Here is a 72,089-nt window from a genome sequence, read left to right as displayed (position 1 = left end):
AGAGCCAGGCATCTCGGCAGAGCTCGCCACAAGCAGCTCAGCATAGCTCCCCCGGGCAGCTTGCCACTTATAGGGAAGCTCGGTACAGGAGTAGTTTGGCTTATCACAGGAAGATATCCTGCCTAACAACCTGACCTAGACACCAACCCATCGACTGATACAGGCGCTGACCTGACAACCTGGCCCAGACACCGACCTGCCGACTGACACAGATGCCGACCTGACAACCTGGCCCAGACACCGACCCGCTGACTGACGTAGGCGTCGCCCTGACAATCTGGCCCAGGCGCCGACCTGGCCACCTGACACAAACGCTAGCCTGACGACCTTGAGGAGTTCACCACCATACCCCGGTTTTGACGGGATGTGATGAGTCTTACCGTTTGGAGGCTTTTCATCCACCTAACCCGCGAGGACTCCGTTATATAAAGACCTCACCCCCCAAAGGGGAAGAGTATGGGAAAAATGGAGGTAATCCCTGCTCTCTAGCTCCCTCGTTTCTCCGATATCATCTTCAAAGCTCTCTACAATCAGAGTGCTAACTTAAGCGTCTGAGAGCCCCCGTCAGGAAAATACCCCCGGGTCCTCTGATTCAGTTCTCGCAGGTCCCTCAGCTCCCACTGCCTACAAAGAGGAGAAAAAGATAGAGTTCTCGCAGGTCCCTCAACTCTCACTGCCTACAAAGGAAAGAAGACCACCTCATGCAGAGGGCAGTCAGGTTGCGCTGCACCAGGGAGCTCCACCATTCTCTAAGTCACAGGCCGCCTAGTAGGGAGCTCGCCACCAGGTAGCTCTCCACCAGGGAGTTTTCCGCCAGGCAGTTCGCCACCAGGGAGTTCGCCACCAGGCAGTTCGCCACCAGGCAATTCACCACCAAAGAGCTCACCACCAGGCAATTCGCCACCAGGCAGTTCGCCACCAGGGAGCTCGCCACCAGGCAGTTCGCCACCAGGGAGCTCGCCACCAGGCAGTTCGCCCCCAGGCAGTTCTCCACCATGTAGTTCGCCACCAGGTAGTTTGCCACCAAGTAGCTCATCACCAAGGCATATCACCACCGGGTCAAATAACAATGTGCTTAGCCAAAAAATTTATACATCACAAAAAATAGTATGTGACCAGAAACGGTTACATCACTTACCGTTCATCGGCTTTTCCTTTGGAGTAGTATTTTCCCAAGAATAGAGCATCCAAAACTGAAGCGGTTGCAGTCGGTGAAGAAGGACTAGGTGTAGTTGTGTCGATTGAGATCTAGACCTCCGCGGATGAGGAGGTCTATTCTTGAATCTCCATCTGCATTCTATCACATTCCTAGTTAGGCTCCTGTGGACCTCGAATGTAAGCGACAACCTCCAAAGTTTAGTTGAAGTTATTCCTTTCTCTTGTGTCTATTAACAACTTTGGATATAGCGCAATCAACTAACCCCTATCTCTATTATAAGTCCTCTAATTTCTTGGTGTACTCGTCCTATTTTTCTGTCTCGTTGTTTTTTTTCTTGGTCCGAGGTTGAGGAATGGGAAGAAAGCCAATGGGACTAGTGAAACCAGTTCCTGTAAGTTTTCTTCTCCTTCCCAACCCCAACGTTTACTTTTCTTATAAGTTTAATTTTGATTTCTAAAGACTAAACCTATTCTTGTGAAGCCTATTTTGTTTAATTCGACAATTTATCAAGATTTACATAGGTCGGGTTTTAGTCTTCTTTGATGATTTATAATTTACTAAGTTCTTTATATTTCAATGCAATCTAGTTGTTTGTTTCATCTTTGGATGCCCTATATTTCCCTTGTCACCTTTAGCTAAATCTATTTAGCCAAATCTGTTAAAGTTCACTAATGGGATTAGCTCTTAATTCTCCAGAATCCATAGGGCAGTGATTAGTATTTCTCTTGCTTTTTATTTTTTAGTTTCTCTGATTTTGTTTTGCAGAGCCTTCTTACTACCGATTAATGCTTGCCCTTGACATAAAAAAAAAAGAAAGTTTACATATGTTGCAGTTTTGTTTGGTTAGCCGCATCATCTTTTGTCATTTAATAATCCTTCTTTTATTAGTTAATTATCATTTTTTTACATTAGACTGAGTTATTTATGCTTTATATTGAAGACTAATATTCTCATGTGGGCCCCATCTATTAGATCCAAGAAAGGGGTGCCTAACCCCTTCCCTCTCCCAACTGAGTCTTACCCAAATTGGTGTAGTTAGTGCCTTGGAGTCACTATTAAAAAAATAGCTTTGATAAAATTCCCGGAGGTCCCAATACCTCCATTTCACATAACTAATGGGTGGCGGTTATAAATACAACCCAAGTGAGCCCATTTTTTTATGCTCACATTTGTCGCCTCAACTTGCCCATTGCCTTGGGGATAGTAGGTGGTTGATGTTCCCAATCGTGCCCTATATTGCCCTATCAAGTCCTACACTTAGTTTTAATTGAAAGACCAATATTAGTGAGGATTCACATGGCCACTCTAAAGTGGTAGATAACATGTCTCATGAAGTTTGTGATATTGGTCACAACTATCCATTTTAGGGGAATGGCTTTAACCCACTTGGTGAAGTAGTCTATGGCTAGGATGATAAAACAGTACCCCTTTGATGTTAGGTTGATTTTTCCTATCAAATCTACACCCGGATTGTGGAAGGGCTAAGGTGCAATGATAGGATGTAGTTCATTGGTTGGCTGATAAATGCAATGCCCATGTATGTGACATGTGTTGCACTTCCTAACATGTTTTTGGGTGTCATCTAACATGATAGGCCAGTAGAATCCAAGATGGAGTATATGGTTGTATAAGGCCATCTGAACTTGGAACGTGGTTGGCTCAAGACTATGGACTGCCTCGAGTGTCTATTCTATTTCATTCCCTACAATGCACCTTAATGGCTTACTAGGATAGGACATACAATAAAACACAACATTCTGCAAGTAGAATCACTTAATTTTGGAAAGTAGTCTTTTTCTTAGTATCATGTTTGTGGGCAATGTGCCATCCTTTAGATATGCGATGTAAGTATCTCTCTAGTCGACTTTGCCTATAGCAAGGCACTCAAATCTGTCTATCTCTGGTATTCACTTATCACAACAGTTCTGCAGTTTCGTTGCATTGCTCTTCATCTCAAGTCAATAGTGCCATAATCGCTGCAGTCGTCTGTAATGTGTCATGGTGATGTTCCTGCAATAGGCCTCATGAGTCTCTTTCAACACTATTTAACTCTCCTTGGGACCTAAACACCGTCCCTTATTCCATCAGTCATCTTATGGTAAAGTACCCCATGGACAAGTTGGTATCACATAATGATTTTGTTGTCTCGAGTTGAGGAGGTAGGATTTTGAAACTTCTAGATGATAGGTAATTACCAATCCCCTTCTTGGATTTGATCTTTTGTTTCTACCTAGTGGATTATCCTATCTATAAAGGGTTGGCCTTGCATTCGGATAGAGAAGCTAGCAAGGCATTCATTGTGTTGGATTTTGGACCCTAGGGTGGCAAGAGCATTTGCATATATGTTCTTAGCTCTATTTTGGTCCTGATATGTTATTGCTGAATCCTTGGTAAGGTCGTCTATGAGGGTTCTATAGAGAAGGATGGAAAGTTTGTCCCCTCCCATCTATCCTATGACCAGCTATGAATCTTCTACAACCTTGATTTTTTCACTCCTAAGTCATGTATGATTGCCAATCCTAGGACAAGGGATTCATATTCTGTGATGTTGTGTGAAAACAGGAACTAAAGCTTGAAGGAGTAAACTATGGTGTCACTAGAAGAAGATATCAAAGTGACCCCTGCCCTTGCGTAAGAATTAATGTAGTTGCCATCAAACAATAGCTCCCATTCAGCTGTTGGAAGGGTTAGAAATTATATTAGACATGGCTGAATTAGGTTTAGTGGTTGACTGAATTTTTAAAATTATTATAACCCCACTTAGGAACCAATTTCCTAGTAATTGAAATCTGAAACTTAATGATCTATCTTGCACTGAACTGGACCTAATTTAAAACCAAATTAAAAATTGATTATACCTGATATGGAGACTACAATATGCAGCTCCCAAAGTGGTAGTTCACGCCCAATATCAATTTCAAAATTGACCTCCAACTGAAGATGGTACAGTGTGTATGTGAATTCAATTCACTGTTTCAGAAAAACCAGTCTCCAACTTGCTTGGATCAAAGTGGGTATGTAGACCTGATATCCTCTGATGCTTTTCTTGCAAAAGCATTGTAGAGGATAGATAGGAATCATCCCTTATCACAGCTGTTTCAAATTAGGGTTTTTTGGTGGCAAGGGAGAAGAGAAGAAAGCAAGATAGTGGACAAAATTGGTGAATTCACTCCTCCTCTCTTAGTCCCTTATATAGAGAACATGATAACTTAAGTTGTCATGTGATCACCTAATTAATCAAATTTAGATTAGGACTTTATCTTTAATTGATAAGAACTCTCATCATAAGAGAATGGGTTCTCCATACCCAAATCTATGCCCATTTTCAATCCAAATAACGTAATAACTTAAGTTGTCAAGTGATCACTTAACTAATCAAATTTAGATTAGGACTTTATCTTTAATTGATAAGAACTCTCATCATAAGAGAATGGGTTCTCCATACCCAAATCTATGCCCATTTTCAATCCAAATAACGTAATAACTTAAATTGTCAAGTGATCACTTAACTAATCAAATTTAGATTTGGACTTTATCTTTAATTGATAAGAACTATCTTCTTAAGAGAAAGATCTATGCCCATTTTCAACCCAAATCACATGATGACTTACGTTGTCATGTGATCACTTAACTAATCATATTAGTAATGCACCTTAAGCCCATTTTCTCTAATTGTTCACATCCTAAGGTGTTGCATGGACACTTTAGGTCAAAATATTGTATGGCATAGGGTCGACAAAAGTCTCACACAAGTCCATAAGGGTTTGGCCCCACCTCTGGTAGAGGTTAGGCCGAATTCACTATTTAGGGGCAGTGAACCCATTACCTAGTCAGCTTGGGCTCAATTTGAGCCTAACATTTACACATAAATGATCATTGAATTCAACCACCCTATGAAGAACCAAGTATAATGGACTTATGTAAAATAAAATCTACCAAGTAATCAGCCTTAAAAATGGTCTCTTACACCTAAATTCTCAATCCATAATCATCAAAACACTACCCACAAGGAAATATCTCTTCCTTGACTGCAAAATGTAGTGTTACACTCTCTACTCAAATGAATGCTAGGATTAAATTTTTTTTCACAAAATAGTAATATAATATATAAATATATTTTGCAAATTAGATTTCAAATACAATTGAAATCTATTGCCAGCAGTTTAGGTTTCCATAAAAAAAAGTGTAAACCCTAATATTCACTTTGCTAAACAAAGGGGTCGATCCTATCACTATGATCACCCACTCAGGTAATTTTCAAAACTTCTACAACATGCCCTGATATTTGACCCTTGATAGATCTCATTGGTTGACACATTAAAGACAATTCAGTCCAAAACCAAGTACAATATCGTAATAAATGTCTAGGGTTAAGTACAACCTTCCAATTTTGACCATCCATCTCTAAGGTCCAAGGCATAACTGAAAATTGATTTGGGTTCAGTGCTTCTTCTAAACACCCATTGGTTGTGCTTGGGGCCTAACCCTAGAAGCTGAGAAAAGTTGTTTCACCAATTCGGCAGCACACCAGTGTCAACCTTGTCAGTGTTGGAGGGGTTATAAATCATATTATGGATGGATGAACCATACTTGATGGCTAGGCGATTCTCAAAAATTTTTAACCCAACCTTGGAACCGATTTCTCGGTGATTTTGAAATATGAAATTCCTGGGTCAATCTTGTACTGAACCGGACTAGATTTGAAATGAAAATCAAAACTGATTATACTTGATATGGAGTCCACAAATTGTAGCTCCAAGAGTGGCGCCCAATATCAATCCTAAAACCAGCCTCTAACTGAAGATGACACAATGTGTATGAAAAGTCGATTCAGCAACACCGTTTCAGCATAACTACTATCCAACTTGCTTGGATCAAATGGGATTTGTGAGCTTGATTTCCCTAACGTTTTTCTTGCAAAAACAAAGTGGAAATTTGATAAAATTCAGTTCTTGCAATGGCTAGGTCGTGCTAAGGTTTTTGGGAGGAAAGGGAGAAGATGAGAGAATAAAAGAGTGGAGAGAATTAGCTGAATTGGACTCTCCCCTCTCTCTCCTTTATATAAAGCACTCTCCTAATCTAATTAAGAGCTAATCCAAATCAAATTTGGATCAAGACTCTATATTTAATTGATAAGCATTATCCTCTTAAGAGGATAGATGCTCCATACCCAAATCCATGCCCATTTTCAACCCAAGTTACATGACAATCTAAGTTGTCATTTGATCACTTAATTAATCATATTAGTAATGAGCCTAAGGCCCATTTTCTCCAATGGCTCATGTCCCTAAGTGTTGCATAGCCACTTTGGGCCTGAATATTGTATATCGTGGGACCCCACAAAAGTCTCACATAAATCCATAAGGGTTCGGCTCTACCCCTGAAAGAGGAGATGACAATGTTCTGATGATTATGAGCCGAGAGGTTAAGTTTAAGAGACCATTACAAGGCTAATTACTACCTGATGGGATCTTGGTGTGTCTGGAAGCGCACCATTAAACACTCCAAAACACTAGCTTAAACATTTATATTTTTTACCATTTCTCAAACAACTACTAACATAGTAAATGGGTGAGAACAGGTTATATCCACAGGGAAACAAGTGAAAAATTAATATATACTTAGATCCGGACAAGAGAATGCAATCGGGAATGGTAGAAAATACGAAAATAAAATCTATTATTGCTGAAATTAAATGTTTCAAATTTAAACAAGACAATAAATAAAAAAATTAGAATTTAATAAAGTATAAGAATCAACAAAAGAAATAAAAGAAATAAATAAAAAAAAATGACCCAGAATCCGGATCCGGTGGCGGTAGCTATAGATCGGCCAGACAGCTTACAAAAACCCCTCCTGACAAGAACCGGGCATCCGTCCTTTTTACAACCAATTTAGATCTACAAAATAGAGAAACAGAAAAGAATTAAATTTAGAAGATTGCAGAAATAAAAATAACAGAAAAGAAAAGAATGGTTTATCAGATCTAGTGGTGGTAGTTGCAGAATGGTTGAACAACTTGCAAGAACCTCTCCTGACAAGATCTAGGCATCCTCCCCTTCTACAACCCTTGAACTCCTCAAGAAACCTTAGCCTTGTTAATTGGGTGAATTGACCAACCCCTTTTCTAGGGCCCCGGGGGTCCTTTTTATAGAGAATGGTGGATATAACTAGAATTAGAGAGAAAGAAGGGGGTGACAACTGGGTTTTAACAAAAATATGGGTGTCCTACAGTTTAGAATGAAGGGTTAGGATGGTTCTAGAGTGATCCTAAGGCTGAGAAGAAAAGGAGAAGGCACCCAATATTATGTAAGGCTGAGATTTAATGGCTAAAGGCTGAATGGTGAAGATTAGAAGTTAGGTGGCTCCTAGGGTTAGAATGCTAAAAAGAGAGTGACCTAAAATGGACGGTGGAGATTAGAAGGGATGAAAGGAGGGTGCCTCCTAGCAGCTAATATAGTAGGAGGGGTGGGTTTAGCAGCTAGGAGGCACCCTCCTGCTTTCAGTTTTTCACAAAAACACCCCTCTCTCAACTGGACTTCACACCAACTTCCCAAAATCTTCATTTCAACCATAAAAACTTCCCAATTTCCCCAAAATAGCACAAGACCCTCAAAGGTCACAACAATGAATTTAACGGGAAAAAGGCATGCTTTGACTATTCTAAGGCCGAAAATACCCCTGAATTGATACCCTTAAGGCATCAAAATGCAGAATTATCAGCTCCATCTTACATAAATCCATTATCCTTGAGTTTTTATAGGGTGGCTAAGAACATTCTAAACTAACAAGAGTCTCATAAGTGTCTAATTTAAGGAGTAACTCATAGAAACACACCAATTTAAACATAAAAAAAATAATGTACTTTATTCATTTACTTATAAATGTTTTTGTACACCAATCTTATTGGAGCTAAGGGCATACACTATCTAACATCGGTATCATCAACTGTCATGATGATAGGCATCTCTCCAGGAATGTCTATTGATATCTCAAAGGACTCATTTGTGGGGAATGCTACTAAGAGGTCTGCAATTGCTTGGCATCTGATTGCTCTTGAATGTGTACTCTATACTGTACTTGTTCAATTGCATCATCCATTTTACCAATTTGCCTGAGTGGGATGGTCTGTTTACATAGTATCAGATGGGATCACTTTTTTCAACGAGTACTATTTTTTGGCCTAGTATATGGTGCCTAAACTTCTATACTATGAAGACTAAGGCTAGACACTGTTACTCCATGTACGAGTAGTATTTCTCTGCTAGCTTAAGGGCCTCTATTGTCATAGTCAATTGTGCACTCTTGCCCTTCATCATTTTTTTGTGCTATCAGGCAGCCTATTGCTTCTTTATTGGACGCAATATATAGTCTGAACTCTTTACTATTCTATGGAGAAGACATGTGTCAATGCTTTGGCTAAGGCCTGTTTAACTGCTCAAATGCCTTCTTGTGATCTTCTTACCATTAGAACTGATTGGATCTTGGTTAACTTTAAGAAGACCGAGGCTACCAGTGTGAGCCCTGGGATTAACTTCCTAAGATAAGACACCTTCCCTAAAAATGTCTTGAGCTAGGATTCACTTCAAGGAGGTGAAAATTCAAGGACAGCTTTAACGTTGGCATCATCTAGATGAATATTGGGTTGGTCAACTTTGTAGCCTAACAATTTGCCTAACTGGACTCCAAAGGCACACTTTAGTGGATTCAATCATAGGTTATATTCTCCACACCGTGAGAACACTTTCCTAATAAATTTTATGTGATCCTCTCTCTTTCTGGCTTTGACAACTATATTGTCCACATAGCACTCTATCTCCTTATGCATCATGTCATGCATCTTCAATGGTAAAAAAGTTGTCTATCGGGGTCCAAAAAGTGGTGTGAGGTGCATCTAGAAGGCCCTTAAAAATTTGATTGTAGCCACTGTAAGTGTTAAGGAAGGAAAACAATTCATGCCTAGTCATGGAATCTATCAAGATCTCCATGTTAGGTAATGGGAAATCATCTTTTGCATAGGCCTTGTTGAGGTCTCTAAAATCCATGTGACACCTAAAAGGTATGGAATTTGGGAGTTAGCTACGTTGAATTATGTGATGTGCACAATACGAGAGGTTTTGGGAAATAACCCGAGTTGATCGTTCTTTTTTATCGACACGATACTTGCTAGCCACTTTGGGTGGGCAATAGGCATGATGATACCGACCTTAAGAAGCCTCTCCACTTCCTCCTTTAGGGCTACCTCTGGCTTAAAGACTCTCTATTGTTTCTTGAGTGGCTTATAGTTTTGATCAATGTACAAGGAGTGCTTGGCGAGATTTTGATCCAATCTAGGCATTTGGTTGTATGACTAGGCAAAAGCATCCTAGAACTCTACAATTTTTACAAGAGAAGGTTTTAGAATATTCAAGGTGACACATGGTTTAATTAAAAGGTGACACATCTTTTAAGAGTGAAAGTAAGGTTGACCTATCATCTTCCTCTAGTCCAGCAGATATGAACAAGGGATATTTGTCGCCTTGTCCTTCTGTGATGTTGATTTCCTCCAACGGTTCTTTAACTGTGTTGTTGGAATCTTACATGTGTTTCGGAGGGGACTAGGTTTCATCGTAGTATACTACAATACTGTTGTTGTCAACCCGTGGGAAAGTTTTATTGTTAAGATTCTTCTTTTGTGTTTGTAATATTTAATTGATTATGGGTTGTGTACCTGATTCTCTATAATTTGGATTTGTTGCAATGTTTGCGCCGCAATTTCTTGGTGTGATGTCTACATTGCAAGTTTCTGTTTGTCATTCTAAGGGGATAGTGTGAGAGATAGATGCCTCAAGAGAGTTATTTATTATAGAATAAATAATACAACTTTCAATATTGTTCATACGGTTCACTTTTGGTCATACAATATCATCATGCAGTAAATGTAATTATTATACCTTGTTAGTTGCTTTCTTGGTGATAGGGGTGACAACATCTTCATCTTCTTCCACTAGTGTATAGTAAGCACGGCCATCTGGAGTTGTTACCTTGACACACTACTGCCACTTTTTCATCTCTTGAACTATCATGGTTGGCTTAATGTTCTCTTCCTCGGGCAACTCGACCTCTTCGATCCTTGCGATTTGTTCTTTGTTGTCATCCACCACCTTGACACACTACCGCCATTTTTCATCTCTTAAACTATCATGGTCGGCTTAATCTTCTCTTCCTTGGGCAACTCGACCCCTTCGATCCTTGCGATTTGTTCTTCGTTGTCGTCCGCTAGCTCTATATAATATATCGCATCTTGTAGGTGTGCCTCCAAACACTCGAACAGTACCCTGGTGGTAGGTATTCGAACCACTCATTCCATGTGTCTCGCTTTGATGCATTGGTGATATATAGATGGCACCAGTGCAAAATATTGGATCAGTGACCAACCAAGGAGGACATGGTATGTTGTGCGATCGGATATCACCTAAAACTCTTGCTTTACGAAGAAAGTGAAGGGAAGTGAGATCCATCATATGGATGGCCGAATCATGCAAAGTGATTGGGCAAAATTTTAAAAATTTTCTTTCTCCCTTCCAGGAATCGTATTCCCAGTTTTAGAAAAATTACATTTTCCAAGGATCGTTCTTAAAACAAACTAGACCAAATCTGGAACCAAAATAAAGGGAGGGCTATACCTGATACGGAATCCACCAACATAGCTCCCAAAGTAGGTGTTCGCGCCCAAAGAGGGTACCAAATCCTACATCCACTGAAAATGGCGCAGCTTAAGATGAAGCAGGATCAGTAATGTAGTCCTTCAACAAGAACTACAATCCTTCAGCAAGGATCAAGCAAAGGGAGGTGAGCACGAATTCAAATATGATTTTTCTTACAAAAATCAAAGTCAAGATCCAATCTTGATCAGCCCGAGAATGGAGATCAAACATGGTATATGGCGGCAAGAGCAGAAAGAGAGGGAGAACTGAAAGCAATGTGTGTAACCTTTTAGCAGTTCGCCCTCCTCTATTTAAATAGATTTTAAAGAGTTAATTTCCTAATTTGATTAGGAGTTTGTTAATCCAAATCTTTATTTGGATTTGAACTTTATAAATAAATAAGACTCATCCTCTTATCCTTATTTGTTGATCCAAACCCATATTTAAACCCAGATTCACCCATACTGATTAATCATATTAATCTTAGGCCTTAGGCCCATTAAGTAAGTGGGCTCACCTCCCCTTTTAATTGCTGGCTAACTTGGCTCTCTTTGTATGGCGTGGGACCCTAACATTGATCTTCACGAAAGTCATATGGGTTCAGCCTAGCCTTTGTTACAAGGTCGGGCCAAATTCACTATTGAACACATTGAACCCTTGAGCCCATCTTTATGGGCTCTTAACATGCCCAACATTTACACTAAATGGTCATTGAGTTCATCCACCTTATGAAGGCCCAAGGACTATGGTCTTAAGTGATATTAGCCCATTAGGTATATAAGCCCTAAATGGTCTTACACTTAACCAGGTTTTGACCCCGCTAAGGATCTCACTGATTGGTATATCAAAGACAGCACAATCCAACACCTAATGCATTATCACAGTCGAGTCTAGGGGTTAAGTGCAACTTTCCAAATTTTCCCATTGTCTCCAAGGTCCAGGGCATAACTAAAAAAATGTTCTGGTTCAGAGTTTCAAGCAAACCCACACTACATGTGCTTCGGGTCTAATCCTGGCAACTGAAACAAGTTGCCCCAACCAACTTGGCAGCACATTAGTGTCAACCTTGACAAGATAAGCCTCCCCAAGTCTATCCAATGGCTATGAATATTCTAAACTAACACCAGTCTCATAAGTGTCAAGTTTAAGGGTAATTACACAGAAACATACAAGATATAACATGAATCAATTATGTACTTTTATTCATTTACAATAAATGTCAAGTGTACATCAATCTGACTGGATCTAAGGGCACACTGTCTAACAGAAAGGTCCTATGGCCACAGGGAGCATGACGGAACCTTGTATTGCCAATATATTTCTATTGAAGTTTGTTACTTCCATCAACAATGCACGAACGTTGGCTTCTGCAATCTTCATTAGGTGGAGCGTGTGTGCGGACATTAGGTTAACTGAGCTCCCCTGGTCTATCAATGCATGCCTCATCTTCTGGTTGTAAATTTTTGTTATGATGTATAGAGGCTTGTTGTGGTGAGGGTTTGTGGCCAACATGTCATCTTCACAAAACTCAATGTTAAAATTGCTTGGTCAGCATCAATCTTATGGGTGCTTGGATGTCTCTACTAGGGCCTTGATGGTGGCTCTTCATCTTGAACCATTGGCTCCCTATTTCAAGAAAAATTGGTGCATCTCATCGCTTTGCTCGAACTGCGTGAAGAGTGTGTCTAGTGTTGTGTTGCCATCTTAGTTTATTGCTCCTACCACATTGACATTGTCCCTTGTTAGTAATTGGGCAAGGGTTTGTTTTCAACTTGAGCTGGTTGTTGTTTTAGGAAGTCATCAAATTTCAGCTTTTGAGCGAATATCCTTCGTAGGGTGAAACAATCCATCAAATCATGGGTGGTTAACTAATGGAAATTGCACCAACGTGGCAAGTGCCAATCCTTCCTCCTCAAGTTTAACATGCCGGGGTGGGGGAGGTAGATCTATGACCCAATCTTCTACTAGTTTGTTCATGATCATCATTACCCCGGTCTTGTTACACCCGAATGGAGGTGGTGGTGGTGGCAGTTGTCCATCATTGAGTCTCCCTTGACTCCCTCATCTAGAATATGGAGTTTGTCCAAGTCCCCATCTGGTACGCTATTTGCGATCAACAACATATGCCTCTTATCGCAACTATTGGTATTGTTGTTTAGACCTATACTGCTTGGAGTCTAGTACGGTGACTATTCTCATCGTCCTTTCTGCACATCTCCATAGTTGGTTGAAGCTTGCTAACTCAACATTCTCGATCCCGATCTAGTATGCTAGTTGCATCCCTTGAATGTACTACTAAACGAAATCCTTCTCTATAGTGTGTTCGTCAAATACTGTGTGAGTAAGATTTTAAAATCGCATCATGTAGGCCAGAAGATCCTCCCCAGAGCACTGCTCAATCTTGCATAGGTTGACCATGGTAAGGCACCACTCTAAGGTGAACCACTTGGCCAAGAACTTGTTGGCAAGCTCTTTCCATGAATCCAAACTTCCTGGCATTAGGTTGATGAACCACAAGTAAAGTGGTCCAGTTAATGATTTGGAGAACTCTCGTACCTTGATATCTCCATCAAGGGTGAAGGACCCCCAACGCGTCTTCAAACTTGTTCACATGTTCCTGGGGACAACCCTTCTATCCATCATACAGGGGCCACTGTTGGGGTGCTGTGTATTTGGTTGGGTAAGGCTTATAAAGGATTCAATTCGAATAAAACTTGTAAAGGAAGGTAGAGGCTCGAGTCTTACTTTAGTGGGAGTCTATCAAGCTCTATACATATTCCCACAATTTTATCTGGCTTACTAGCACTTTAGGTGGGGATGGTATTTGAACCTTTTTGCCATGACCATTAGGGCGGAGGCAGAGGAATAGGAAAGGTGGGGTGTCTGGCCTACATTTCCTGCCAGGAAGGCCGAGCCGTGGGTATCTTTGTGCTAGGGGTCCGTTGGCTTTGGTATGGTGGTTCTAGGGTGTATAGAAGGTTGGATGGATAGGCTAGGTTTAGAGGTGAGCTTTCGGGTTCAGCCATGTGTTGCAAGAGTAGATGTAGCATATGTCTCATCTTCGACTGGTGTCACTCTATCCAGACAAAACAATTTCCGAAGTCGTAAACTTTGTGGGACAAAAATCTATGTCCACACAATCTCTAGACTCTAGAGGAACTAGGATTTCAGTTTCTTCATTCTAGGTATACTCCTCGTTCTCAACAAAAATCTAGCCATGAGTGGCACATACAAAACATCGCAAGTATGCATAATTGCGCTCGTCATCCTTATGCAATTTCAAGTCATCACGAAGGTCTACAATTGTGATTTCGTGGCGACTTCAATGACAAGTATAATGATCATCATAGGTTCTATGGTGGTGCATGACCATGATTCTCATCGCAATCTCCACATTGGTGATTTACATGCACTTACAAGAGGCTTTTTCTTTCTTAAATGGGTTTTTAAAGAAGTACTTTTTGAATAATTGCTCCTTATAAGAATACATTTTTGAGTATTTGTTGTGATCCTCCTAAACTGACTTTTTCTTTAAAGAAGCCCAATTTTTTGCATTTTCTAATAGGCAATAAGCCATATAAGCGTTTATTGGAAGTTATCCCAAACACCGTCTAAAACACAATAAAAGTGAAAACTCATTTGGGAGGATTTCAACTTTGTTTGAATTGCATTGACCGAAATGCTTTGAAGAAGCTATTAAGAGCCCGTCTAGGAGGGTTTCTATATTTTGATTGAGCAGCTATAGATAAGCGGTGACGGACTGTGTTTTGCATAAGCTACTCAAGGTAGCTTTGTTGAGTAGTTGTAAAAATAGCAAATTTTCATTGAAACTTTGCTTTTATGTTTTTGGGGTTTTTATAGGACTTCAAATCATCTGTCCATCATTATTTATAACACACTATTCCTGTGAATTGGGAATATCTCTCCTGCATAATACTATATAGGAGGATGAGATGTTTTCCATGTGTGACTACAATGTTATGTGAGTAGATATGGACAGAAATGAAACTGATACCAAATCTACAAATAGGGTGTGATTTATAAGAAGTAGATGGGACTGTAATTTCATATTTCTGATATTGACTGCAGTCTATTTATCCCTATATTATTCGTGTGGGGTCCATCACAAAATGCAAGAACCCACCCTGTGAAAGCCGTATCAAAAGGGCACAAGAACTAACTTTCACGTGAGGTGGCACAACTACAACTACTAACCAAACATATCTACTAGATTTTCCACGTGAGGTGAGTAGGTGACACACACCTTTATAAAGTTGGAAGCCGCTAAGCGAAAACACTGCCAAACGGGGACTTGCTCATTAACAGCCTTCCCAGTTGCCAGTTCCCTCCCACGCACAACCGAAGAAAAACGGAGTCTCGACACTTGTCACGTGCGAGGTGTCATTTGTCACCCAAGGGAATCGGTTGGTTGGTGACTCCCGTCCGTCTCTGCAACGCGTCATTATTTCGTTCCAACTTTTTCAGAGTGGTCCCCACATTGCGGTACTACGTTGGTACAATAATGATGCTCGCCTTCGGCCTTCTCACCTCGTGCTTAATGCTTAATAATATGTTGCATTTCCAGCACATTCACATTACTGATTCGCTTTTCTGCTCTCTCCGTACAGACGCTGATTAGTGATAGCGCTTCGCAACTGAACTAATATAATGAATGACCGTCTCTAACCGTCTGATCTTCATCCGGCGCTGGCAATTGGGAAATGCGTTAGTAGATCCATTTTCTGCTGTGGGTCGTGGTGACACATTATCAGGCCACCCATTCTTTGATTTGGATCATCATGTGTCGTACCAATTGTGTATATGACATGGGATTTGCATTCTAACACTGGCACATGTGATGTAAGACTATTAATGAATGGAACAAGGACACAGTAACCTGCAACTGTGCACTGAAACAGTTATTCTTTTCAGGCAAGATAATAATGATTAAAAGGATAAGTTTCTTAATCCATCCTTAAAGATTTACAAAATTTACTAATTATAACCTCACTGTTTAGAATAAGGTTTGACTGAATACGGTGACTGTTTGGCTGGATGCGGAGCTCGACGTCACTAATAAAATACATAGGACCCACACCTATTACGGTGGGTTTCATAAATTTATTATTACCGGTGTGAAAACTCATTATTGGTTCCACAGCCAGCCGAGTGTTGTTTTAAAGTATTCCTAACAATTGATTAAGGTGCCGTTTGGCTTGTTTTTTTATGCGGTCTTTCGGCTGTTCATAAGTCAGGAGTAAAAGTCGATCTATTTTCATTTAATACACAGAAGATTTAGCTGCTGAAAGACATGGCGCCGAAAAGTCACGCAAAACCCATTTTGAACTGATTTCGTTTTTGTCTCTTTCACGTTTTAATCTCGTGAAGAAAGACCCGAAACGATGCACATAAAGACATATCTGCCAAATAATCTTCGGGCTGCCCAGATCTTATGTCAAAAGCCCAATGCATCTATTGACTGTCAAAGCTACGAGAAAATCTTCTCAAAAAGACTTGCCAAGCGGGCCCTAAATCTTCCTTTACTTTCGTATCTGAAATGATTAAAAAGACTATTTTGCCTATTATTCTTCTTTAAATTTTCAAAATGAAACTTCATAACACCTTATTGAAAGAGAAAACTTCAAACAAAACTCGTTTCAATATTACAAACGATGGACGAATTCTCAGACGTCCGTTGCAGTTTCTTCAAAGCATCATTTGGATCATCTGAAGCTCCCTCACCACTTTTGACAAGCATACGGAGGAAGATGCAACCGCAGGCTCCACAGCACTTTCACCATCTGGTTTTCCTACAGCGGTACTTGCTGCAAAACTTGAGGTATAGTCTATAACTCGATCTGGGGATCTTTTTCTCCTATGGACTTTGTTGCTGCCAACTTAATTCGGAATGTTCAACAATAGCCACTAGTAGATTCGATCAGCGTGGATTCTACAGGATTGCTACTCCCGGCTACAGAGGTCACGCCATTACTTCTCAAGTTATCTAATACTTGATAAGCCTGGACTGGCCACAACACCAAGGTTTTGGAGATTATTAGCCTTAACAAATGCTGCAGGCCTTTGAGAAATGGGAGAAGTTCATTAGACCTGCACTGAAATTAGGCTGTGGCCATGGTCTTGTGTGCCCTGGATCTTGCCTCTGCATCTTTGTGTTAGGCAAACCACCATTTGAAGTTGGGATGTCACTTGAATTCCCACATGAGTCTTTGTCGGCATTGTTGGTATTACTGTTAATTAAATCTGAAACACGAGGTCTCAGAGATGGAAGTGAAATCTGGCATTGCTACTGGGTCCAATAGGCTCAGGACTTCCTCCGACACCCTTGGATGCATTCCCTGGTTGGTACTCTTCTTATCAATTGGGAAGCTATTATTCTAAGTGGAGAGTGCATTTAGATTGACAAGCCTTCAGCGACTCAGTAAGCTCCAAACAACCTGAGAATATTTTCAATTGGGAATTACAAAATTGAACTCAAACCTTACATTCCAATCCACCAAATAAAAAAAGTGAAATTGTCTAAAACTCACCATGAGTTTTCAGTATTTTTCTTAAATTCACCACATTTTTTCAAAATGTCTAAAACTCACCATGTCACTAACTTGACGTTAAACAGACTAACAGGTGTTAATATATTACAATTTTAACCTTTATAGAAAAATATAAAAATAATACAAAATAAATTAACGGTGTTATTATATTACCATTTTAATATTTAGACATGAAAAAAAAGAAAAAATTTCAAAAGAAAAAATTTCAAATATAAAATACATAAAAACATAGAAATTAAAAAATATATAAAAAATTATAGAAACTGAAAATTATTTTCAAATTATAGAAACTATAGAAATTGAAAAACAAAATCAGAAAATAAAAATTGTAGAAAAAACATCAAAAATTTTAGAAAAACACAGAAATTGCAAATAAATAACAAAAAATACAGGAAAATTTATAGATTGTAGAAAGTAGAAAAAAAAAAACAGAAATTATGAAAAAACATTGGAAATTATAACAAAACACAAAAATGCAAAAAGAAACAAGAAAATTGAAAACTTACTCATATTTCCTCTAACTCGCCATTCAAGGGTAATTTGGTCATGAAAATTGTTATTTATGCTGACATGGACACCTCTATTAAGAAGCACTAACGATGCACTAATAGAAGGTGAGTTTTGGAAGATAAAAACTTACTCACATGGTGAGTTTTAGACGTTTTAAAAAGTTATGGTGAATTTAAAAGAAATGTTGAAAACCCATGGTGGGTTTTAGACAATAATATTTAATCAAAACAAGCCTTCAACAACTCTGTAAACTCCCAAACAACCTGAACAAAGAACACCCCCCCTTTCCGCTTTCTACTCATTACAAAAGAACCCAATCAAAACCGACTCGTAACTCCCTAATTTTTAACCAACAAATCCCACACAAGTTCCACTGCTTTTTCATTGGAAAGCTAAACAAAAGGAAGCAAACCCATCTCGGAGAATAGTACCAATCTCACTCCCCACCAAAAAGAACTCAAGATTCAGGTCAATTATCCACCCGCTAAAAAAAATCCCTTAAGAGAACCACCAAAAGTCAAGAATTTCAAGCTCTAAACAGATAACTGAAGTACGATAAAATTCCAAAATTCGTACAATGTGCCTCCATTTTAAAAATGGAGTTTCCTGTTCCACATACAACGAGAGAGAGAGAGGAGGTGAGAGAGTGAGCAACGAGACTCATTAAATTGATTCGAGACAACGGCAAACCAGTGGCGACCGTCCGATCTGAGCTCCTTCAGATGACTACAGTTCTCTCTCTCTCCTCTTTCACTTCCCCTATTTTGCCACCACTGCTAAGAGTTGCAGTAGCGGATTTGATAATAACCTCTCTCTCATCCTCGTTCTCTCTTTCTTGCGGATTTGACAAAGTGTTTCCCTATCTCTGTTCTCTCTTTTTCGTGGGCATGGTTCAAAGTATCTGAAAGGCAATTTTAAGAGACGTATCAAGATATGCCTTCGATGCGTATGAATATCGGAGAAAAACTAAGATACGCATAGATATACTTGGAAACACTATAAATACCTTAATAAATCATACAGCTAGACCTCAATGAGGTGTATATACATTAAATTAATATATTTGAATGGTTTTATGAAGAAATATATTGTAGTTAATTATTTCATTAAAAATCATATGTTTAACTATAATTTATAAAATATAATTCTTAAGTTTTAATGTTTTATGGGATGAGAAAAACCCAGCTCTCCTATCCAACCATAAAATATGCATTGGCACAACTTCTAAGTGAAAATATAATTAATAATGGTTTATTATTTAAATAATTATTATTTATTATTTATTTTCAAAAAATATAAAAAATAAATAAACATTATATAATATAATTAAAAGAATAGTTATTAAAGAATAAATTTCAATTGCTTTGTGAATATGATAGATCATCAATAGAATTATAATATATTCAACCATTGTGATCAAATGATAAAATATAATTATTTATTTATTTATTTTTTTAATTCTATAAATATAAAATAAAAAAATAATTATTAAAGAAGAAATTTCAATTGGTCTCTGGATATGATAGATCATCTATAGAATTATAATATATTCAATTGTTGTGATCAAATGATAAAATATAATTAATTTATATTTATTTTTTCTAAAAATATAAGAAATCAAAATGTATTAAAGAAGAAATTTCAATTGCTCTGTGGATATGATAGATAAATCCATAGATCTAAAACATATTTAGTCTTTGTAGGAAGAGAAAAAAATTACACTTTCAATTTTTTTTGTTAATTTATATTTTCCCCAAATATCTTCATGAAATTTCCATAAATCTACTAATAACACAAAAAAAAAATATGATTTTGAATGTAAGAAATGTAGATTGACATAACATCCAAGAAAAAAAAATTTTAAAAATTGAAAAATTTTACCTGTTTTTTACCATTTTTTTTTAATTTTGAAAAATCTTCAAAAAGAATTAACTATTCACACTTGTTTCAGGGAAAAGAAGCTTACTTTTCCCCTGTATTTTTTTTTTCAGTTTTTTGTTGTATCTTTTTCATCGATACACTACCGATACGCCTCGATACACCCCCGGTACGCCCCGATACACCTCTGATACACCCCCGATTCGAGTCCGATATGAATGAAAAAAGATGATATGCACGATTTCTATGTGTATCCTGTATCTATTTTTAAAAGATACAATATTCCTCATATCGGGCGTATCGTATTGAAATTTTAAATCTTACTCATGAGCTTGATTTTTGTGTCCCACGATGGTTGGTCGGGTATCATTGCTTGTTTTCAGGTGCTTCGGCGATGGTGACCATTCTCTCTCCCAAATAATGGGTTCTAAAGGCTGGAATTTCACGAGATGCTCCATGGCTTATAGTGACTAAGAAAATGCGATCAATGGGTGCACAAAAGAGAGAGAGAAACGAGCAGCCATGGAAAATACAGGTGTGCCATGTCTTAGGTGGTCCAGTTGGCTCAAAGGTTGTTGTGTGCATCAGTCTGGGATTGAATGTTTCCATATCGTTGAGTATATGAAAGGAGAGAGAGAGAGAGGTAGGGGGGAGGATGACCACCCACCGCTAGTTTGAGAAGAGAAGATGGTGATCTTCACTAGAAAGGATATTTTGGGTAAATCAATGATGCGGAAAAGATGTGGTATAGAAAAAAATTAAATCAAATTGGTGAAGCCACGTGTAAATGGCCTATGATTAAGACTTAACGGGAAGGGAATTGTGCAACAATTGTCAGAAACAATAGGGTTACTTTAAGACAATACTGAAACAGTAGGGGTATAGTTAGTCAATTTCCTAAACCTTAAGAGAAGTTTAAGAAATTTGCCCTAATTACTAGTATCTCCCTCAGCCTTAATTGGCGCATGATATGATTTATACCGTATAAACAAGGTAATGTTCTGTAGTTCAGCAATTGGGGGTCCACCACATTGGAGCCACAATGGACTATGGCTAAGCCTTGAGTTGGGCGAGAGTTGGAATCCTCTGTACACTAGTTCTACAACAAATACTAGGCAAATCTTAATAACACAATGTCAGACTTACATGGTGTTTCATGATCGACCCAGTATCTTATGTTATTGTAGAGAGGAACTCATACTCTCAGTCTCCATTTGCATTTTGGAAAGTTATTTATCCGGGTAAATGCACTTTTATCCAGAGAAGTATTTCCTAGAAAATGCTTACCTAGGTAAGTGCATTTACCCATATTCTTTTATTTTCCAGGTAAATAAGACAATGACCATTTTATCCATAAAAAGCCGCTATTAAAAGGGGTAATTTTGAGCATTGGCAACTTACCCCTGGGTAAGTAACACCCAAGAATTTACAAAGTACCATTTTAGGCATAAAAAACCATGATTAATGTTCAAACTACAAAGCATTAAGGCCCCATTCGCTTTTTGGTGAGTTACCTAGGTAAATGCAATTACCTAGGTAGGTTTTTCTTATGAAACACTTACCCGGGTGAATGCATTTCTCCATGTTCTTTTATTTCTCATGTGAATAAGGCAATTGACCATTTTAGCCATAAAAATCCATTATTAAAAGGGTCATTTTTGTGTCATTCATGTGTTGGCAGCTTTCCCCCTAGGTGGTAAAGTTATTTACCCACCTAGGTTGTCATTGTAGAGAACTAAGAATGAACCAACAACCCAAACTTGTGGCAATGATACCCAGAAAAATAAACCTTCCCTGATCCCCACATACATTGGATTCTTGGTCAACGAGAACCAAAATCCCATTGACCAACTTTGCCCCCTCTGCCCCAGTTCCTAATTAAGCTCGTTGTTCATAAGTAATTTGTAGAAGAAAGAGTAACATTTTCTAGCTTTAATTTTGAAATGAAAGAAGATAAACAATGTAGTAGTACAGCACATACTTTTGAAGAGATAAGCTTTTACCCAAATGCTGGATAATAAGCATATTATCCAGTAAATCACATTATCCCATATTATTCCACCGCCAGACTGTTGGCGGCCTCCATGACTTAAGTATCAGCTACACCATCTCTTTCATAATTCAGACCAAATACAAATGCTTTGATGATACCTTAGATAACTTAGGCTTGATATATACATTACTAATTACATATTCTGCACGTTTTAGTTTCACTTTAGTTTTACTTATCATAGCTCATGCATCACGAAGGTCCCCCAATTGGAAAATTTTAAAATGTGTTTTGAAGATTTATATGAATTTTATCAACATATCCGTGTATCATAATTTTCTTATCATATCCACAAGGTTCAAAGTATCGTTACATATCGGTTACATATCGGCCCATATCGGCCGATACATATCGTTCCGAGACCCTTCCGATACACCCCTACAGTGGGTGTATCAGGGGTCTGACCGGTTCAGGGGATGGAAGGGTCCTAGACTGGCTCCCCTGAACCAGTTTTGAACCTTGCATATCCATACATTTAAGTATATCTCAATACATTTTTATGCAATACCAATGCTACCAAAAAGACGTAGTCTAGAGGAACTTCGACCAATCAAAGCACCCCATCATAATCGAACCCTACTGGCGTATTGGGCAATATCAATAACCTTTTTTTACTTTTTCTTTATTTTTTATTTTTCAAAACCGGTTCAGGGAGACGATTTAAGGCTCCTCTACCCCCTGAACCAGTCAGAACCCCGATAAACCCTCTGTAGGGGCATATCGGGGTGCTCCCAGAACGATACATATCAGCCGATACATGTTCACACAGGCTGATACGTGTCGACACTTTGAACCTTGACCATGATTGTACATTATCCATGACCATGATTGTACATTATCCATGTGAATGGAGGGAGGAATTAGAATAAAGCTGCCCAAACATCAACCACTATTTTCTTTGTGAAAAGATCACGATCATTCTGAATTTTTTAGCCGAAGAAACACTTGGTCCATGCACCGGCTCCCATGAGGATTTGGGTGGTTTGTAACTTCATGATCGTTCAGGTTGCAATCGGAACCGGAATCAAAATCCATTGGGGAATCAAAATGACCTATTCCTCCAGTCTGATTGATTTAGACGGAAGAATAAGAATCAACTAGAATGGATTCTCATTCACAAGTGAGGGGAAGTAATGACCAATCGGAATTGTCGATTCCACCCAACCAAATAATCGACAATTCCAATTCCAATTCCAGACCACCCCTATTACCATGAAGCAAACAAACCCCAAGACTTGGCAGATATAGAGAAAAAAGAAAATGACTCTTCAAAGACGTTAACCGCGTGAAATTAGAGAAATGTTAAGAACTTGGGATATCTTAAAAGAAAGTAATGAAACCATGTGCCGTGTGCAAATAATACTTTGGACAAACAAGTATCAACATAACAAAATCCAACACTCTGGATCAATAAACCATTCTAAAGATTCTTCTCTCGACCTAGCAAATGTCTAGAATGATGAAAATCCACGAACTTCGAACAGCAGAGAATTGAAATACGAGAACAAATAGTCTGCAGACACTTGCATTTTCTACAACTCCATCTTCAAGATAATCGCTCAAATGCAGTCAGTTATCTCCATAGTAGGAAAGATTATTCAACCCTAGAGCCGGCCACAGAAGAACAAATATTTAGAAGCCCGATAAGAAGTATGTCTAAAGCATGATGGTATTCAGCACCAAACCCCAAAGAATTAGCGCATACATCATTACATAGCTATTGGATCAACAAACAAATCCTAGCGCAACATAGCACACCATGCTATAGCAATGAAAACAGCTTACAGCCCAAACATAGGTATTAATAGGAAACAAGTATAGACAGCTATTAATAATTCCTAATAGAAAAATGATATACATTCATATGTATTACAGAAAACAGCGATGTAATAAAACAAAAAAAAAAAAAAAAAAAGATTGGATGATACTCCGAAAATTTTAGAAGTTCCATTGTCTATAAAGTTGAGTACCAGCCTGATCAATCCAGAAAACCAATCTACCGAAAATATCTGGATTGACCATTTCATTGAACACATCAGCCCAAGCTCTACAATGAAGACACTTTTTAGGAACCTAGAGGTCTATATCCCAGAATCTAGAGTTGCTGAGTTTGGTAGGGACCTAGGGTCGCTGGTCAAGCATATCAAAGTGTCCAACTGTAACATTTGTTTTAAAATAAGATATTTGTTAGATAATAAATACTTACTTCATAAGCCTCTGTATGTACACGTAGCCAGATCTTTGCTTTTACTCACCATTGATGATCACAGAGAGATTACTATCACAGGTCACCTGCAGTAAATAGCCTGGTCTATGTGTGGAGGAATTTGCTTTATTTCGGTACCAAGCTCTTGCTCAATCCTATACCTGTTGAAAAACAAGTTAAATGAGCAGAGTGAAAATAAAGGATTCATCTGTTTAGTAAAATCCAAAAAATAAGAGAATCAATATACATACAAATTAAAGCGGTCTTCATAGGTAATCAGATTAACAGCCAGCCCAAGGTGTCCAAACCTTCCTGATCGACCAACCTGGATAAGTAAAATTCATCAGCAAAGCCAATATATGGCCAATGGACAAAATACCAGACAAATAATTTTACATACCCTGTGAAGATATGTCTCTGAGTTCTTTGGGAAATCAAAGTTTATAACAACATTGACTGCTTGAATATCTATCCCCCTCGTAAACAAATCTGCCAAAATAAAGTTTAAGATTTGCATCTGCAATACAATTTACTTTATATATTTTCTGATTTTATATCCAAACAATGATAAATAAAAGTAGAACATTTTGGAGTCCAGGAGCTCCAGAAATTGAAGGCTAAATCATCATGGAAGCGAATGTCTTTTTGACCCCAATTAATTTGGGAAGAAAGTGATCATCATAAAATTGCAATACTCCCAATGGATGACAGAAAAAAAAAGAGGTTTAAACAAACTAAAGCAGAGTTCGTCATGAGCTTCAATATAAATGAAAAAAAAGATTACAGAATTCAACTAAAGGCCAGTTCAATTTTTGGATTTTGGAGAGGGTGGAAAGTTGGTCAATGGGATTTTGGTTCCCATTGACCAAGATACCCATGCTCTTTTTTCAGTTTTATGTGAGGTCCATGGAAAATTTATTTTCCATGGGTATCACTTACCCAGGTAATTAATACCCATCTCCCAGTCACAGGGTGGTTAAGTAACTTTCCCAACTGGGGGGGAAAGTTGCCAACACTTGAATGGGACAAAATTGCCCCATTTAATAATGGCTTTTTATGGCTAAAACAGTCGTTGCCTTATTTACCTAGGAAATAAAAGAACATGGGTAAATGCACTTATCCGAGTATTGACACTCTCTTCGGACTAACTAAACTCAGCATCAATTCCAACTACTTGGGATCGACTACATGTTTCCAGACCCACCATTCTGATCTATCAAGAGCCAGGATTTTTGTCAAATTGCAAGTCTTCAAATCATCTCTTACCGCTTCAACTTCTTTAGTCTACATGAATCCCACCTAAACATTCCACTCTATTCAGGATCCGTGACCATAAAGAGTTTGACAAAATTTTTAATGCCAACAGCCAACCTAACCCAACCCTCCTGTAGAAGGCTTGGGATCAGTGGTGTATTGGGAACCATGGCCCATCACAAGCCCGTGGCCCTATGCCCTCATTACTCATACTTACCTAAGAACAACAAGCAAGGAGCTCCAGCTCGTGTACATCAGATTCCCAGTCAATTGGTCCCCTCCACTTGAGAGAATGGGGAATCATTGCATTGAGCCCTCTACATCAGGTTTGGAACAAGATACAACGACTGATAAAATGCTTTCAAAACTAAAACGTACGGGGACAGTTCATGATTATCAAATAGAATTTTTGAAGCTCGGTACTAGATTCTATGGTTGGCCGGAGAAGGCCCTGGTGGGATGCTGCATTGGGAGGGTTGAGGAAAGACATCCAATTAGAAGTTAAGGTTTTGCAACCCATGTCTTCAACAACAACAGGATTGGCTTAGGGGTGGCAATTTTCCCCATCCCCGACGAGTACCCGAGTTCCCCGACCCAACAAGGTCGGGTATGGGGGGTACTTTGGCAAGGTCGGGGTCAAAATCCCCAATCGGGTTCGGGGACGAAGATGGGGAATGCAGTCCCCGGCCCCAATTAACATACATATATATATAATATTATATTTTATATAATTATAATAATTATTATTCATTTTTTAAAATATTAAAACTTAAGAAATAGTAAGAGTGCCAAACACTAAAACCCCCGACAGTTCAACTTCGAGTCTTTGATAGAGAGAAAGACTCAAGAGAGAACTATCAAGTCTCTCAATTGTGTCTCTGAACGACTGAACCCTAGCTTCGTGCGTGCCTTCGTCTTCGTCATTGATTCATCGACTGTTGTCGCCGTCAGAACCCTAGTTTCGTACGGTCGTGCCTTCTCGAGTGACAGAGAATAGATACTCAAAAAAGAGTTTAATCTTCCTTCAACCTTCGTCTACCGTCGCCAACAGTTGTCGCCATCTCCCGTCGCACTCACTCTCTCATCGCTGACCTCAACTCTCATAACGGTCCTCTCTCTCTCTCTCTCTCTTTCTCTCTCTCTCAGTCTCAATCTCTTTGTCTCATACTCTGTCTCTCAATCTCTCTTTCTCTCTCTGTCATCGACCTCACTCTTAGTCTTTCCCTCGATCTCTCTGGAATTGGGTAATCACTCTCAGCTTGTCAAGGATTCGGATCTCCAATGGGGAATTCATCCCCGTCAAGGTCGGGGATGGAGGGGGAATTCCTTTCCCCGTCAGGGATCGAGGACGGGGATGGGGGGTGATTTGGGGGTCGGGATTGAGGATGGGGAATGTAATCCCTACCCCGAACTCACCCCATTGCCATTTCTGGATTGGCTTGACTTCAAGAACAGTTGGACAAGCCCAAGAAGGCTTCTTGGCCCTTGGGTCCGATATTGAAGAACCCCCTGGACAAGATGGGCTTCTACTAAGGCCCACTCCAAGACCCACTTGACACACTATGCCTAAGACACTCGTTTCATTGAAACATCTCACTTAGGCTGAGATGCAAGCCCTAGTGTTTTAAAAGCGCGAGGCGCAAAAAATGGCACAAGGGCCAATTTGCGCCCGAGGAGAGTGGCGCAAGGCAAGGCACGTGCCCTTTTGAAGCAAGGTGCAAAAATACAAAAGATATTGCTAAAAAAATAAAAAAATTCAAAAAAAATGCCAAAAACATGTAAAATAAAATAAAAATATTAAACATAATATTAATATTAAATATAAACTTCAATTTTAAAATTAGTGATTTAAAAAATACATAAACATAACATGTAAAGCATTATCAAATGAAAATTTAAAAATAAAATCAAACATATAAAACATTTTCAAGAATGTAAAGCCCACAATCTCTTTTTTTCCTCATTTGCATTACTTCAAGTAGCTAATTTGATGTAAAACATATTACGTTCCTAATTCTACGAGTCACCTTTGTGCCACACCCCTCGAGGCAAGCCCAAACAAGTCCATGTTTGGGTCTTAAAATCTTAATTCTCACACAAAAAATAATGATTTTATAATTTTAGTTGCCTTTTAAGAAGATATTTTATTAAGTATTCAAAAAAAGCAAAAAAAAAAACAAGCGTACACTTTTCAAAAGGTGCACACCTGGGCCAAGGCACAAGGCGTATCAGGTGCACGCCTGGTGCACCTTTTGAAAGTGTTGCGCTTAGGACCTAGGCGAGGCGCCTACCCTAAAATGTGCCTCGCCTGTGCACTTAGGCGCACCTTTTAAATCACTAGCAAGCCCTACGTGAGAAGGGACAGCCATAGGTGCAAGGCCAGAAGATGTTTCTCTTGCAATTAGATGAAAATGAAGAAATGGCCCAACATGATCCAATGGAGAACATGGATCCCAAAGACCCCTCTTATGAAAACCCAAAGATGTCATTGCAAGCTCTAATGAGTCTAACATCTGCCACAGCCATGAGGGTGAATGGAAAGCTCATGGGTTGTGTGGTAATAGTTTTCATTGAAAGTGCAAGTACACCACCCCTTTTACTGTTCAAGTAGCTAATGGATGTCAAATTGAATGTGAGAGTATATGCAAAAATGAATGACTGATATCCAAGACAACAATTTCATTATTGGCATGCACCCCTTACACTTCAATTGTGTAGACATTATGCTTGGGATACAATGGCTGCAGCAAACCCAATCCTCTATGATTGGAGAAAAATGACCATGGATGTCTACCAGGACAGTAAGTAACCTTATCCACCTTCAAGGTGTAGAGACCCCCAAACCCACAATTGAGGGTCTTCACTCAATTCTTAGAGGTATTAATGGGATTGAGCAACTATTGTTGATGCAAATGGGCCCATAGCCCACCAATCCAATTCTGAAACTAAGGTGGTGTTCAGTAGCACTGAATCAACCTCCGAATACCAAAATTTTTGCTTTTCGGTGCTTCGGGGTCTTTCGGCAGCACCTCTGAACTCAACCTTTTGAGACTGAAAACACCTTCAAATCGTTCAGCAAATCTATTACCTCCAAGCACTTTCAGAGGTAGTGGACGATATTTTGTTCCCCAAACTACCCATCTTTTCTTTCTCTTCTTCCCTCATCTCATTCTCCTCTGTTCTCCTGTAACAACGATCACAAACTGTCCTTGTAACAACCTAATAGGAGAGATGAACCATCGTCACTCCCATCTCTGTAATAGCCTAACAAGGATGTCAACTATTCTCCCATCTCTCCTTGATGAACAGAGGAGTGACAAACCATCGTTCATTGTCTCTATTCTCTATAACAGGGATGGAGAAAGGAAGAACGAAAAAAAAACAATAATGAAAGAAAAGGAGGAGAGCGAGAATGAGGTAAAACAAATGGAGACTTGGAGAGATGGGAAGGGGAGGAGCAGTGGTGTTGTTCTTACTGTCGCTGATCACGAAGCATGGTGGATGTGCCCCCTTTGAAAACAAAAGGAAAACATTTTTAGAGATAAAAAGCTCTCTTCACATGTGTACCCCTTTCAAAAATTAATAAAAAATTATTGATCCCCAGCCCCTTTCAAAAATTAGTATATTTTATACTTATTTTATATTATTTCTAATAATATTATTTATTAATTTGAAAATTTTTAAATTTTTTATTATTTTATAATATTAATCTTTTTTGTTAGTCTTTTAATGTGTATTTTAATCATTTTCATTTAGTTTTTATCTAAATAACAACTTTGAGGGATATTTGTAAAATGAACAGTTTTCAGACATTACAACATTTGAATTACCGAATAACTCCATTATATTCAAATGTTTGCAAAAGTGGAAAAGCAAATTTTCCACTGAATACTTTCAAAGCTTTTCCAGAGAAAGAATTATAAGCCCTACAATAGGTTTTAGGCCAATTTGAGGATGTGTATGAGACCCAACTCATCTACCACCACAAACTATATCAGGACTACCGAATGCCCTAGGTGTTGGAGTCCACACCAACTAATGTGCAAACTCCTTGAGAAGGGTATTATACAGCCTAGCACCAGCCTACAGGTGTAAGGTGTAATGTGGGTTGTGTTATGCCAGCATAGCATGATTTTAAGGACCACCCACACCATAGCAAGCCATGTTGATCGACCCAAAACCCTTCAAAGGTCAGGCCTGGCACGAACCACAGCATGAGACCAAGCATATGCCCATGCCATGTCAATCCATGGGCCATGCTATGGGCTTGGGCCAAACCAGGACAGTGTCTTTTTATTATTGTCATTTTTTCATTTTTGCTAAGTAAAATGAAAAAATGTGAAAAAAAAAATTAACAAAAAAGGCACTTAAAAAATACAAAATAGACAACAAACTAAAAGAAAATTTCTTTATTTCATTTAAATTTAAAGAATACAATATGACAATTATATATGGAGTAAAAAAATAAATTGAAAAAAAGTTTCAATGGAAAAAGAAGAAAATTGAAAATAATATAATAAAATTGAAAATGAAAAAATCACAAATAACTTTTGAATAAAAATGGAAAACAAAATTTATAATAATTTAAAAAATGTGGACTTCATTGTTTTCATCAACTTCAAGCCCCACCTTCTCCATCTCCTTGGATCTTTATGTGCATCATCTACTTTTGGTAAACCATCAAATGAAGTGTCATGTCCCCTTGATCTTGCAACGGAACAATATAGAGGAGAACTATTTTCCCAAATTTCTTTTAAATTTAATTTCCATTAAATCAATAATATTTGAAATTTTAAATTACTTCTATATTTTAAAAAACATTCACAAATTATAAATAATTGATTAACTAAAATACTAGAAGTTGGGGCATTAGTTGTATCATAAAAAATTTGTAAAAAAACTTTTATACAAACTGCAATTTCCCGATCACCATCAGTCATAAAATCATGGGGCAATGTTTTCATTATAAAAATTAGTAAGAATGTCTTTATATTAAATACAACCCTCTAACATAGAATATGTGGAACTCCACCTATGGTGAACATCTAATAAAAACTTTCTATATTTTAGACCATAATTGACATAAATATTTAAATTCTTGCTTTTTTGTTCTAGAGCTTATAAAAACTAAAAACTAAAAACTAAAAACTCATTTTTTGTTAAGCCATTATGTGGTCATTCAAGTACTGTAAAACTAAAAACTCATTTTTTGAAAAGTCAATTTTCATCCATATATAAGATGTAAGTGCAATTCTTTATATGAATAAAATATTTTATAGGATCAGCTCTAATAGTATTTCTAGAAACTTTTTATTAAATTGGGGATTTACTGATTGTTGCAAAAATTCTTTCTAGCCTAGGGTCTTATCAATTATTTAGAATGTACAGTATGTTTAACTAATTCTTGTCTCGATTTTTCCTAGGAATATTCAAATTACCAAAAAAACCTATGCCCAATTTATGATTGATTTTGATTAATTTTGTTTTTCAAATGATTGGTCATATATCTAACCAAATGGCTAGTGCCACCCTTGCTGCTATAACTAAAATCACTCTTACATTTTATGCAACTCTTTTTCCCTTCCCCTCAAGAGCTTTTATATTATATTTCCTAAACTTGGTTGATCTATATCGTTTCACCCCTACCACTAGTAGTAGGAGTGGCTTCAATAACATTAGCCATAGAACCACTAGCACCCATGTCGGTGTTGTCAAACTATGACAAGACATCCTCAAAGCCAAACATGTTGGGAAAGGGATTTTGAGAGGAGTCTACCATTTTTAAATATTTGTAGTATTAAAACCCTAAAACATGAAAACTAATTACAACTTACCTAGTTTGTCAGTCCAAAATCCCAACTTGATTTCAACCAATGTTTTAAAACGTGGAGGCGTGAAGCAAGGCATTCCGCTACCTAGAGGCGTGAGGCATGGTTCAGAACGCAAGAGGTGTAAGCCTCCCAAACACAAGGAGGCATAAGCCTCCTTAAGAGGAGGGGGTTAGGAGGAGGATGAAGAGGAAGGGGGGATCTCATTTTTTCTTAATTTTTAATAAAAATCTTTTATATTAAGAAGAATAAAGATGCATAACAATAGTTGAAAGGGGAGGGAGATCTGGGGGGTGAAGCCCCCTAGCCGAAGGGGCAGGGAGCAAACCACTTTCTTTCTCATCTTTTCTTCCCTTCCCTTTCCTTCCCTTTTCTTTCCTTTTCTCTTTTTTTCTTCTCTTTCTTTTTCTTTCCCTTCCCTTTCTTTTCCTTTACTTTCCTTTTTTTCTTTGTTCTTTTTTTTCTGTCTTTTTATATCAGATGTGCATGAAGCGTACGCCTTTAGCACACCTCATGAAAAAAGCGCAAAAGGCGTACACCTCAGAGGTTTCAGGGCCTCTAGCATACGCCTTAGGGCGTTTTGGGAACACCTCACCTGGAGGTGCGCCTCCAGGCATATGCCTCCCACGCCTTCTAAAACACTGATTTCAATTACTAAAGCTTCTAAGCTTCTAAGCTTCTTGTTGAATTGGTGTGAGGGTATTAAAGAGTGTGAGTATATAAGATTATGAGAATTGGTGTGATGAAAATGAGGAATGGTAAGGGTATTTATAAGAGTTGGAAATAATTTAATTGACCAAAATACCCTTAAAAACTAACTATTTTATAATTATTGGGAGGCATATTTTGGTCATTCATAAAGTTAATTATCACTTTACCTAAACGTCCCCCAAGGTAGCTATTATGTAGCTGTCAGGGGCATTATTGTCATTTTCCTCCCCTAAAGCCAAAATAAATAAATAGCCCCCTAAACTAGATGTTTATAGCTATTGAGTGGTATTATGTAAAAAAAAACCTGAAAAAAAAAGTAGAAACTAGCCATTGGGGACCCCCCCAACATCTATATTCTATTTTGTAAGTGGGTTGGCTTCATGTCGTGTCATGCCAACCCGCTAGATGGGCCATATTGTGTTGTGCTAGCGGGTCATGTTGTGCTAGGCTGCAAGCCATGCCAGCACAACCCACTTTACAACTCTACACCAACCTCTTTCTCCTCTCTCGTGCTCTTGGTGGAAAAGAGAGATGAGTCATGGCACTTCCGTGTCAATTACAAGACATTGAATCACAGTACAATTAAAGACCAGTTCCCAATCCCCATGCTAGATGATTTATTGGATGAACTTGGAAGAGCCAAGTATTTCTCAAAAATGGATCTTCGGACAGGTTATCATCAAATTACATTCACCAACAGTAAGTTCCCATGACAACACCTAGGACCCATGATGGCCTCTACAAATTTTTTGTGATGTTGTCTGAGTTTTCTAACGTGTCATCAACTTTTTAGGCCATCATGAACGACATTTTCCAGCCATACCTTACGCACTATATCTTGGTACTCTTTGATGATCCTTGTGTACAACAAGGATAGCCAAACAAGGTCCTTTGCACAATAAGAAATTTTGCATGACAACCCACTAGGGAACCCAAAAAAATCCACCCTCAAAAAAGAAGAAAAGGTTTCATTTATAAATACATTATGCACAAGAAAAGGTTTCATTTCTAAATAGATTATGCACCAACAACCAGCTTTTAAGAACCCTACTGCTGCACCACCAACCAGCTCTTAAGAACCCTTCTGCTAAAAAATTCTGCAGTTCCTTTCCAGCCAAGTGGCCAACAAAATTGCAGCCAAGATAGAGGCCCAACATACCCTCCCTTTTCTAGACATACACTGAACCCACCGGCCTTTTAATAGGTCATTCACTGATCTATGGACACCCCATTTTAAGTTTTATAGCATCGAGAAATTAGTTCCAAATTGAGGTACTGAAGCTACGGTGCAGAAATTAGTGACTCGGTATGTCCATCTCTCAGTTACAGAAAGCACAAAGCATGTCAGGGGGCATTAAAACCCTTCTTCACTATTGCCTCTATTGCCTCTCCTAAGGAAAGGATTGCCTCTATTGCCTCTGTTGTCAAGCACTTATCCAACACAGCCTAGGGAAAGGATATATTGCCTCTCCTACAAGACCTGACTAAGACTTGACAGAAAACTCTCAAGATCTTGTCCACTTCCAGCTTCTTGTGTCTTGAGCTTGCAAGTGCAGTCATTGACCTTGAAGGACTTCAAAAAGATGGGCCACCAGATCCAGTTCCCATATAATCCTATTATTTTCCACCACAAAAGAGACTGCCGCTGGCTGACCTATCCGCAGCCATAGTAAAGAGTCAAGAAAACATCTTTTTGAGCATTATCCTCACACCAAGGGTCCATCCAAAAATGCAGCCTCCTCCCATACCCCACTTTGAGCTTCAAGCCTTCAGAAAACTTATCAAAAGCTCTACAAATGCCCTTCCACACCGCATGCCCATAGGAAAGATTGGAGCCCATTGCATCCCACCCACTGCTTCTTAAGACCAATATTTTAAAACGCGGAGGCGTGACGCGAGGCATTCCACTACCTAGAGGTGTAGTTCAGAATGCAAGAGGCGTAAGCCTCCCGAACACAAGGAGGAGGTGGGTTAGGAGGAAGGGGAAGAGGATGAAGAGGAAGGGAGGATCTCATGTTTTCTTTATTTTAATACGGAGCGGAGCAAGAACACCCTCCCCCCCCCCCCCAACTCAAAAAAAAAAAAAAAAACACACATTGGGCTGCATCAAAAAGGGGGGTGGGGGGGGCTTCACCCCCCAGCCGAAGGGGTAGGGGGCAAACCACTTTCTTTCCCCTCAACTTTTCTTCCCTTCCCTTTCCTTTTCTCTTTTTTTTTCTTCTCTTTCTTTTTCTTTCCCTTCCCTTTCTTTTCCTTTCCTTTCCTTTTTTTTTCTTTTTCTTTTTTTTCTGTCTTTTATATAAGATGTGCAAGAGGTGTACGCCTCTAGCACGCCTCATGAAAAAAGCGCAATAGGTGTACGCCTCAGAGGTGTCAATGCCTCTAGCATACGCCTTAGGGCGTTTTGGGAGCGCCTCGCCAGGAGGTGCGCTTCCAGGCGTATGCCTCCCACGCCTTTTAAAACACTGCTTAAGACATACTTCTCCTCAATACGTGCCTCCAGACGTATGCCTCCCACACCTTTTAAAACACTACTTAAGACATACTTCTCCTCAATAACCTTTCTCCACAAACCATTTGGCTAAGTACAAAACCTCCAGAACCACCTTCCCAGCAAAACAAGATTGAACATCTTAGCCTTTCCGATTCCAAGTCCGCCCTGGCTTAAATGTATGCACACCTACTCCCAATTGACTAGGTGATACTTGTTTGAGTCCTTCCAATCAGACCGAAGGGAAATTCCCATTTTCTCCTCAATTTTGTCAGTCGTACCAAAAGAACTAAGATAATGGTAATGAGCCTTCCAGGAAGCCAGTTTTGAGTCTAATATTTCAAGAACAAGATCCCACAAAGATAATGGTAATGCACTTTGCACTGAGAGGAAGACCCAAATATTTGGAAGGGAGTCTTCCCACCTTACAGCCCAACATGCCAGCCAGAGCCTGCATATTTGACACTTCCCCTACTGCCATCATTTCACTTTTAGAAAGGTTAACCTTTAGACACAACACCACCTCAAACCAGAAAAGCAGGTGTTTCAAGTTACTTGTTCGACCTTGGCATCACAAGAAAATAGTGTATCATCTACCAATTGCAAGAGAGGCACCTTCAGCCCACTGTTGTTGACCTCAAAACCTTCTAAGTAACCTGAATCTGATGATCTTTCTTTCCACCATCATCCTACTCAAGCCTTCCATTACAATGAGGAAGAGTAAAAGAGACAAAGGATCACCTTATCTTGACCCTCTTGAAAGTTTGAATTGTCCTTTCGCTGAGCCATTAATCAAGATTGAAACACTGGGTGTCATAATGCAAACTTTCATCCAATTCCTCCACTTAGACCCAAAATGCATTCATGCCAACATATTGTCTAGAAAGGCCCAATTCACATGGTCATAGGCATTTTCTAGATCAATTTTACAAACCCAACCTCTCTTTCCGCTTCTTCAATCAATGATTTCATTTGCAATTAGAACTCCATCATGTATATGCTTATTGTGGACAAAAGCTTCTTGGTAATCAGAGATAAGAGAGTCCATCACTACACTTAGTCTTAATGCCAAAATCTTGGCCAATATCTTATAGGACAAAAGTCCTTCAACTTTGTTGCCCCACTTTTTTTGGGAATTAAAGAGATGAAAGAAAAATTCAGGCTTCTCTCCAACGTTGCTGAGCTCTGACACTCTTCCAGGACCTTGAGCAAATCTGACTTTATTAAACCCCAAAATTTCTTGTAGAATAAAATTGTGGAGCCATCCAGACCAGGTGCCTTCTCCCCTTCCATTTCATCAATATCCTTCTTGACCTCCTCTGAAAAAGGCTTTTCTAGCTCAGCTGCCTGTTGTTCCATTAGCATTGCAGAGTTAAAACCATCTAACTTGGGTCTTAAATGACAAGGATCCTCATACGATTGATTGCCTGTAGAAGGTCAGAATGGCTCTCCCAATCTCTCTCTCATCTCCTACCAGCCTCCCCTCAACCTGAAACTTCTTATTGGAATTAATCCTTCCTCTAGCATTAGCTATTTTATGAAAAAAAAAAAAAAACAGTGTTGTTATCCCCAAATTCTAACCAAGTGGCTCTTGACTTTTGCCACCATCTCACCTCTTCTTGAAACACTAGAGAGACATATTCTTTCTTTGTCATCACCCTCTTTCTTTGAGATCATTCTTCTAAACCCAAGCTTTAACCAAGTGGATCTTGACTTTTGCTGCCATCTCACCTCTTCCGAGATCACCTTCTTCTGAGATCATCATCCAGTCCAGATCTTCACCTTCCTCCATTGAGTGCAAATCTGTAATTATCTTTAAACACTCCTTCCTCTTCCTGTCTTTTGAAGATCTTTCTTTCTTTTTGCTATTCTTTTATTTTTCCTTTTAACCATTTGAGATTTTGCTGAAAACGTGACTAGCAAACCCTGTAAAAGAAGTTTCAGCCCACCACTTCTATATATTATCTAATTCTTCTAAACCAAGTCAACAGTGCTCCAGCCGGAACGGGTACACCCCAAAACTTGTACCCCTTGTGTCCAACAAGATTGGGATGTGATCTGACATCACTCTTTGCAAAATAATAAACCTATCCAACCTTACTAGAGAAGGGAATTCCTGATTATTGGTCCAGGTAAACTTGGTTCTAGCTAGGAGCAGATCCTGCAACTCCCGCCTTTGTAGAAAATCTGTGAACACCTCATCCCCCTGTTAATTCTTCTGCAGCTCTTCTTATCATCAGGTCTCAGGATCAAGTTGGGATCTGCTGACCACGACACATTGCTGGCCACAAGCATCCTGGCGCACATCAGGAATATCGGTTGTACTTTAAAACACTGATATTCATGATGAATAGCTGGATGCGCGTGGCCAGCAATTGTCATGGTCAGCAGACCCGTACTCCTCAGGATCGCAGTGAAATCACCACCTATAACCCAAGATCCACACAACTTTCTTCTCACTCTACCCAGCTCCTCCCAGAATTCTTCTTTTAGGCTCAAGTCTAAAGGTCAATACACCCATGAAATAACCACCATTATATTATTAACCAAGCATAAGAGCCTCACCGAAATAGAGAAAACCCCCAAGTCTTTGTCCAACAATCTAAAAGCATCACTATTCCAAATCACAACAATTCCTCCTATGATAATATTGGCTGGAATCGCAACCCCAGTGTTTTAAAAGTGTAAGGGGCAATGTACGCCTGAGGTGCAAGGGAAGGCACACACCTTTTTGAAGCAAGGTACAAAAATACAAAAAAAAAGCCAAAAAAATCAAAACAAAAGTCAGAAAATTAAAAAAATGCCAAAAAAATCAAAAAATATTAAACATAATATTTATAAAATATATAAACTTAAATTTTAAAATAAATGTTTTAAAAAATCTATTATCTAAAATTAAAGTACATAAACATAACATATAAAACATATATACATGAAAATTTAATAACAAAATCAAACATATAAAACATTTTCAAGCATGTAAAACCTACAATCTCTTTTTTTTTCCTCAATTGCATTACTTCAAGTAGCTAATGTCATGTAAAACATATTGCATTCCTAATTCTACAAGCCGCCTTTGTACCAAGCCCCTCGAGGCAAGCCCAAACAAGTCCATGTTAGGGTCTTAAATTCTTAATTTGTCACACAAATAATAATTTTATAATTTAAGAAATCTAGTGCAGACCTATCCCTCCTAAAGTATAAGCTTTGTGTTGGGAAGTGCTCCTTGGGAAGATAAACACCTGTGACTTGCTACAAAAAAACAGAAGGCCAAATAAATGCCTATCTCCTCATGTGTGTATCCTTTGCAAGGAAAGTTGTGAGACCCTTCCTCATTTACTGTTCACCTGCCCTTTTGTGTCGTGCGTTTGGAAATATGTCTGTTCTCTCTTTGGTTGCAAATAGGAACCACCACATGATGTGGTAGCCTTATTCAACTCCAATTTCTTAAGGCAACAAAAGAAAAGAGGAAGAGTTACGTGAGGACAGCCAGAGCAGTATTGATTTGGTCTATTTGGGAGGAAAGAAATCAAAGAATCTTTAATGAGAAGTAAATCAAAGGAGGAGCTGTTTGAAGTTGTAACAGTAAGAACAGCACACTGGGTAGAACTTTGGATCCCTTTAGAGAATTCTAAACAAATGATATAATAAGGTCCTGGACTGAAGTAACTCAAACAGCTAGACCTGCAGAAAGAGTAAAATTGGTTTGGAAACCTCCATCTTCTAACAAACTAAAGTTGAACTTTGATTGTAGCTTGTTGGGTAATCCAGGAAGGGCAGGAATAGGTGTTTTTAGAAACCACCAAGTAGTGGTGGAGGCCTTGTTTTCAGGACCAATAGGCTTTGGAGATTCAGTCCAGGCTGAAGTTATGGTTCACTTACATGGATTGAGACTTGCTGTACAAATTGGAGTAAGGGAATTGAAAATTGAAGGAGACTCTCAGTCATCTCTTGGTCCAAGAATTTCAGTTCAGCTCCTTGGAAATACAAACATGCTTTTAGGGAAATTGACACCCTAGCAAAGAGAATCAACTCTACTTTTGGCTGGATAAGAATGATTACAAACGGATTGGCAGATATTTTGGCAATGTAAGGAGTTCATAGACCTAGTTTGTTTTGGGCAAAGCTGTAAACTGGTGTACTTTGGGTTGCTGGGAACCTGTTAGCTTTTTTGAGACTTCTTTGTAACAATGGCTTGAATGTTTCTTGGGGATGACATCCCTGTCATCAAATTGTACTATCTTCCTTAATTAACTCTAATAAATAAGTTATCTTTGGCTGATAAGAAAAATGATTTTATAATTTTAATTGCCTTTTAAGAAGATATTTTATTAGGATGAATGAATAATGAATAATGAATAATGATTATACTCCGTCCATACTCCGTCCTTGTTCACTCACTGTGCTACCCCCCCCCCCATTCTCAGATGATGTTTATTATTCATCCTAATAGAATATCTTCTTAAAAGGCAATTAAAATTATAAAATCATTATTTGTAAGTGAGAATTTAGAATTTAATACGCTAACATGGACTTCTTTGGGATTACATTGAGGTCCAGGGGCTATGCCCCTGGCCCAGCCACTAGGTTCAAAAAATAAAAAAAAAAACGTAAAATTTTAAAAAAGGGGCACGCCTGAGCTGAGGCACTAGGCACATCAGGCACACACCTAGGTGCACCAGGCATGCGCCTTTTGAAAGTGTTGCACCTAGGACCTAGGCAAGGCCCAAACCTAGGCAAGGCACATACCCTAAAATGTGCCTTGCTTGTGCGCCTAGGCACACCTTTTAAATCACCGTGCAACCCAACAAGGATCGAAACCCCAAATACTCCTCACCACCATGTTATTAAAATTTTGTAGCTTTGTTTCTTGCAATAGAAAAACGATAGGTGGTTTTCTTTTCTTCATGAAACCACCTACCATCATTCTTCTCCTTCCTAAGCAAAGCCCTCAAATATTCCACAATAGAATTTTTAGGCTCTCCATTGATCTACCCACAAGAGTTTTTGCCGGCACAACTCATCGTGCCTACCCCATCATTCAATTCCCAGGCGAGTCTCAAAAGTTCCTTGGACTCCTTTCTCAACTTTTTACCTTTCTCCAGGAGTGCCTCGTTCTCTATTGCAACGAACAAGGCCTTTGTTTCCTCCTCATAACCCTTGAACGATACCCCCATGAACTCATCGAAGCTCAAAAATATGGACAAAAACGCAACCCAACACTTTATTTTCCTCCCTTAAATTCACCTGCCTGAACTGAGGTTGCAACAACAGTACCTCCATGCCCTTTTCTAGTTCGATTACGGCCAAGGCTTCTAGGCTTCGGGAGGCACCCTCCTGAATAAAAGATTCAATTGCATCTACACCCATAGATTCCCCCTTGCTCTGTTGAGGCTCATTACTACTTTATTGCTCTTGTAAAACACTGCCTTTCTTGTACTGTGTAGTTAGGCACTAGACTCTTAGTGAACAAATTCCTTCCTCCTTGAGGATTAGGGGGAATAACTATTGTTGGTGTGCTCGCTTCCCCCCATTTCATTTTCATTCATTAGAGAGCATCGACTTGAACCTTTTCCATCAACTCTTACATCTTCCTAATCCGACAATGACGATTCATCATGGACCTCAATCTGGGATAGTTTTTTTCCTATTCCATTAGGCCTCAAGAGTATCAGTGCCTTCCCCATTGACAGCTTCCTTGGCTGCCTCCTTGCTCAACACCCCTACCCACTTCCAGAGCGCTTTGTTCCAAACAACATAGGACAGCTACAATTGTTTCCTTGATTTCCCGTACGTTGCCGGAAATGTGGTGTAGCTTGAGCTCCACCTAATCGATCCTCACCTCCATGGATGTGGCTCTCGTATTTGGCATCCAAGCTCTGATACCAAACTGTTTAGGAATCTACCTAACTCAGGGTTCTTTCAAGGGAACCAACCTCCAGAGTAAGAGAGAGAGAGAGAGAGAGAGAGAGAGATGAACTGAACGAATTCTTTCCTGACTCTTGCCTCTTCCTTCTACTCTTTTATTTTGCAATCTGGCAAGTTGTTACAATTCAGTCATATCTTCTGTTACAATGTTTTTACATCATTCTGTTATAATGCTGATATGTACCTCTCCTCTTATACACCTCATGCACTGATTGCCTGTCCTCACACATAGAGGCCTGGCTTCCCCTGTTCTAACAGACCTGCTGAGGATTCCAAAAACACCAATGAGCCATTGTGACCTGTATGAGTTCTACAAACCCAGATAGGTCTAGCAAGTTTTTGGTAAATCAAATTATTAGTAAAAGACAACATTGGAATTCTTCACACTTACAAGGTTCCGTATATTTTCTAATATTTACATATATGATCTGACAACACAAAACACTAAGAACAATTACTTATCATCTATAATATTTTGCAACTCAATTGACTACTATTGTTTTTTATATTTATTAAATAAAAACCATACAATATGTGTTTTCTAATGATCACGGTAAGGTTCAATTCAGTGCCTAAAGTCCTAAGTAACTAGTAAAACACATCCTGACAAAAGTAGGCAAGCAGTAAAAACATACCCGTACAAACAAGATTTCGGCAAGCACCATTTCGAAAATCATGAAATACTCGGTTACGATGATCTTGCAACATTTTGGCATGAATGTAGAAGCATGAATAACCAAGCTCTGTTATTTTCTTTGCCAACAGTTCCACCCGATTCACCGAATTGCAGAATATGATTGACTGGTTAATTTGAAGCTGGAAATGGGGGAAAACATTAAGCATATACTACATAAATAGGAGAAAGAAAACAGCAGTTAAGGAGAAGCATCAGTTCAAAACAAACCTTAGAGAAAAGAGTGTTTAGACAATGGACCTTCTGCCTTTCTTCAACAAAAGCATAATATTGTGTTATACCCTTTAGGGTAAGTTCATCCATGAGATTAATAATGTAAGGCTTGTGCAAATATCTTTCTTTGAAATCCTTCACAGTCACTGGAAATGTTGCAGAAAACATCAAAATTTGTCGATTTGCTGGCAGAAAACGAATTAGCTGATCCACTGATGGTTGAAATTCAGGAGACAAAAGCTTGTCTGCCTGGAAAAGAAAATATGAGAAAACAGAATGAGACTACTTAGTTTTAGCGATTAAAACAAAATAAGTGAATATGAAGGGGAAAACAAAGAGTAGACAACCTAAAGAGTACAGACTCGAGCCCCAATACAAAAACAGAATACGATAGTTAAAGGTCTCTAGGAGAAAGAAGCCCGATATTTTTAAAAGCCTATACAGTACTATTTAAATAGAGTTTTAGCGATTTTAAGAATACCCATTAACTTATGTCATATTTTCGAAAGGAATTTATTCCCAGACTCAATTAATTAATTAAGTTTGTTTTATCCGATTAGTTTCTATTTGTTAGTGAATACTGAGAGAAATATACCAGACTCTTGTGAACAAAAAAAAAAATCAGAAATATAGAGAAAGAAGCTAAAGGAATAAGAAAAAAGAAAAAGAAAGGAGAGGCAAAACTAAGAATCAAAACCTACGAACCCCAAAGACCAAGATAAGACAGCATATCCTCCTTGTTCAAAAGAACCCACTGTTATTTCTAAAAACACCAAAAAAAAGTTGTCAAAGTGCTAAGTCAGCCAACTAGTCAATTGAAGACCAAAATAACTGCATCACTAACTATTCAGTTATTACTCATGATGCAGTAAAGGGGTGTCATGGCAGTTTCAGAATGAGCTTAGGCACTTTAGGTGGTTCTCTAAAGGCATGATCATTCAAATTAGATGGCTTTAAGAGATCGGGTAATAGTTTGGCGGATGGTTTGGCTAAACAAGGAGTTCACAAACAGCAAATGTATTGGGCACAGTTGTAATAGCATGGTTGGTGTGCAGGTTTTGCAATAGGTCTTTTCAGTTTTCACAACCTCTTGTTGTAACTTTTTTTCTCATTTAATGAGTGAATTTTTTCCTGTGTTGCTGATCCAAATAATAATAATAATAATAATAATAATAATAAAAATAAATAATGATGATGATGATGATAATGATAATGATGATGCTGACTAAGCATCAACTAAGTCAACAAGTCAAATAATGACTGGACAAGTTGACTATAAAGCTACTTTAACTTTAATTCGTGTATATATCTAGTTATTTAAAATAATATCTCTACTTAATATTTTTGTAATGGGTCTTTTCAATTTTCACAACCTCTTCTTGTAACTTTTTCCTCATTTTAATTAATGAATTCTTTTCTGTTTTGCTGATCCAAATAAATAAATAACAACTAAGCATCAACTAGGTCAACTAGTCAATAATGACCAGGTAAGTTGACCATAAAGCTACTTCAATTTTTTATTTGTGTATATCTCTAGTTATTTAAAATAATACATCTTTTCTTGTTTATATACATGATATTGCTTCAAGCATTTTTCATGGTTGCAATCCAATTTTCTTGGGAGAGATTGCACCTTACAACTCCTGCTTCTTAGTAACTTTCCAGTCTCTCTCTAATGAAATCTTTCTTTTATCCATCAAAAAAATATATTGTTACAGTCCATCTTACAACTCTGTATCCCAGCCTATCCAGCCTCTTTTTTATGTTCATAAACCAAAGAATGTAAACTAAGGGGGTGTTAGGCAACATGGTTGGTAGTTGTTTTTGTTTTGAATAACAAAACCAACCATGTTTCTGAAGACCTCCTAAATGTTCAGTACCGTTCTTTTATTACATATTTGCAATCTATATTAATTTATTTATGGGATAGCATCAATATATTAAATTTAGAACATATCTTTTCTGGGCTAACCAGTCCCTAGGCACTAATTAGACTAGAAAGGCCAAATTAACTAGTCATTGCAGCACCACACTAGAACAACAACCAACCAGACTTCCGCTACTGATCAAAATGCGCCATCCCTGTGTGCCTAGGCTTCCGCTACTGATCAAAAAAACAAAAAAAGGCCTCCAAACCACAAATTGTGACAATCAAAAACACATGACACCAATTCAAAGCCACCTAACCACTAAAGGGAAGATGGTCTTGAGGTCAAGAGAAAAATCTAATGCATTTTTTTTGTCAACAAATCTAATGGATTTGAAAGGACATCATCGATGTAATTAACCAGCTACCTAGTTGAAAGGATGGGAGATCCATCATATGGATGGCTGAACCCTGCAGGAAAGTTGGGCGAAATTTCAAAAATTTCTTTTTCTCCCATCCGTGAATCGTATTCCCTAATTTAGAAAACTGCATTTTCAAGGTTCGTTCTTGAATCCAAAACCGGAATAGATCTGAAACCAAAGGGAAGTGAGGGATATACTTTATATGAAGTAAGAGTAACTCCCGACGCAGGTGTTCACGCCCAAAGAGAAGACCAAAATCCGCCTCCACTGAAGATGATACAGTGTATAGTGAGGTAGGATCAGTAGGATGGTTCTTTAGCAAGAACCTGAATTCTTCAGCAAGAATCGAGCAAGGGCTGGTGAGCACGACTTCAGATTGTTTCTCCTACCAAGAAACAATATCAAGAACCTTTCTTGATCAGATCCATGAGTGGAGATCGAACTGGGTAAGGGTGGCAAGAAGTGGGGAAGAATTCTGCAATTTGCTGTTGGGTGCTAAATCTGAAGAATTCGCCCCCTATTTATAGCCTTCTTTGGATCAGCCTCCTAATCTAATTAGGAAAGACTTTCCTAATCCAAATCTTATATTTGAATCTGGACTCTTAAATGGATAAGATTTATCTTATCCCTCAGCTAATCCTAATCAGTTTAAAATTGAATTCACCCCCTTTTAATTAACTAACTTAAGCCTAGTTCGAATTGGGCCTTAAGCCCATTAAGCTTATGTGCTCACTTACTCTTTAATCTACTGCCAACTTAGCTCTCTTTGTATGGCGTGGGACCCTTACATTGATCTACACATCAGTCACATGGGTTCAGCTCATCTTCTATTACAAGACCTGGCCGAATTCACTGTAGGAGACAATAAATCCCTAAGCCCATCACCATGGGCTCTTTATGGGCCCAACGTTTACATTAAATGGTTCTTGGATCCAACCATAAGTGTCCAGTTTATGGGTAAAAACACAGAAGCACATCACAATGACATGAACCAATTATGTACTTTATTCATTTACAATAAATGTCAAAAGATACATCAATCTGATTGGAGCCAAGGGCATAACTATCCAACAACTCCCACTTCCACTTAGGTCCAATCGGGTACAAATTGAAGTCCCATACATTCCACGTGTTTCTCAAGCACTTTCTGTGTAAGCGGCTTAGTCAACGGGTCTGCTACATTCTCTGCTAATGCTACTTTCTGAATCAAGACGTCCCATCTTCCAACTATCTCCCGTAGTACATGGTACTTCCTCTCGATGTGCTTCGACTTCAAGTTGGCTCGTGGCTCCTTAGCCTGAGCTATAGCTCCATTGTTGTCACACAACAATGGAATGGGTGATGTCCTGAACGGAACTACTCCTAATTCCTAAATGAATTTCTTCATCCAGACGGCTTCATTAGCAACTTCACTTGCGGCAATGTATTTGGCTTCAGTTGTGGAATCTCCGGTGGAACCTCGTTTGCTGCTTTTCCAACTAACTGCACAGGCCCCCATCGTAAAGATGTACCCAGATGTAGACTTTCTATCATCTGGATCTGACTGGAAATCGGCATTAGTATACCCTTGGATCTATAGTGAACAACTACCATCGAATACCAGACAAAACTCTTTTGTCCTTCGAAGGTATTCAATATGTTCTTCACAGCTGTCCAGTGTTGTTGTCCTAGGTTAGACTGGTATCTACTTACCACATTCACTGCTTAAGCAATGTCAGGACGAGTGCACAGTATGGCATACATGATGTTCCCTACAGCTGAGGCATAGGGAATCTCCTTCATGCCCTCAATCTCCTAGGGAGTCTTGGAAGACATACCCTTGGAGAGAGTGACTCTGTGCCTGAAAGGAACATTTCCTTTCTTGGAGTTCTCCATACTGTATCTCTTGACAATCTAATCAATGTAATTACACAGGGATAATCCAATTATCCTCTTCGATCTATCTCAATAGAGTCAAAGTCCCAAGATATAGGTGGCTTCTCCAAGATCTTTCCTAGAGAATTGCTGTGAAAGCCACACTTTCACTGTTAGTTAACATTTATACATCATTCCCAATGAGTAGAATGTCATCTACATACAGAACCAAGAACATAACCTTATCCCCACTGGTCTTCCTGTAAACACAAGGCTCATCTGGATTTTGCTCAAAGTCAAACTGTTTGACAATAGAGTCAAACCGGATGTTCCAACTCCTAGAAGCCTGCTTCAGTCCATATATGGATCGGTTAAGTTTGCATACCATGTGTTCCTAACCTACAACAATGAATCCTTGCGGTTGCTAATAAGATCTCCATTCAAGAATGCGGTTTTGACATCCATTTGCCAAATCTCGTAGTTATGGTATGCTTCTACAGCTAGTAGGATCCTAATAGAATTTAGCATAGCCACCAGCAAAAAGGTCTCCTCATAGTCGATTCCTTCTTTCTAAGTGTACCCTTTCGCCACAGGACGAGCTTTAAGGTCTCAAAGTTTCCATATGGGCCCTTCTTCCTCTTGTAAATCCACTTGCAACCAATTTCTTTCACCCCAAAGGGTGGGTCTACAAGAGTCCAGACCTTGTTGGTCTCCATCAAGTCCATCTCGGCTTTCATGGCATCTACCCACTTCAGGGAATCTATGTCCAATATAGCTTCCGCATAAGTCATGGAATCCTCCTCACTTGTCGTGGCTTACACCAAGTAACTTTCTTGGTCAAAACCGTAACGAACTGGAGGCCTGGATACCCAGGTAGACCTTCTTGGTTGAGTGTCTGGAGCATGTGGAACATCTCCCACTACTCTTGGGCGCTCCTCATCAAGAGCAACTTCTTGCTAAAGATTCTCCAAGATGAAATCTTCTTTAAAAAATAGTCATTTCGACTACAAAACACATTTTGTTCTTTTGGATCATAGAATAGGTAACCTACAGAGCCTTTTAGATAACCTACAAAAAAGGCAACGATTGGTCTTAGATTCCAATTTGTCTGCACTTGTTCTTTTAACGTGTGCAGGACAATCCCAAATTTTCAAGTGTCTTACACTTGGTTTCTTACCGGTCCAAAGCTCATAGGGAGTCTTCGAAAAGGATTTGGTTGGAACCCGATTCAACACATAAATCGCAATCTCCAATGCATATCCCCAAAAGGATGTAGGTAATTTTGAGTGGATGAAAGTGATCAAACCATATCCAATAGTGTCTAGTTCCTCTTGTCCGACACACCGTTTAACTGTGGTGTAGCGGGAGGGGCTAATTGTGATACTATCCCATTGTCCTTTAAGTAGTCCCTGAATTCGTCAGAGAGATACTCACCACCTTGATCATATAGAAGGGCTTTAATTTCTCTCTCTAACTGTTTCTCGACTTCTTGTCTGAACTCCTTGAACTTTTCAAAGGATTCAGACTTATGTCTCATTAGGTACACGTAACTATACCGAGAATAATCGGTAGAGGTTATGAAATATACGTGTTGATTACGTGTCCTAACATTCAGGGGACCACATACATAAGTATGTATCAGGTCAAGTGTGCCTGTAGATCTTTCAGGCTTACCGATAAATAGTCATTTCGTCATCTTACCCTGAAGGCAAGATTCACAGCTTCGAAGATCTTCTATAGTTAGAAAATCCAAAGGATCATCCTTTACTAACCTCGTTATACGATTTATGTTAATGTGGCCAAGTCGGTAATGCCACAGGCACGTGGGACTAACTGTATCATGGATTCTTTTCTTGGGATTTATTACCGAGGTTGTTTCAGTTATATTTGTTTCCAAAGAAGGATGGAGAACATAGAAACCATTCTCAAGTTCCCCATATGCAAGGAATTTGTTATTCCGTTTAATAGTAATCACATTACTGAACAAAATAAAATAACCATCAATGCACAACTTTGAGACAGAAATCAAATTTCTTCTTAAATTAGATACGAAAAAACAATCTTTTAATACAATAATCCCTTCTCTGAAAACTAATTCTACAATTCCTATGGTTATAGCTGCAACAGTTGCAGAAGTCCCCAAGTAAAGAATTACTTCTCCAACACTCAGTCTTCTGCTTATCTTGAACCCGTGTAGTGAGTTATACGCATGAGTAAAAGCCTCGGAGTCAATACACCAAGAGGCAAAAGTGACCAACAAATTGGTCTCTATGATGAAAGAATCGAACATACATTGTTTCTTAGTCTCCACGTATTGAGGACAATTCCTCTTCCAGTGGTCGGTCTGCTTGCAAAAGTGACAGGCATTCGATGTCGTGTCCTTTTGCTTTTTAGGCTTGCTAATCTTTTTCTGAGGCTTCCTGTTTGCCTTAATGGGCTAGATCCCAGTAAAACCCTCAAATGACAAATCAGTACAAAATTGAGGTGGACCATGGGCTCTTAATGAGCCCAACATTTACACTAAATAGTTTTTGGATCCAACCACCTTATGAAAACCCAAGAACTGTGGGCAAATGCAAGATTAGCCCATCAGGTATTGCCCTCAATAGTCTTACACTTAACTTCTCAACCCTTAATGATCAAACACTGCCCAATAAGAGAGGACCTCTCCCTCGACTACAAGGTGCAATGCTGCACTCTCTACTCACATGGATCCCGGGAATTAAAACATTTTGCAAACATTTTAAAATCATAATATATATGTGTATCTCTATATAAATATATTTTGCAAAAACAAATCTCAACGTTTGAAATCAACTACCGGCAGTTTAGGTTTCCATCAGAGATGCTTTAACCGTTCATTCACTTTGTTCGACAAAGGGGTTGATTCAGTCACTATGATCACCCACTCGGGTGAATTCTCAGACTATCCCAACATACCCAGGTTTTGACCCCCTCTAAGGATCTCACTGATTGACATATCATAGACAGTCCAATCCAACACCTAGTGTAGTAACATAATCGAGTCTAGGGATCAGATGTAACTTTCCAGTTTTGCCCATCTGTCACCAAAGTCCAAGGCAATAATGAAAATTGGTCCGGTTCAGGGTTTCAAGAAAACCCACATTGCATGTACCTCAGGTCTCACTCTGGCATCTGAGACAAGTCACCCCAACCAATTTGGTGGCACATCAATGTCGGCCTTGGCAGGATAGACCTTAGATCTATCCAACGGCTGTGAAGATTCTAAACTAACAAGAGTCTTATAAGTGTCCAGTTTATGGGTAAAAACATAGAAACACACCACAATGACATGAATCAATTATGTACTTTATTCATTTACAATAAATGTCAAAAGATACATCAATCTGATTGGAGCTAAGGGCATAACTGTCCAACACTAGTGTGTGGCAAGTGGCAAATTACTAGAAATAAATAGATGATTTTTTTACAACATTGAGGCTTCCTTTAAGGGATTAAGAGTCCAAGTCCTTTTTTTCCTCATTCCTTTGGAAAAACAGAAAAAACTAATGGTGTACTTTTGAATAACATGGAAATCAAAGATTGATTAATACTTAAAATTACATAAGGGGACTCAATAACTAATTTTCACTTCAGGTGTCATGGTACAATTGTATATTACAAAATAATACAATAATTGATAAAATACGAAAGAAAATTACATTTAGAAAATAAATCAACACAAAGAACATTAAACAAATAAAATAATTAATAATGATTGCATTAAATTTGTCAAATTTTTATATTTTACAATTTGCACGCAACTTTAACCTAATGAATTGAAATTTTTGCATATCATAAACTAGACAAGAAAATTCTTTTTAGATGTTGTGTCAGGACAAATGCAAGACATGTATGTATGTGATTTATCTGTGTTGTGGAGACCGTATCTAACATAGACTGACGCACTGGGAATTCGTAATGCATATCCTATCTAAGGATGGTACTCATGACTAGCAACACCTCTACAAGTAGAAGGTACAAATTCCTTGTTGCTCCGGCCTCCACGACATCAACTCAATAAAGATGGAAAGAAAAATTAGAATACAATAAACCATGTCACCTAGTCACCAAGGCAACAGATTTTTTAAATAAAAAACATGATATAACTCAGAAATCGATTCCATTAGAAATAAAAAAAGCAGTACAACCAGAAGTTGCAAAGGAAACAAAGAGGACACCAGATGTCCAAACCCCCAAATATTACATAAAGGCCCAAAACATAGACTGCCTTTGTACCCCTTTATCAGCCAAACTGTTGGCCAATCTTCTAGCCCAATTAATTTAAATCAGCATATTCCTAGAAAGCCTTTTGAATTGCCTAAGGCCATTCCTTAGGTGCCAAGAGACTCCTTCCCCTTTCCTTAAACAGTCAACAACTGTTACAGAAACAAATTCAATAATTAGCCTTTTCCAGGCCTAATTCCTTAGCTTTCTCAAGCCCAAATAAGCAGCTACAAATTCTGTAGATGGCACATCACTATGCCCAGCTGGACCCGAGAATAAGGCACGGATGTTGCTTTCCTCATCCCTGATAGCTCTCCCAATTCCTGCAAGGCCTGGATTGCCCACACTGCTCCCATCAAAGTTCAATTTCAACCAGCCACAAGGTGGACAAGACCAGACCACTGTTTCAACTTGTCTTCTAGAAGATGAGGCAAGTATAATCCCCCAAGCTCTGAAAAAATCTAAGAACAAGCTCAAGGTCTTAACCCAATGAGCCACTCGAAGGGTTATGGCCTCAACCAATGCTTCCTTAGTTCTTTCCTTTTCCCCAAAAATTCTAGAGTTTCTTTCCTCCCAAAGTGTCCAAACAACTGTTGCCCCTATACATTTTCATAGCAATCTACCTCTTTTAGTAGCGCACCTACAAACAAAAGGGGAAAACAGCCCTTCCAAGCTAACAAAAGAGAGCCACCTGCAACCAAAAAATTAGGCAAACCACTCCCAGCCAACAAATGGACAGAAGATTAAAAGATGAAAAGCAGCCATGCCATTAACCTTGCACAAGTTGCACCAATTGGGGAACAAGCACCAGTTTGGCCTTTTTGTTTGAAGCTTATCACAAGTATTAATGCGACCATGAAACACTTCCCAACAAAAGGCACTCACTCTAGGGGGAATGAGAGGACACCAGATTTCCTTCAATGGGAAGGAGGGGGAAGGGGAGGGAGAGGAAGCACCAAGGGAATTGAAGAAGGATTTGCAAGTGAAAGCCCCAGCCAAGTTAAGGGTCCAAACCCACACCCCCATCCCCAAGAACCACAAAATTCAGCTAGGAGAGAAAAGCATAAACAATGGGAACTTCAGACTCTCTTAGGTTCCTAATGAAACCCAAGTTCCAATTTAGACCAAAAGGAGAGGGAGAGGAGCAAAGGAAGTCAGCCACCAGCCTGCCTTTAAAGCTGGAAATAGCATAAAGAGAAGGGAAGACATCCAATAAGGGGGTTTCCCCAACCCAGATGTCCTCTCGAAACCTAATCTTTTGACCCAAGACCAAGTCATACCTGATGTGATTTGAGGAAGACAAGAAGACAATCATGGATGCTTTCCAGAGAGAAGCCAAGGAAGCTTTATGGAGACAAGCATCCCATCCATTGTTTGACATCCCATGAATGCTTGCTATCACTTTGTGCCAAAGTCTATCTATCACTCTCCCTCAGGAACCTCCAAAGCCACTTACTCAATAAAGCCCAATTTTTCAATCTAATATTCCCAATCCCCAACCCTCCTTCTACCTTCAAATTCAACACCTATTCTCACCTAATCAAGTGATCATTCTTTCCTTCCCCGAGTATGATCTTTTCCAATTTCTCACAATATCCTAGGGCATCCTAAAAACCGACATAAAATAGACATGAAGGTTCACTAAAGTAGACTTGATCAGAGTTATCCTTCCACCTAACAATATATAATTCCTCTTCCAGCCAGCAGAAACCTAGGTACTTGATTGGCCAATTGCCTTTCTAATAGTCTAAAAAACTTGCCATGTCCCCCAACATATCTTCATGCACATTAACTCCAACTAAAACACTTTTATTCCAATTAATCCTCAAGCTGGAGACCATCGTAAAGAGATTCACTACCAGCTTCAAGTTTTCCACTCCAGACCTATTGTCCCCCTCATAGAAAATTAAAACATCATCTGCAAATTATAGGTGAGTTACGTAAATTCTATCCCCTCCAACTAACCAGCCCTTAATGAGTCTGAGGCCTCTAATTCCTTCAAAGAAATCCACCACTAACAATTGACAGGAACTGAGTAATGAGTAGACTACAAACACCCTTTGATCCAATTGCACCAAAGCTCTCCAAACCTACAACTTCTCATGATCTTAATTATCTCCCAGCCCACAAGATCATAAGCTTTATCCATCAAGTTTCACCACAACTCCTTTCTTCCTTAGTCTCTTATGGGCCGAGACACACTCAATGGCAATTAAGAACTGATCTACAATTTGCCCATCTTGAACAAAAGCCCCTTGAAACTGAGAAATTAATGAGGGAAAAACCTTCTCTATTTTAAGGGACAAAACCTTAGCAATTATCTTATATATGCTCGTAACCAGGATGATAGGATGATAATCCTTGGGGTGGGCAGCACCAACTTTCTTGGGAACCAAAGCTATAAAAGTTGAGTTCATTCCCGAGCTAATTTTTTCCCTCCTATGAAATTCCCTGAAGGCTCTGACTAAATCAACTCTGATTATCTCCCAACAATCCTGGTAGAAAGCCACTGTAAAGCCATCGGTCCTGGATCTTTAAATCTGTCCATTGAAAAAAGTGCTTCCTTAATTTCCTCCTCTTCAAATTTTTTCTCCAAGATCTATACTTGTCATTTCCCAAAGTCTCCCAATCAAGACCTTCAATTGACCAACTCTTATTAAGTGGTCTACGAAAGATTGACCTAAAGGATCTGCAACGGCCTTGGCTATCTCAATGTGATCAGTAATTTCAGTCTCCCCCAAGCTCAAGGAAGTAACTAGGCTCTTTCTTCTTCTGCCATTTGCAATGGCATGAAAAAAAAATCTTGTATTACCATCACCTTCCTTGATCCATTTCTACCTAGACTTATATTTCCAACAAATTTCCTCTCTGAGAAGAGTAACCTCTAGTTCCTTCTTCATAGACCACCACAAATCTCTGTCACTATCTGATAGGGGACCCTCCATCTTTTTATCAATCTCCTCAATCTAAGAAATCAGACTTGTTTTCTTTTCCTCTAGTCTCCCAAAGGTCAATTTGTTCCACTCTTTTATTCGTTCTTTGATAAATTACAATTTTTTTAAGAACTTTTAGCCTTCCCAAATAGGTGGTTGAACCAGAATATCCCACCACTCCTTAACTTTGACTTTGAACTCCGGATGGGTAAGCCACATGTTTTCAAACCTAAAAGGGGACGGGCCTCCATCAAATCTCTTCTGAAACATGCAAATTGGCTAATGATCCGATGTAACTCTAGGCAATGTTCTTCCCAATGTAGAGAAACTAAAAATCTATCAAGCTTAGAGCAGATTTGATTAGCCCGAAGGTTTGACCAAGTAAACCTAGAATGCCCGAGAGGAAAGTCCTTCGGTTCAAAATCCTCTATGAACTCGTAGAATTTCCTCGTACTCATAGTGACCCTTCCTCTACCCCCCCCCCCAAATTTGTTTCTTCCAAATATCTGCTTATGTTAAAACCTCCCCCTAAGCACCAGGCCCCCCCCCATAGCCCTCTAATATTTGCCAATTCCTCCCATAACAAATTTATCTCTCTATATGAGTTTAGCCCATAAACATTTGCAAGTACCCATTCAAACCAATCGTGTACATTCCTCAGTTTTACTGAGACTGAGAATTTGCCCACCAATTCCTCAGTACGCTGCATTGTTTCCTCCTTCCGGGCGGTGATTATGTCCCCCAAGGCTCCTCCTTCCGGACGGTGATTATGTCCCCCAAGGCTCCCCAAGAAGGGGCAAAGCTCCATCTTATGTTCCTTTCTCCCCGAATTCCTTAATCCATTTATTATCAACCTCCTGAATTTTAGACTCTTGGATCAGCACTAGGCCAGGTTTTTCTTTTCCCAACACTTCCTTTATTGCTCTCCTCTTTGTAGCACTCCCTAGACCCCTCACATTCCAGCTAATAATCTTCATGGTCAAGGCTAATAAAGTCACCTAGCCTTTAACTAACTACAAACCTCCCTTTCTCCCCCCCCCCTCCCGCACTAAATTCCTTATCCCCATCAACATCGTTTAAGAGTTTCTCAACTTCATTCAGATTCTTCCTTCTTTTACCCCCATTTATCATTGCCTCTCTTAGGTGAAGGGTCCATCTCCTTGGCCTTATCCACCTTTAGCCCCATTTTAACTGCCATGTCAACCACAGGATCCTCCCGTCTGCAATTCCTGTCCATTTACTAACCCATTAGATCATCTCTAAAAATCACCTTGTGATTTTATTTCCTGAATTTTAGACTCTTGGATCAGCACTAGGCCAGGTTTTTCTTTTCCCAACACTTCCTTTATTGCTCTCCTCTTTGTAGCACTCCCTAGACCCCTCACATTCCAGCTAATAATCTTCATGGTCAAGGCTAATAAAGTCACCTAGCCTTTAACTAACTACAAACCTCCCTTTCTCCCCCCCCCCTCCCGCACTAAATTCCTTATCCCCATCAACATCGTTTAAGAGTTTCTCAACTTCATTCAGATTCTTCCTTCTTTTACCCCCATTTATCATTGCCTCTCTTAGGTGAAGGGTCCATCTCCTTGGCCTTATCCACCTTTAGCCCCATTTTAACTGCCATGTCAACCACAGGATCCTCCCGTCTGCAATTCCTGTCCATTTACTAACCCATTAGATCATCTCTAAAGATCACCTTGTGATTTTATTTCCTCAGGTTTATCATTCTCACCCCTGTTTTTCATCTATTCCCTCCACTCCCCCTTTTTTCCCCTTCACCAGAAACCATCTTTCACTAGTAATAATCTATAATCTTCATTCAAAAAGCATAAACTCCATATTAAAACATGGGAAATCAACATAAAACATGAAAAATATTGACTAAAAAAAGGAAAAGATGAAAGAAAAAAAAATCAGAAAGTATAGGGGTCATAGGAAAAGAAGAAAAGAAAGGGTGGTGTTGTGGAGACATCATGATATGGCACACCAAATAACTCCAGCAGTGAAAACACACCAATTATACAAACCCACCAAATGGGTCAATTAATTACTTGATATCTAGCGGTAGAAATAGGTTAAGTGGTGAAGATCATTTCTTTCACCGCTTAATCCATGTCATCAATTAGAAGGTCGTGGGGATTGGCAGCTAATTTAACATTTTAAACATTTTTTGTAATTCCCATTATACCCCTGGTGTAGCCAACCCCAAATACTTAGAGCAAGGTTCTAATGAGTTGAATTGAGATGATCAACATCAGTAAAAGACTATATAATGGCACTATTTCACCACAAAGTTTCTTGCACACTAATGACTAACCCATCAACTATCATTAATAAAAAGAAAAAACAGAACATCATAAACAATAGAGGTATAGACAACATATAAAATTAGCATGAGTACAGAAAACCTAATTTTGTTAGCAAACACAAATCAAGTATTTGTTTTGAATATTTATACCTCATCCATAACAAGCATTGAGCAATATTTCAAGATGCAAATACCCTTTTTTGCAAGATCAAGTATCCTGCCAGGAGTCCCAACAAGCAAATGGACAGGTTGATACAAACGCATAATATCATCCTTTAAGCTAGTTCCTCCAGTGGTGACCATGACTTGGATCTTCAAATGCTTCCCAAGCTCCTTACAGACTTGTGATGTCTGAAGAGCCAATTCTCGTGTTGGGACCAATATAACAACTGCATCAATGTAACAAAGTAACACCACATGAGAAATACTGATGCAATTAAATTTGCATATCACAAATAGATGCTTTACACTTAGCTAAACAACATAACTATAACAAAATTTAAGAACTCATGGAAACCTAGGCTCCATTTGGTTCATTAGAAAAATCCAATTATGGAAGGAAAGAGCTTACTGACTCCTGCCTGCTCATATAGGTAAAAGCAAGAAAATGCTCACCCAGGAACAGCCTCATATCCATAACAGCCAAAATAAGCACTTCTTTGATCACCAAGGGCCTGTTTGGGAGGGCTGAGCTGAAAATAAGCTTTGACTCAGCTGCTTTGGCTCAGGTGCATAAATAACATAAGCTATGTTTTTTGACAACTGGCTTAACTGCCTTGGTAATCAGAGAAGTCAGATAATCTTGCCAACGCACCACGAATAAGCTATTCAAAGAGGCTAAAGAAGAAAGCTCTTCAACTGGCCAATCAACAGCTAATTTGGCTCTCCGGATTTTTCACCAAATATAGCTTATAGGCTGTCTGTGTGGACCCCACACACAAGCAGCCAGAAGCCAATACTTCAGCCCTCCCAAACGGGCACCAAAACTATAGAACAAGCTCAACCTTTCTTACTTATTATTGAACCTCACTAGGTGCCATATCATGTCAGATACTTCAAATTTTAACAAAAATTCAATGTTTGACAGCATGTTCCATTGTGCCCTTGCCATTTCTATGAATGAATCAGCCTAATATTTCATAGCCGTGTGTACACTTGTTACCTTGGTTGCTTTTTTTTCTGGATGCCAGGAAACAGAATAAAATTTTCCAGTTTAGCTCTAGTGCAAATACCATTTCTAGTTTAAATGATTACTGATTAATATACTTTCTTCCAGGATAGAAGAAAGCATTCCAAATTACTCCAAGTCTCTAACTAGAAAAGATTCTTGTCAGAAGACTATCAGGAAAAACCTGCACAACTAGCTCAGTTTTTTTTTTTTTGATAATTAACTAGCTCAGTTTTTTCTTTAAAAGAATGCAACTAAGTGCAAAGGTAAGCACCTTGAATAACATTGTTGTCCTGATCAATTTTTTCCAATGCAGGAACGCAGAATGCAGCTGTTTTCCCAGTTCCATTTTTAGCCCTAGCAAGAATATCACTTCCTGTTAAAGCAATAGGAATACTTTCTTCCTGGATAGGAGAAGGTCTTTCAAACCCCTTCTCATAGATTCCCATTAGGAGCTCACGCTTCAGAAAATAGTCCTCAAATTCATTTCCTTTAGTAGCTGTAACATCCTGGAAATACAAGAAAATCAAATTAGGATACATACAGAAATAAGTACATACTATGAAATAATAACATCAATTAATCTGTAAAACTAAGTTCCCATCATCATAGTTTGACCAACTAAAAAGGCCTAATGTACTTTTCCTTGTAAATTTATTTCAGGAGAAATAGTTGTAGCAGTAGAAAATAAAAACAACAATACCAACAATAAGAATGATAATAAGAAGATAAATCCACCTCCAACAGTGACAGCATAAATAACACATTTCAGCAAGGGAAAACAGATATAGCAATAAACAAATAATAACAGCAATAGCAACAATAACTATGACATAAAAAGATAAAACAACCTCCAGCACCAAAAGCAATAACAATACTGGGACTGCACTCAAGTTTGTGACTGATGTACCCTTCCATTTCTTCATGGTTCAGGTGAACCACAAGGATAATTCATTTACACAAGCTTGCAATTTGGGGGAGGGGGGGGCCTAGATTGTTGGTATCCAAATGAGCCCAAGTGATGATCATCCAGGTCAACAACTCACTACTAGGTTGGACCAGAGCTGATATGCATCGTCCCTTGTTAGAGGAGACACACCAGAGAAGAACATCCAGATCCCCACTAAGTAAAGTAGGGAACTAGGAGACTTTCTCATCCCAGTCAAAAAGGTTTTTGGAGCAGTTAACATGGATACATCAAGAAGGAGATTCACATTTCATTTAAGTTTCATAATCATTTAAATTTCATACCTCTGTCTTGTAACGTGTATCAGTTGGAGGTATCTTCAGTCGCGCCTTCCAATCTTGAGAACTAAGATTAAAAAGAATGCAAAAGAAAAAGTTTCAATCCTTGGGCAAAGGAAACAAAAATAAATATAAGACTTAGATGCACTAACTGCAATCAAAACTGAAGTCCAGAATGGATTTCAAAAGTTAAGGGTGGCTTATCCACATCTAGCACTTGGACATAAGAACAACTTTTTTTTTGGATGAAGGACATAAAAACAATTTCTCCAACAATTTATTTGATAAGTAACAATTTCTCCATAATTATATAGAATGCTTCTGTTTGCTAGGTGAAACTGCAAAGTGAAAAAGTTTGCCAATCTTAAATAGTTTCAGATGCTAGCACTGGTTCTTATAGGGTGTGGCACAATATGCAGAGTTAATGTGCAGGCCAAGGGATCAAGGAATGACCACCTAGATGCCCCAAAGGTCCCAGATGATGGGACACCAATGCTTCAGCTGGAAAAAAGACAGCTTTTATAAGGGGCTTGGACTTCCATTATCTGGTTACAGATCTTTATTATATTCTGTTCAAGAGGTCATGTTTGTTAGCTCTATTGTTTTTGCAAAGTTTCATATGAGCCTCGGTGTTATGGACCCAAGAATAGGATCTCGTCACGGGTCGGTCTACGGGGAAAACCTCCTGTTTTCCCTTGTTCCTTCCTGCTCTTGATGAACCTATCTTGGCACCTTGGTGATTTGTTCAAGAGATCACCAACTCTCCTAACTCACTTCTTTAACTGAATATTCGATATCTTCATTCAATAAGGGTGTCTCCTTAAATAGGAGATTACAAGAGTCCTAATCTTAGGGAGACTCCTTGCTGCTTAGGGAGACCCCCCCTTCTACTCTATCTTGATAACTACTGTATCTTGATAAGATAAGACTGATAAGATAAAATAAGTCTCTCTTAATCCTAATCTATTAAGATAAGATAATCTAATCTACTAATCTAATAAGATAAGATAAGAATAACAAGATAATCTAATCTAATCTGCCGAATGGATAAGAACTGTTGCGGCCGCATTGGATAGGATGAGAACACCGGATCACTGCTGCTGCTGCACTAAATTGCTGCTGCCGGCATCCACATCATCGGCCCATTTTTTACAACCAAAGTGAACTTCAGTTATTTGACATGAAAAATAAAGAAAGAAAATATTCAAGTTACAATAGCTAGTTATTTTTGGTAATTTACCTGCCAAAATCACATTCCAACATTCTGACATGTGTCCAGTGGATTCACTTCATCTTTTCCAATATCTCATAGATTCGTAAATTTGGAATTGTTAAATAAAATCTTTTCACTTCAACCCGTGGATAAGGGTTAATTAGGTATTGGAGTATTAAGAAATGATTTAAGGGATGACAACTTAAAAATGGATATGGCACCAAACAAAATGAAATGGTGAAACAAGATTCATGTAACCAACCCCATATGGTAGGGACAAGGCTTAGATGATGATGAGGCATTATTAAATAAAAAGTAGTAAAGACATGCTAAACTCTTCTACATATGTTGATATATAATGAACATGTATTCCTTTTGTAAGTAGTGTTTCCCTCATAGCAAAAGAATATAAGAAAAATACATACAATTTTCAATTCAAAGAAGTGCACTAAACTTTCCAGGAATCTCTAGAAAATACAAAGAGAAAAAGGTTTAGGCATTTTTTAGGCTATCTTGGTCTTGTGATGGAAGTGCAAAAATTCAACCTAAATTTGTTCAACTTGACCAAATTCTAATGTGTTTATAATCTAAAGTTCTCAACTGATTAGGAAATTCAAAACACCATCAACGTTCCACCCAAATTACGTAATATTTAAAATTCTTCCACAGATGTTTCAGAACCCTTAACATGGGAAGTTGCATGAGAAACCTTTATAGATTTCAAGGATGCTGCATTCCATGCCTACAAGTATAGAGGAAGCATAAATGAATCTGAAATCAAAGAAAAATAGCTACATGTGGCCTCACCCACAACCATCAGATTCTAGAATGAAAGCATCAGTGTTACTAACCAACAAGGTTTTAACTGAAACTGGTTTATGTAACCAACAAGAACATTGGAATTGACCAAAAGAATGATTTATGTACAAAGTATGCCATGCATTCCAAGGAGATTGGTACGTAAGAGGGTTAAGCAAAGCTGGAAAAGTTGCTTGGAGCATCCTTCCCACAGCAGTTTTCTGGGTAGTGTGGTGTGAAAGAATAGCAGAATTTTTTAACAGTGTCAGAGAACAAAAGAAGAGGTATAAGATTTTGGGAATGGTGTTTTCATGGTTGGAAAATCACTCTCTATTCAGAATTAGAAATAGACACACAAGTTCTATTTTTTATCAAGATTTCTTTTTGTAAGAAATATATAGTTGTTGTTAACTTCAGGTGTATTGGGTCTGTTTTCATTGTACAGGGATTTCCCTTGTATTGATTTTAAATATTAATCAAATACCTTACCTTATTCTTCAAAAAAAGAAAGAAGGTCCAACTCCTTGATATAATACCAAATTGATCTGATCAAAGTTTTAAGGAAGCAGACATGAAGTATCATCACTCATGAGGGATGAAAAAACTCACAGAACATGTGACAGAAGGATCATAATGGAGCTACCAGAATCTCTAATATGTCACCAGAATTGTGCCTGAAAACTCTACATCTTTTTGTCATCAAAATACAATTTCTCTCTACTAAGTGACAGTCGAGCTTTTTTTTCAATTTTCTTGATGGAAATTTCCAAGGACCATAAAATGCAATTCCTTTGCTTCATATTCATGGTTTAAATTACTTATTGCAACGCAATTCTTAATTATCTTTCAATAAACTACACTATCATGGCTTAAATTTCCTTCTTGTTCTCCCTTATTTCAATCACTACCCTTCTTGGAGTGATGTGAACCTCTGTAAAGACTAAAGAGGTGATCTATGTTTAAAAGAGTCAGACATTAGATTCCATGAAAGAAACCAACAAAGAATATCGACCATTTTCTATGTCAAACATATATTTGAACAGAACCGAGTACAGCCTCATTTCTTCATCATTCAAATCTAAATAGTTCTAAATTGTTTTGAAAAAAGAAAAGGTTCTAAATTGTTAGCCCCGTAATGTGGCCTGGAACTTCACCATACGTACATACATTAGAATCAGAAATTCTTTTTCGTTTTTATAAACACTGCCTTGCCTTATGTATATACTGTTTTACTTGTGTATTCAGTGTGACCAGATAATTGCATAGGCTCCATTTGTTAGCAATGCAAATTACATTTGCACTGGTTCAAAAGGCAAATATAAGAAAGTACAAATTCTGATTTACTTTTCTTTCAAGTCTAAATTTGTTTACCTTGTTTGGGAAAAGAAAAATTGGAAGTAAAATGATTTATGATGACAATTAAATTTGTACGGGTGCAAAATACAAATATGTGGAAGTGCAAATGGGCTGAGTGCAAATTCTGGTTTACTTTTGTTTCAAACATTCAATTTTAAATTTGTTTTGTTTGCATGGGAGGAGCAAAATTTGGAAGTAAAAGTATGCAGCCCCTTACTAACATAGGGAAACTATTAAAGCACTTTAACCAATAAAGTCTAGATGAGGTAACCATAAGCCCAATCCTGTTTCATGCAAAACTGGCCTTCCCTTCTCTTTCCATACGAAACTGATGGAATTTCACGAAGGAATTGATACTGAACAGAAAAGAAACTTAAAATTTGTAAAAAGCAGGAAAAATAGAGTAAGAAAAAGAGGAAAACTCGTACCTCGAATCAACAGCTTCCGACTGTACTGTTTTTTCAACTTCGTTAGAACCAGATTCAGTCCCCATGGGATTCCTTCTCAACCACTGCTGTTGCTGCTGCTGCTGCTGAAACTGCTGCGGGTTTTGCACGGTACTCCTCTGCACATACTGTTGTTGAGGGTTTCTGGCTTGAAAATTAGGGTTTGCGTTAACGTTTCCACCGCGACCGTTACCGATCCCGGGTGGATACCTACCTCGCGTATTCATTAGACGGGTTTAACAGACTCAATGAGATTGTTCAATTTCAATACAACTGAAATGACAATGGAGATGCCAAAAGAATAAAAAAACGGCACTGAAACTACAATCGACGAGACTATGTCTAATGTGTCAAATACCCCAGGTGGATTTGAGTTCAATAAGTTCTAATTAGGGAAAAATCATGGAAAAGTAACGCCATTTTTCCGACTGACCATGGCTTTTTCCGCCCCTAACCTCAAAGAGTTACTAAAAAACAAAGGTAAACGAGAGAAGAAGTCAAAAGATCTGATGCAAACAGAAGGAAAAAACAGATCACAAAGGGAAAATAACAGAGAAACAAACGCTTTTAGGTGTAAGGTCGCTGATCCTTTCGTGCCCTAGTTGCAGAGCGGCGCGTAGCGGTTGAGAGGATTTTTGGTTTCATGACCGTTTTTTGGGAAGAAAGGATTTTCTATTTGTTGTAGGGCATCTATGGGAGTTCTCGAATTGGCAATAACCCCTTGTTCGAATTTCCGATGCCTCTCTGCCAATGCCCAATGCTAATGTTTCTAGACCCGGTCTGGACCTGATGGTCGGACCGTTAGATCCGGGAACCGCAAGTCATTCCGGTTTTTTAAACACCAGGTTTCAAATTTCTGAAAAAAACGGTAAAACCGTTAAAAACCGATCGGGTTTTGACGATCCAACCGGTTTCAATGACCTGCTCGGGTCAGTAAATGCTTAAAAACTTAAAACATCAATTGTGAGATTTGAAATCGTGACAGCTTAGATATGCATCTTTTTTTTCGGTAGCGGTAGCGAAAGGGCGCACGTGCATATAGCGTTAAAAACATATAAATGTCGTATGCATTCTAAATTTGACCAATTTGTCATGTGAAAAAAAAAATTAAAGGCTGCGTTTGGTTGCGGTGTGAATGTCGGACCGGTGTAGTATTATACTTCGGTTCGATTTTGCGGATGTTCGGATAGAATGTAAAAGAACAACGAAGATCGACGTAAAATTCCATTTTGAGAGGTTTTTATACCGATAATCAATGTAAAAAATACATTGAAAAAATCAATGTAAAACCCCTTTGCTTCTCCCATAAAAGTGAAAGTACTCCCACTCGTAATAATCTCTCTCTTCTCTATCTCCCTCCTGCTCTATTTCATCCCTCCTTCACCGGTGTTGCTGTTTCTCCATGGTGCATTGAACCTCGTCGTTGAAGCTGCTTTGCCAGTGTTGTTGCTTCGTCGTTTCATCCCTGCTTTTCCGGCCTGATGGAGTCTCTAGGAATTACCCAAGCACAAATTCCTCGGTGCTTCTCCCATTAAAGCTAGCCACTGATAAGAGTCTACCATATGTCGAGGTCTTGGTCTAAGGTGGTGTGCCTTCAAATTCAAATCATAAAGCCAACAAATGGCATATTTATACTTGCCTCTAAAACTTGAAGCAGCTTGATCATTACTGCATAGGACCCAAAATGGGAGATGGAGGAAATGCCGCTGAATAGGGTAATGGAAGACGTGATCAAAGTTTCTGCCATTCAACAACCCATTTGCTTTTTGATGGTTGAGTTTTAGTGTATGTCTCCAACCCGAAACTTTAATTACAATTTCTCAGCGCTCTATCGGAGGATCAAAGTTTCCACCATTGTTTCTTTTCAGTCTCTAACTGTTGAACACGCTATAAAGCGATTCGATGCAAGGTATTGTATATTCCCTCAACTTAAACTGCAAATATGTTCTTAAAAAAATTGTAATAGTGTCACCATTGTCACTTGGATGGTTTTGGAACCCTCAATCAGTTCGTAACTATTTGACAAAATGCCTCACAGCACAAACATCAACCATCTCACTATGGTTCTATCATTTGAGCCTCCATTGAAAAGGGTTCCCCATAAAAGGCCCTTATGGACTACAAAACAGTTCTCTGCAAGGTCACCCAAACACTTCTCTCTATTCTTGAATCCTATAAGATATCATTGAATTTCAAAAGTAGAAGTTGTATCCACACTAACGTTATTAAATCTGGATTCCAATCCTATCCATCATTGTATCCTCTTTGATAGCAAGCTATGTTGCCTATGGTCGCATTGACGATGCCAGTCAGCTTCTCAGTGAAATTCCGAGGTGGGGTTTTGATCTGATATCTGCAAATTTAATTATTGCAAGTTGTATGAAGACATGAGAGTTTATAATGCAAAGTATTCTCCCATTGTATCTTCTGTACAGATCCTACAAACCCAACGACCGTTATTTAAACTAGGGTAGAGACGTAGATCGATGGGTATTCTCCAAACATTTGTAAAAGTCCAACTTATATTTTACATTGATCAGCCAAACACGGTGAATGTAAATATCGGTTCGATATTCCCTTTTTACACTCTCAACATTCAATCAATGTAAAACTCCTTGGTGTACACCACAACCAAACGCAAACTAAACAAAATTATTATTTTTTTCTTCATTAAAAGAAAACACGGAAAAGATTCTCATATTTAGGAAGTAGATTGATTATTAAGCACTCAATCAATAATCAATCATAGCTTGTTAAAGTCCAAAATTTAGGTGAATTCTAATTCAAATTAAACTCGAAGTCTTCAAATTCAATTACATTTCAAAAAGTTGAAAAGTAATTAACTTTTTAATATTTTTGTATTTTAAAAGTTGAAGCATAGTGAAATTAAATATGAATCCAATCCGAGTCCATTAGGATTTGAATTTGGTAAAACTCCATCGATGGAGTACGGTTTAAAATCTATGAACCATTGTGCTTTGAAAAACATGATTATCAATGTAAAACTCTACTTACATTGATCTAAGATGTAAAACTCAATTCCATCCAAACACCAATAAATCTAAATTGGAAGTGGAGTTTTACATTGATATTGATTTACACTGCAAACAAACACTAACAAAAACAAATGGGCAATAGAATTTTACATCAATACTGATTTACACCGTAAACAAATGTAGCCAAACGTAGCCAAGCCAAATCGATTAGGATTTTAATTTTAATCCAATAATTGGACCTATTTAGATTTTATTGGACCTGATCCACATCAAATCCATTTATTACCTTAAGAATTAAGAGATAAGAGATAACAAAGTGGGGCATTAACAAATTTAGAAGGGAACTTTAAGGAAATAAAAAAAAAAGGTTGATCATATGAAAAACTTTTTATTTTTTGTATTTATTAAAAGAAAAATTAGAGTGGAACCAGATTAGATCCACATTCAATCCAAGTATGTTAGGATTTGAATTCAAATGAGGTCTTATTGGATGAAGATAAGAAGACTCGCGAGAGTTCCGGTTTGAAAGTCATCTGTACCTGTACAATCTGTATAGGAAGTCTCTGATCTGTATAGAAAGTCTCTTTCCTTTCTAGATTAGGAAACTTTGTTTTAGAAAGTCTTGGGGAGCAAGGAACCCCTCTGCCGTATGTATATAAATACTATAAGGTTCAATGGAAAGGGATGGGGTTTTGGAGCTTCCTTTGTTTTTCACATGGTATCAGAGCCATAACAAACGGGAGCAAGAGATCTGTGTTCTACAATCTGGAAATCAATAGCGGTAACGAAGTTGCTGAGAGCAACACCGCATTCGCTTTGCGCCGGCAGAGTCCACACTTTGCACTCCAGTTTCCATATCGGCATCGTCTTCTCTCCCCAACTCTTTTAGCAGGCTCCGGCTGGTCAAGATCTTCACCAGGTACCCAAAATCGTATGCGCTGTAAAACATCACCCAACTTACCGAATCATTGCAGATGAGTCCTAACAACATCATCAACTTGGTGAATTAGTTCGAATCGATTCCCTTCTCCTTGTTCTTCTCAAAATCCATCCCATGTTGCCTCAACAGTTCGATCAAATCCGGCGCGTGCGCATCGCGAGAGACATCGAAATCGCGAAAGTTGAATTCACAAATGTACTGGTTACCAGTGCCTAGATTCGAAAGGCTATCGTCAGCGTCGGAGAAGGTTAGGCCAACCTGGATAAGATTCAAGTAAGATTGCAACATGGACGAAGCCATGGCTATGCAATTCTCTGCAACTCTCCCTTGCGCTCGCTCTCTTTCTTGAATCCATAAAAGAATTGCTTCGCTGCTCAACACATGAAATCCCTCTCGAAACAGCTCAGGAAATACGGGACCTGACTAAACGGGCTTAATGATGAGCAATGGCAGACTCTTGTAAGCATGCTTGATGCTTACAAATCAGGACTAATGAAAAACTCTCTAGTAAGACTTACTCCACTGAATGGATTGTTGACTCTAGGGCATCACATCACATGACAGGGAATTTAAATGTGCTTGTCAACACCTATGATGTTACAGCGCACACCAAGGCCGTGAAAGAAGGCACCGTTGAACTTGGAAATAATTTTAAATTATTGCACGTATTATATGTCCCTAAACTCAATAAGCCAGCTTTTGTAATAATATCAAGTGCATATTTTCTTTGGCAAAGAAATATCCCCGATGATCCGCGAGTCACTTCCATGCCCAAAAAATATTTAAGAACACCCAAGTCCTTCATGCGAAAACACAGGTTCATATAATGTTTAAATTTGCGTATGAACTCCAGGTTATTCCCACCAACGATTAAGTCATCAACATAAACCATGCAAGACAACCCCATCCTTGCGATATGTAAATAAGGAATAATCGAAATAGGACTGTTCAAACCCAAAAGTTTTCAAGGCAGCACCTAACTTAGAAAACCAGTTTCAGGGGGTTTGCCGCAGACCATACAATGGTTTTCGGAGTTTGCATACCTTTATAGTTTCGAAGGCCGAAAAACCTGGAGGAGGTTTCATATAAACCTCCTCATGGAGATCACCGTGCAGAAAAGCATTGTGGACATCTATCTGATGCAATTCCTAATGTTAGGCCGCAACAACTGCTAAGAATGTTCAAACTGTGACCATTTTAGCCATAGGGGCAAAGGTATCATTGTAATCAAGACCTTCAACTTGAGTGTTGCCCAGGACTACCAATCGTGCTTTAAATCTTTCAATGGATCCATCAGAGTTGTACTTGATTCTGTAGACCCATTTACACCCAATTGCCTTTTTTCCAAGTGGGAGGTCTTCCAAGGTCCATGTTCCATTGTCTTCCAAAGCCTGTATCTCTTGGCGCATAGCCTCGCGCCACCGAGCATCAACCATTGCCTCAGAGAAACGAGTAGGTTCTCATCCTATAGTAACAACTACCAAGAAATGTTTGTGTTTCACAAAAAAATTATCATACGTCATATAATGAGTTATGGGAGAAGGAGTACTTGAGGACTGAGATGATGCAGGAGAAACAGCGGAGGGGCCTAAGCGACGAGCTGAGTGTGTGACAAAGTCCTGTAAATAGCTGGGGGTCCGCTTTTCTTGATGTCCGCGGCCTAATGCCTCCGTGGTGGGCTGAGGAGCAGCTGGAGTTTCATTATCTCTGTAATCTGTATGGCTCCTTGTTTCATCAAGGGAACCTACTTCCTCATCATTACCCATGTTCGGATGTTCTTCTTCATCGATCGTGTCGCTCCCCTTGACTTCTATATGAGGTGTCTTAGATACCATGTCAGGAGGAGTGGCCCAAGGCAACCCAATATTTTCTTTGGCTACGGGAGGACTGGTTACAGAGGGTTGATGTTCCGAAGTGGCAAAGGGAAACTCAACCTCACTAAACACCACAACTTGTGAGATGAAGTAATCACCTGACTCAAGGTCATACAATTTCCACCCCTTTTTCCCGAAAGGGTACCCAACAAAGACACATTTCGTACTCCTAGCGGCAAACTTGTCACGGTCCCTAGTATGCGAGAAACATAAGCAACCAAAAACTATGAGATGTTTGTAAGAAGGACTTTGTCCAAATAGCATCTCATAAGGTGTTTTACCACCAAGAAGGGTTGAAGGTGTCCGGATTTTGTTGAGGTGTCCTAATGTAGGAAGTTTGAAATAAAATTCCTTGCTCGTCAAAATATGGCTTCAAGGATTTAAACTATGTTCCATTTTACTTCTTACCACCTTAACTTTCTTATTAAATTGTCGTTCAATCATGAAACAGAAATTTTTGAATGCTCTACCAACTTCACTTTTTTCATCCAGCAAATAAATCCAAACCGCTCGAGAATAATCATCAACAATTGTCAGAAAAATATATTGCATCACAAGATGCAGGTACTCTATAAGCACCCCATAGGTCACAATGAATTAATGCAAAACAATCAGTCACCTTATTGTTGCTTTGAATAAAAACATCTCTAGTTTGTTTTGCTTTCAAACAAACATCACAGGTCTTATTCTTACTATTACTGAGATTAAGAAGTGAGCTAACTGTTTGATAAGAAGGGTGTACTAATCTCCAATGCCACACCCTTGAAGACATAGAGCCCATCAAGCTGTTCACCCGCACCAATCAGAGTCCTCGAGATGTGGTCCTGTATCACACACAACTTATTAGTAAACGTCACAATATAATTTGTTTCACGAAGTAACCGACCTACTGACAATAGATTACAATTGAGTTTTGGAACATATAATACGTGCAACAATTTAAAATTATTTACAAGTTCAATGGTGCCTTCTTTCACGGCCTCGGTGTGCGCACCATTGGGTAACCTAACAGGACAAGGTGTAACATCATAGGTGTTGATGAGCACATTCAAATTCCCTATCATGTGATGTGACGCCCCAGAGTCAACAATCCATTCAGTGGAGTAAGTCTTACCAGAGAGTTTTTCATTAGTCCTGGTTTTGTAAGCATCAAGCATATTTACAAGAGTCTGCCATTGCTCGTCATTAAGTCTGTTTAGTCCGGTCCCGTCTCTGTCAGTTACGGCTGCATTAGCAGCCACCTCACGCCCTGCCGATGACTAAGCAGCATGAGTTTTTGCTGAACCTCGGCCACGTCCGCCAGAGGGTCCACCCCCTTTTCCTCGACCTGCTCCATGCTCGATCGACGTATCGCGAGGTCTGTCTCCCCACCAATCCGACTTACTTGAGCTCTCACCTTCCTATTACTCAGAATCATAAACTTGCCCTTGTCGACGGCAAGCTCTTGGATGACTCTTTACGGTATCGACGTCTTGTGGGCTGTTTGATTTATTTAACTATTACATGGTCGGAGCTCAGTTATTGCATCCATGTCCTAGCTCAATTTATGCAGAGTCATCGAGTTGATCATTGGGATGCGGCCTTACGTGTGGTTCGTTATCTGAAAGGACATCCTGATCAAGGAATATTTTTGCGTTCTGATAGTGATCTACAATTATATGCCTACTGTGATTCTGACTGGGCGAGTTTCTCTCTCACTTGTCGCTCTCTTACTAGGTATTTTATCATGTTCGGGCATTCCCCCATCTCTTGGAAAACCAAGAAACAACATACTGCCTCTCGTTCCTCTGCCGAGGATGAATACCGGTCAATGGCTACTACTAGTTGTGAGTTGAAGTGGCTAAAAGGTCTGCTATCATCTTTGGGTATCTCTCATCCTCAACCTATATGCCTGTTTTGTGATAATCAGGCTGCTTTGCACATTGCCGTGAACCCTGTTTTCCATGAGCGGACCAAACATATTGAAGTTGATTGTCATTTCATTTGTAATGAGCTCCGAGCCGGCACTATTACACCTGCCTATGTCTATACCAGTGAACAACTTGCCGATATTTTTACCAAAGCCCTCGGACAACAACAGCTTGATTCCTTCCTTCCCAAGTTGGGCATTCGCAATCCTCATGCACCACCTTGAGGGGGAGTATTGGACGAAGATAAGAAGACTCGCGAGAGTCCCGATTTGAAAGTCATCTGTACCTGTACCAATCTGTATAGGAAGTCTCTGATCTATATAAAAAGTCTCTTTCCTTTCTGGATTAGGAAACTTTGTTTTAGAAAGTCTTGGGGAGCAAAGAACCCCTCCGCCGTATGCATATAAATACCATAAGGTTCAATGGAAAGGGGTGGGGTTTTGGAGCTCCCTTTGTTTTTCACAGGTCTTCAAATTCAATTGGATTTTTGGAAAGTTAAAAAGTAATTTAACTTTTTTTGCATGTGTTTAAAAATTAAAACAGAATTGGATTAAATCTGAATCCAATCCAAATCCATTAAGATTCAAATTCAAAATGTAGGTTTTCAAATCCAATTAAATTTCGAAAAGTTAAAAAGTAATTAACTTTTTATTTTTTTATTTAAAAAATTGAAGCAAAGGTGGATTAATTTGAATCCAATATTAATACCTTAAGATACGAATTCAAATCCAATAATCGGTTTGGATTCGAATTGCTGAATCGGATCCCGGTGCATTTAGACTATTAAAAGAAAAGAGATAACAAGGGCATTAATAAATTCATAAGGGTGGTTTAAGGAAATAAAAAGTCAAACATTTACGAAAAGATGGAGAGCATTAAACTCCCTCAACAAAAAACATAAGATTCTGATATTTTTACATAGGCATGATGCTTGGATCCATAAATGGAACCTCTAGTACACTTGGGTGTAATTTAAATGTGCCATGGGACTTGATAAGGTTTGATGGATGTTAAAAACTTTGCACATGTTAAAAAATGTGTGGGTTCAAAGAAAATCAACGCATTGGATCCAAAGTGTATTAGGAAGGTTGTAGGGAAGAAAGAAATTAAAAAATTGATAAGTCAAAAAAGTTGTTACCTGACTTGCGTTGGGACTCAATAAGTCGTCTACAATAACCTCTACAAGGGGTAAAATATGGAAAGAGAAGTCAATCAATGACGAAAGGCTCAGCGTTAAACTATTATTTAATTTTATTATTATAGGTATAGGTATATGGAAGAAGGCTGAAAGGTACAAAAAGATGGGAAAGAAATTATGGTGGGTAGAGATCTTGGTGAGAGCCTTGGAAGAAGGCTTTAAGCCAAGGATGCCGCTAATCAGTAGTACATTGAAAGCTTGTATTTGACTCTTGCACCTTTTTTGCTATGAAGTGAGGAAGTGAGTTTTGCTCCCTCTTAATGAATTCAAAGGAGATAGATTAGTGCTTTCTTGTGCACGACTTGATGTCCTGAACAAGCGGAAGCAATGAATCGAAGCAGCTTGGGGTAGCTTGAATCTTTTCTATAGCCTTTCAGAAACTCTGATTTCACCACGACCGGCCTTCTCAAGCTTACATACTTCAAAATCCACAAGGTGAGCCTAATGGCTCGAAGCTCTGCTTCCAAAGGGGAGGCACAAGTAGCCTTAATGCCCTTTTCTAGGAATAGAGAGCCTTCACTCCAAAACACAACAAAGGTGATGGTTGTAGAGTAGGAGTCACTTTGAAAAGCTGCATTGCAAAGTATGATCGATGCATCACTAGTAACAACTGTTCAGGTGAAATTGAGGACTTTCTGTTGGGGAATTTCCAAAGAACCCCCCATTTCGGAGGGGAAGAGCTCTAAAAGAAGAGGCGACCATGCATAATTCGCAATGGGTCAGCTAGAGAATTGTTGAATATTGCTTCATTTCTCTTTCCAAATGAACCAACACATGCACACCAAAGAAGCTACCCACAAACCTCTGTCTTGATGAGGAATGTTATTGCTTTCAAAGTAGTCTAAAATCCAGGCATTGAAATTTCGGTGAGAGACTTCACTCGATCTGATGCCCATATTACTCGCCAGCCATGCAGCCCAAGCTACATTACAGTAGGCTGATAATTTTTGCATTGTTGTTGTACTGGGGCAGGGGTGATCGGCTTGTGAAAGATAAGCCAGGTGGTATCCAGATTTAACAGAGTATTCTCCTGAATCATTGAAGGCCTAAATAATGGTATCTTCACCCTACTCTTTACTTTGAGGAATAAACTAAATTGCCAAAAGAAGTTTGCATTTTGATTGTTTATTAGTTTACTACATAGCTTCTTTGGGAGCTTGAAATGGATCATGGTGTAGCTAGGAATAGCGGTTGAGACTGCTTTCACTAGAGTTTCTCTGCCAGCCTGCTGGGTTAGTAATGATCTTTTCCATCCTCTCAATTTAGATGCAACATGGTCTAATAAATTATTAAAAGCTTTTGTCTTGTTGCACCCAATCTGGTTTGGAAGGCCCAGATAATTTGTTTTTCCCTGCGCTTGTTTTATCTTGAGTATACGAGACATGACTCTTGTTAACCTGAAAGGCGTATTTGAATTATGCATCACGCCTGATTTCTTTAGGTTAATACATTGGCTAGAAAACATATGAAGCTAAAATTTCTTTGATTTTTCATACAGTTTGCAATGTTAGCCTTTTAACAGAATGAGACTATCATCTGCAAACAAAAGGTGGGATAACATTGGACAATTTCAAGAAAGCTCCATACCTTTTAGAGATCCCTCATCAATAGCCTTTGTTATGAGAGAAGAAAGGACTTGAGTTGCACATATAAATAGATATGGAGAAAGCGGGTCTCTCTGTCTGAGACCTCTCGTAGGCTTGATATGACCCTGCTTCACCCCATTAACGAGAAAAGAATATTCTACTGAGGAGAGAGAACTTTGGATTAGGTCGATCCAATGTCCACTGAGGCCCATTTGATGCAAGACAATTAGACAACTGATATAAAAGACCACTCCAAATTGTCTAACTTACACGTCTGGGCGTATCGACCAATATTTTTGGAAGAATAGAATAGGGAAACCGTCAAGTCTTGGTGCTTTACTGGTTTTGATGGAGAAGGCCGCTGCCCTGATCTCTTCCTCTGTTAATTGTTGACTAACCGGAATCTGTCCTCCTCAGAAATTCTTGTCACGATCGCCTCTGCAAACTTTGGAGCTGATTCCACTGAATTCATCTTTTATGTCTATCAAGATCACCAAACATGAAAGACCCCCACCAACCGATTGGATCACCACCAATTTCAATGCTT

The 72,089-nt window shown here is 38.8% G+C and overlaps 1 protein-coding gene across 2 annotated transcripts; it reads right to left on the bottom strand.

Annotated features, from left to right (window-relative positions):
• Window positions 1-23,143: 23,143 nt before the first annotated feature.
• Window positions 23,144-61,779, bottom strand: LOC148848601 (DEAD-box ATP-dependent RNA helicase 8-like). 2 transcript variants are annotated; one of them, XR_016100691.1, is made up of 10 exons: window positions 61,021-61,779; window positions 57,232-57,292; window positions 56,255-56,489; window positions 54,963-55,201; window positions 41,175-41,426; window positions 40,906-41,086; window positions 24,459-24,547; window positions 24,310-24,383; window positions 24,059-24,219; window positions 23,144-23,456 (listed from the first exon to the last, which is right to left on the bottom strand). XR_016100691.1 is itself a non-coding variant. In XM_088949404.1 (10 exons), exons 1-9 carry the CDS (start codon window positions 61,263-61,265, stop codon window positions 24,141-24,143), a joined length of 1,455 nt encoding a protein of 484 aa, XP_088805530.1. In that variant the 5' UTR covers window positions 61,266-61,773; the 3' UTR covers window positions 23,144-23,456; window positions 24,108-24,140. The 2 variants fall into 2 exon arrangements, 1 of the variants encoding a protein (XP_088805530.1); XM_088949404.1 differs by having other exon boundaries at window positions 24,108-24,219; window positions 61,021-61,773.
• Between the last annotated feature and the right edge of the window lie 10,310 nt (window positions 61,780-72,089).

The sequence above is a fragment of the Nelumbo lutea genome, chromosome 6, assembly GCF_056320005.1.
Source record: "Nelumbo lutea isolate HS-2025 chromosome 6, American lotus-T2T, whole genome shotgun sequence".
NCBI lineage: Eukaryota > Viridiplantae > Streptophyta > Magnoliopsida > Proteales > Nelumbonaceae > Nelumbo > Nelumbo lutea.
This window is presented reverse-complemented; position numbering and strand designations above follow the sequence as displayed.

Excerpts from the sequence above, each read along its gene's own strand:
- LOC148848601 (XM_088949404.1), bottom strand. The coding sequence starts at position 61,265 with ATGAATACGCGAGGTAGGTATCCACCCGGGATCGGTAACGGTCGCGGT. Across the intron at positions 41,087-41,174 it reads TAAACACTCTTTTCTCTAAG|CTTCAAATTAACCAGTCAAT; the intron begins GTTTGTTTTGAA and ends CCCCATTTCCAG. Across the intron at positions 24,384-24,458 it reads CAGAGACATATCTTCACAGG|GTTGGTCGATCAGGAAGGTT; the intron begins GTATGTAAAATT and ends TTACTTATCCAG.